This window comes from Martes martes, assembly GCF_963455335.1.
Source record: "Martes martes genome assembly, chromosome: 9".
In the NCBI taxonomy this organism is placed as follows: Eukaryota; Metazoa; Chordata; class Mammalia; order Carnivora; family Mustelidae; genus Martes; species Martes martes.
This window is the reverse complement of record NC_137896.1, coordinates 137,831,063-137,900,994: the sequence shown is the minus strand read 5'-3', so window position 1 is coordinate 137,900,994 and position 69,932 is coordinate 137,831,063. Positions and strand designations below refer to the sequence as shown.

Here is a 69,932-nt window from a genome sequence, read left to right as displayed (position 1 = left end):
TTATCATCTGGAAAAAGATAAGGCATCCTGGTTTGGGGGCACTGCCTTCACTTTCAGAAGAGTACACACAAACTGGGACACGTTTCGATCAGACGAGGAAGGAAGCGGGATTCAAGGAATAAGCCAAATGAGGAAGCGTCGAAGGGACTGGACTCAGAAGGAACTCATTCACGTTCCCAGGATTTCTCAAGGGAGGCGATGAGGAGTAGAAGACAGGCCTGCTCCGTGTGGGTCAAAGACCAGACCAAAGATACGTAACAGAAGCTCCAACCTTGCCATACATATGTGAGTCTTATATACACGGGTAATATGTAAGTGGTAATACCTTAGTGACCCCACCCATCAGAAGGCGAGGCCTCTGCTCCAGGGAGCGTCCAAGCACATGGCAGGACTGTTTGGAGAGAATGTGGACGTGAACCTGGGTTGGGTGTTGGGGACACTGCAGGCACACACTGACGGTCATGCCGATGCTGAAGCGCCCCTCACCATGTCTGCCTTGTAACAGCACCTGCTGACCCCGTGTGACACGGCTGCCGAGACCAGTCAGCTCTCTCCCTGCCTGGAGAGCCTCAAGCCCGTTACTGTGTCATCTGAAGACCACTGGGCTGTTTTACAGCCTCTCCTCCCGTGACTCTGGGACAACACTTGCCGCCAGGAACTGGTGCTGGTTCCTGTCAGCACTCAGGAAGACTGCGTTTTGATGGGCCTGTCTTTATACGTAGACCTATAAAACTGGAGTTAATAAAATCTTACCAATTCTAAAAGGAGGCGGATGTTATTTTTGCCTAATAAAAGCAAATAGCTTCCATTTGTTGGGGATCTATGATTTGACACGTGAGTATATCTTTGAGCACGTATGTGTGTGCATGTGAATGTCTATGTGAGCACACATGTGAGCATGTGTGTATATGTGTTTATGTGAGCATATGTGTGAGCATGTGTTGTGTGTGTGCTAGCATGTATGTGCGAGCATGCATGTAAACATTGTGTGAGCATGAATGTGTGAGAGCCTGAATGCGCAGCCATGTATGCGAATGTGTGAGCATGTGTGAGACCATGTGAGCATGTGTTGTCTGTGAGTGTGCTAGCATGGATGTGTGTGAGCATGTGTGAGCATGTGTGTATGTGTGCATGTGTGTGTGCGAACATGTATTGAACAAGCATAAGTCACGTCCTAATTAACTAGAATTTACTTCAATAGTCTATTTTTGTCTCTTTGAGCATTTTTCAATGAGAATAATCTTCATTTCTCTCAAAGGGAAACTCTAGAAGGCCACAGCTATTTTGCCCACCTTTAGGTAATACACAAGGCAAGGATCACTTAAGTCACAGAGTCTCAATTCAGAAATTAGAATATTGTGGCCAAATATTAATCAAACAGCAAATTTGATTTAATATCACAATCTCCATGGGGTGGCTGGGTGGCTCAGTCGGTTAAGTGTCCAACTCCTAATTTCGGCTTAGGTCGTGATCTCAGGGTCATGAGATCGAGAGCCAGGTCAGGCTCCATGCTGAGTATGGAGTCTGCTTGGGATTCTCTCCCTCTCCCTCTCCCTCTGCCCCTCCCCCCATGCACTCTCTTGCTCTCTCTTTCTTTCCCTCTCAAAAAAACCCCAAATGCCAAAAACAAAACATCACACTCTCCCTCCTTCCATGGCATGGCCTGGAGTGGAACGGAGGGCGAGTTGTCGGTCTGGTGCTTCTCCATCCCCTCACCCAGCTCCGTGACACCCCCCTTACACTGGAGCACAGAGGAGCGACGGTGATGAAGAAAGGAGCCACCTTCTGTGAGCGCCACCGCCGTACGCTTGCTCCCGAGTCGCTTATGGCAGAATCTGATTCTTGCCCCATGAAGACTTTTGCACATGTCTTGGAATTTAGCTTTGCCGGGACCTCTCTCCTGCCGGTCCTTCCACCCGGTAGATGAATCTTTGTCCTGGGAGCGAGGTTATTCCTGGCTCCTCCACAGCGCCAGCTGGTGTTGGCCTCCAGCTTCTTGGTGCGGGAGGAGACACCAACCAACCTCCCCATCTCAGCCTTCTCTTGCCGACCCCCCACCTCCACTGCAGGTAAACACAGTTCTTACCGCGGTCAACTCTGGGACGGTGCACACCGGTCTCAGAGCAACTGCCAAAGGCTGCTGAAAATTCACAGTTCTGAAGCAGGCCCCAGTAGAACCCCTTCTCATGTGTGGGGGACACACACCAAGCTCCCTCTGAAGACCCTCTGCCTGGGACTGGAAACGCACGCAGCACACTTCCCCACGCCTGCTCCTCTCGTCCAGCCTGCAAGTTTATATTCAGAGTTGCTGAGAAAGTTCAAGAGTGGAGTGGTTTCGAGTGATTGTCTTTGTTCAGTCTGCTCCCCCGGCGTGTGTCCCCTCGCCTTGGTGCTGGACAGCCACCGCATGACCCTCCACTGACTCAGATGCAGCGAGGCTCCACTTTAACACCCGAGCTCATACGCGAGGCACAGTCTCCCAGGAAATGTATTAATATACAACGTAGTTAATAGCAGCCTGTCAAGGCAGCGGAATTACCTCCATCTCCATCTAGGGAGGCTCAGACTGTGGCAGTGAGGCAGTTCACACGGTTCGCAGGGGTCACAAGTGGCAGGCTGGAGGGAGAGTACTGACTCCATAAGCGACCTGCAGTGACCATCGCCAGGACCCGGAGGGACGGGTGAAGGGCAGGCCCAGAGCTTCAGGACAGGTCTGGGGTGGAGCCTGAGAGTTTGCATTTCTAACTTGCTTCGAGGTGATGCGCTGCTGTCGTCTGAGGAACACACTTTGATAACCGCTGCGTGAAATGAACCTGTCTGGGCTGGCCTGGGCTTTCCCAGAGGCCTGGAGAGCAGACCCACAAGAGCACGGTTGCTCTGGGTCCCAGGTGCCTTTGGTAGCACAGCTGACTGAAGACAGCTAATTGCTCTCTGTGATGATGAGAAACTTGTTAAGGTTTTCTCGGGGGGGAGTGGGGGGAGCAGGGGGCTTAGACGTGTGGTTAAAAGGTCATGGTGGAAATAGGATACGCAGTTCATCCAAACAGGCGTTCTCTGAGGGAGACACACTGGGGCCAAACGTCTCTCCAGGTTTGCAAGTTGATGACGGTGTAATGCAATTTCATTAAATACGATACCCTGTCTTAGCAGATCTGTGAATACACATGCACAGGGGACTCACAGTCTCTGCTTTTGCCCACTGGCTGGCATAGGTAAGGGTCACATAAAAGGTTGGGGATTAAAAAAAATTAAATAAACTAAAAAAAAAAGTAATTTAATTTTGAAAACTGTGATATTCATTTGGAATAAACCAATTTATAAAGCTGGAAGTGACGAGCTAAAATTAAATGCACTTCCCTTTTATTACTGTTTTTCTACACTCTCATCAGCCAATTACACTCTTAAATCATTTAGCAGAAGGATCATCTTTACTCTCTTTTAAAGTAGATAAATTCTTCTTAAAAATCCATTTTAATGTCTGATTGACAGCTAATTTACATTTGTATTTATCATGTTTGCCAAGTTTTCTCTATGAGATTTCCACATAGAATCTGTGCCTCTGGACATGGGGTCCAGCGCCCAGATATAAAGGTCCCTGGGAACTGCGAGGTCTTGGGGAAACACTACGCTCTTTCCAAACCTGGCCCCTGTGCTTAGGTCCTCAGTTTCAATAGTGTTTCTACGGTGACAAATGTCAAAGCAAGCCATGCATTCTGTCTCTGAGGGCATAAATAGCCGATATGATTAAGGCTCAAAGCATATCCCCCATGGCAGAGTGTCTACCTCCTGGCCTGGGTATAGACCACTTAGGCAAGTTTTATTTTGTATAGTGCTTCAGACGGCATTCATTTCCTGTTTGCACCAAAGCGATCTGGTGTGCTTACAGAGGTAAGATTTCAGTTGGAACAAATGCATGTTATACTTCCATTCTGTTCTCTTCTCCATTCCGAAATCCCACTCTAGCAGAGCAAAAAGGAGCATCACTTGCACACCATGAACTGAGTTTGCATATGGCGGTGTTCAAGCAGATTTGTGCTCACTCCGCTGGGTACATTTCTCACCACCTCTGTGTCCCAACAGCCTCCCTCCACTTTTGAAAGGAAGGATCCTGGGGAGAAGCTGCAGCTCCATCCCCAACCTCTAGAGTCTGCCAAGGGCTGGTTTCAGTGGCTTTATCTTGTGCTGCGGGTGAGGGCACATGCACAGCCAGTGACAGCCCAGGAAGGTGAAGGGAAGCTCCCTCTGAGAACGGAGCTGGGTGTCTCCAGCTGACCCCTGCCACAGCCCCTGTCAGAGCTCCTGCCTGGCACCTCTCACCATGCTTGGCCAAGCGGGCTCGACCTCTGCCATTACCCCACAGGGTGACCACAGCCAAACTGTGCAACCCCTCTGTGCCTCTGCTTTGTCCTCTCTAAATTGGAGATGGTAAAACCTATCATATATAACTATCAAGAACAATGAAAATTATGTGTAACAAAAGACAATGCATCAAGGGCTACAATCATGCATGTATTATAAATGTTACTCCTTCATGATCACAGCTTTCTAGTAAAGCTTGAAATCAGACAACGTGAAGCCCCCAGCTTTGTTTATCTTTTCAACATTTCCTTAGCAATTCAGGGTCTTTTCTGGTTCCACACAAATTTTAGGATTGTTTGTTCCAGCACTTTGAAAAATGCTGGTGGAATTTCAATTGGGATGGCATTGAAATTGATCACCAAGACAGCATGGTACTGACACAAAAACAGAAACAAAGACCAGTGGAAAAGAGTAGAGTCCAGATATGGACCCGCAACTCTATGGTCAAATAATCTTCAATAGAGAAGGAAAAAATATCCAGTGGAAAAAAGACAGTCTCTTCAATAAATGGTGCTGGGAAAATTGGACAGCTATGTGTAGAAGAATGAAACTCGACCATTCTCTTATACTAGACATAAAGATAAACTCGAAATGGATAAAAGACCTCAATGTGAGGCAGGAATCTATCAAAATCCTAGAGGAGAACACAGGCAGTAACCTCTTCGACATCAGCCACAACAACTTCTTTCAAGATATGTCTCCAAAGGCAAAGGAAACAAAAGCGAAAATGAACTTTTGGGACTTTACCAAGATAAAAAGCTTCTTCATAGCAAAGGAAACAGTCAACAAAACAAAGAGGTAACCCACAGAATGGGAAAAGATATTTGCAAATGACACTACAGACAAAGGGCTGATATCTAAAATCTATAAAGAACTCCTCAAACTCAACACACACAAAACAGATAATCATGTCAAAAAATGTGCAGAAGATATGAACAGACACTTCTCCAATGAAGACATCCAAATGGATAGCAGACACATGAAAAAATGTTCATCATCACTAGCCATCAGGGAGATTCAACTTAAAACCACATTGAGATATCACCTTACACCAGTTAGAATGGCTAAAATTAACAAGGCAGGAAACAACGTGTGTTGGAGAGGATGTGGAGAAAGGGGAGCCCTCTTACACTGTTGGTGGGAATGCAAGTTGGTGCAACCACTCTGGAGAACAGTGTGGAGATTCCTCAAGAAATTAAAAATAGTGCTTCCCTATGACCCTGCAATTGCACTACTGGGTATTTACCCCAAAGATACAGATGGAGTGAAAAGAAGGGCCATCTGTACCCCAATGTTCATAGCAGCCATGGCCATGGTCACCAAACTGTGGAAAGAACCAAGATGCCCTTCAACGGACAAATGGATAAGGAAGATGTGGTCCATATACACAATGGAGTATGATGCCTCCACCAGAAAGGACGAATACCCAACTTTTGTAGCAACATGGATGGGACTGGAAGAGATTATGCTGAGTGACATAAGTCAAGCAGAGAGAGTCAAGTATCATATGGTTTCACTTACTTGTGGAGCATAAGGAATAACATGGAGGACATGGGCAGAGGGAGAGGAGAAGGGAGTTGGGGGAAATCAGAGGGGGAGATGAACCATGAGAGACTGTGGAGTCTGAGAAACAAACTGAGGGTTTTGGAGGGGCGGGGTGGGGGGTTGGGTGAGCTTGGTGGGGGGTATTGTGGAGGGCACGGATTGCATGGAGCACTGGGTGTGGTGCATAAATGATGAATTCTGGAACACTGAAAAAATAAAATGAAATTTTAAAAAAATATTACTCCTAACATCTACCCTACATCTACTGTGTTCCCTCCACTTGCTTCCCCTCACCCAAAACAAACCTGTCTGTCCACTGTTCTAGATGTGGATCCTACTTTCTGACTCCCATGCTGTAGAGTATTTTTCAAGTAAAATTTTAAGCGGAGTGGGCTGTCCATGGTGCTGAGCCCCGCCTGGAGGAAACGCAGACCCTGTGGCCGGACTGAGGTGCCTACAAGGGGCTGAGGACCAAGGCCCCCGGGAGGAGCGGGGGATTCCTACAGGCATCGTGCCTGCCAGCACAGCGAGGGGCAACGGCACATTCTTATGGGACTAAAAACAAAAACTGGTATGAGCACTGCTGTACCTCTTTCAGATGAGGGAAATCCCTGGGGAATGGATTGGATGGAGATGCTCGAGCCACTACTGGCAGGAGGCACAGAATGTGGGCAAGAAGGGAGAGTGACCGGAGGTCTCCAGCTGCAAAGACCCACAAGGGAACCAGGAGGCAAACGTGGAGGAGAAAGAGTAGAAACTATTTGGCATCAGTGAGATTCCTTGGACTGGAGAGGAATTTCATGACAGGTGAAGTGTGAGGAGCTCAGGGGTCAGCAGACACCGTTTAAAGGAGACAAAGTTAGTTTAGGTCAGAGTGAGTGCTTGGACATGCTTCGGTCCGCATCTGGGTCTTGCATTTAAAGCCCCTTTATCACCACGGCATCTCCCAAATGACTGAGATCTCAAAAAACAGGGAACACAAGGAACCCTGAGACTCATCTTGGAGTCTAAGGCTTAGCGGAGAGCAAAGCATCCAGGATTCACACTGCCTGACCGGCGGAACAGGATCAGACTCACCTCCTTGGAGACCTGGCAGGGAGCTTTGCAAGGAAAGCCACAGGGACAAACTCCAGAAGTAGAAGCTCTGGTGTTGACACAGCCCCCCGCTTACACGGGAGAGTGGTAGATGGCCTGTTGGGATGAAGCCTGAGGCTGTACTGCTGACCCCACCCCCCTCTGTGCAGCCGCCCCAGCATCCATATGCTGCGGGTGACTGCCCTGTCTGTGCAGTTTCCCTGTGTCCATATCCTGTGGGTGACCCCACCCATGCAGCAGCCCCAGCGTCCATATCATGCGGTTGAACCCCCCTCTGCACAGCCGCCCCAGCACCCATATCCTGCAGGGGACTCCCGTCCGTGCAGCTGCCCCAGCATTCGTATCCTGTGGGTGATCCCCATCTGCACAGCGGTCCCTGCGTCCATACCCTGTGGGTGTCCATGTCCCACTTGTCCTTGGCATAGAAGTGCAGTACACCTGCTCCTGACCTATGTGCCCCTGACCTACTCCTGTCCCGCTCTCCCTTCCCTCCTGGCCAAGGACTCTCTCAGTCCTGTTCATGCCACGAACACGATGGACATTTCCATCTCTTCTGTTGTCCTGCCTCTTCTTAACCCTGGTCGTTTTGCCTCTGCCTGTCTGTCCTCTCAAGCAATCTGTCCCACGGAGGTGGAGACTCTCTCCTGCTCCCTGCTCCTCTCACACCCAGAGCCACTTCTAGAAAAGTCTGGCACTCACACCCATCCAGGGCAGAACCCAGCCACGTGCTGTGTCTCTCTTGTTCACACTTTGACGCTGCTGTGTCACCTCCCCGATCTGCCATAGATGATGCTTTGGAAAAGACGATGTGTCTGCCTCCCCCTGAAAGGATACAAGTGTGGTCAGAGTGTGTAAGGAGCTCTTAATGTTCTCACTGCTCCTCTGGGGCATGTGTCAAGGAGCCACCTCTGTGTCTGAGACCTTAAACACGCCTTCTGAATGCTAAGAAAGCCGTGGCTGTACCTGCAGGACAGGAGCAGACAATGCTGTCCACAAGCCTCTGTGGCAGAGCCAGAAAACAGTGGGGACACGTGGCCAGAAGCTCCTTGTGAGAGAGAGTCCTGCTGGATTTCCTGGTGGAGGGTGCTCTGCCCCGTTATGAACCATAGGCTACCCAGGACCCTCATCACACAGCACAACCCCCCGCCCTCCGCTGAGGTCCTACTGTGCGTCAGACGCCTACCGGCACTGTCAGGACCCCCGCAGCAAACCCACGAGACAGACACTGATATGAACCCCTTGTGTGCGTGAACCGTGGTTTAGAGAAACTCAGCGCTCACCCAAGATCTCACACTCAGCAAATGCCGGATCCACATCCACACGGACTGATCTGGAAGTCAGCCCATGTCCTAGAGCGGGCAGTCCTGCGCCGAGAATCGATCAGTGACCCAGTCCATCTCTAAAGTGGGACAGGACATGCTGTATGGATCCCAGGACCTTGGAAGGAATGAGTGAATCTAGACGGGCAGTTAAACAACAGTCTGGCCTGAGCAAAGCCGTTTACACTGCATGGCAGCACGTTGGAATTTCTCCCAGAAGAGGTCAGGGGAGGGGTGTCTTGGAAGCCTGGCCCAGCATTCATCACGTTTGTTGAGCACTCATTATGCTGTGGGGGTGGTTCACGGACGAGACAGACTGTGTTGTGGCCCCTAACCCGTTCTGAGTGAGCCCTCAAATGCTCCCTGTCACTAACATACACCCCCCCACCCCGCCAGGCCACAGACCATGGCACCCGCTCTCTGCCTTGGGCTGCGTCTTCTAACCCTCCTCCCACAGACATGGTTTGTGAAGACACCTAGAGGAGCGAGAACACAGACCCCTTCTGCACCTCCCCAAACAAGATACACTCCCAAGTTCTGCAAGCGAGCCACGCTAATCCCAACACATGCCCCTCGAGACCTTCCCACCCTCCCTGCCCCAAACCACTGTGCTTTCTGCCCTCTCCCGTGGCCTGGGCCTGTTACAGCCCCAAGGGCGTCTGATGGAATCAGGGACAAGAGGCAGAGTGGGTATCAGGGCCGAGACCTCACGGGGACTGGACCCTGACAGGCCCAAGAACTACAGTCACCGGAGAAAGGACCTCCGTGGGGATCTCCGGAAAGGAGAGGGGAGGGCGGGGCGCCAACACCAGGCACTTCCCTCCGACCTTACAGAGCAGCTGATCTTTCCGAAGAGCGTCCCTGTGTGTTCACGGAAACACACACCGCTTAAGATGCTAGAAGTTCAGACATAAAAAATGAAAATATTCTCAATCTCATACCAAAGAGACGGAAACACACACCGCTTAAGATGCTAGAAGTTCAGACATAAAAAATGAAAATATTCTCAATCTCATACCAAAGAGATCCTTCATCTAGTATTGTGGTGTATTTCCCCTCTGGGAAATTTCCTAAAGACAGATACTTTTTAATGACCGGACGTCTGAAACCGGTGGTAAAGTCCATTTTCTGGAAAGACTTTTCTGGAAGCTTCTCTTATATTTCACTTAAAGAAACTTGTTCTTGATTTCTCATGATACTAGTCAACCCACGCCGACTTCTCTGATACTAGTTAACTCACGCCAACTTCTCTGATGCTAGTTAACTCACGCCGACCTCTTGATACTAGTTAACTCACGCCGACTTCTCTGATGCTAGTTAACTCACACTGACTTCTTGATACTAGTTAACTCACGCCGACTTCTCTGATGCTAGTTAACTCACGCCAACTTCTTGATACTAGTTAACTCACGCCCACTTCTTGATACTAGTTAACTCACGCCGACTTCTTGATACTAGTTAACTCACCCCGACTTCTTGGTACTAGTTAACTCACGCCGACTTCTCTGATGCTAGTTAACTCACACTGACTTCTTGATACTAGTTAACTCACGCCGACTTCTTGATACTAGTTAACTCACGCCGACTTCTCTGATGCTAGTTAACTCACACTGACTTCTTGATACTAGTTAACTCACGCCGACTTCTCTGATGCTAGTTAACTCACGCCAACTTCTTGATACTAGTTAACTCACGCCCACTTCTTGATACTAGTTAACTCACGCCGACTTCTTGATACTAGTTAACTCACGCCGACTTCTTGGTACTAGTTAACTCACGCCGACTTCTCTGATGCTAGTTAACTCACGCCGACTTCTTGATACTAGTTAACTCACGCCCACTTCTTGATACTAGTTAACTCACGCCGACTTCTCTGATGCTAGTTAACTCACGCCGACTTCTCTGATGCTAGTTAACTCACGCCGACTTCTTGATACTAGTTAACTCACGCCGACTTCTTGGTACTAGTTAACTCACGCCGACTTCTCTGATGCTAGTTAACTCACGCCGACTTCTTGATACTAGTTAACTCACGCCCACTTCTTGATACTAGTTAACTCACGCCGACTTCTCTGATGCTAGTTAACTCACGCCGACTTCTCTGATGCTAGTTAACTCACGCCGACTTCTTGATACTAGTTAACTCACGCCGACTTTTCCCTCAACACTTTCACGCAGATGTACTTGTGCCGCTTCCAGTCTTGTTCCTCGCGGCCTGCCCAAGCCCACCCCCCGCCCACCCCCCGCCCACAGGACTCGTCTTGGCCGCGTGTTCTCCGCGGGGAGCCGCGGTGGGACGCGGCCCGGGGACCGCAGCACGGCTGGGCCCTCGCGGCCACGAAGCCTCAGCAGCGCCGCTTCCCCCCACGTCCGCGAGCTCGTGGTCTGCGCGCGGCCGGCCTCCCCGGGCCTCCTCCCGCGGGTCACAGCAGGCCACAGCAGGCCACAGCGGGTCACACCGGCGGGTCACAGCGGCCAGCGCGCCCCGGGGTCCGGGAGGCCACCTGCCGCGCCGGGAGCTCCTGCTGCGACCCCCCAGAGGGTTAGGGGTCCCGGTTTTGTAAACGCCTGTTGGTTGGTCGGTTTGCGTCAAGGTTCTGTGTTGCTCCGACAGACAGAGGTCACGCGCAGGCAGAGGCAGGCGGGGCGGGGGGCAGGCTCCCCGCGGAGCAGGGAGCCCGACGCGGGGCTCGATCCCAGGACCCTGGGACCACGACCCGAGCCGAAGGCAGAGGCTTCCCCCTCTGAGCCCCCGGGCGCCCCTGCAAGCGTCTGTCCTTCGGGGTCAGACGTCACCCCCGTCTTCAGAGCCCCGGCCCGGCCGGACTCTCATTCTTCCCGCTTTCCGGCTCCTGCTCTCGTCTCTGGTTCCTCGTCCCGGTGGAGAAGCCGGGGCTCTGGGCTCCGCGCCCGGCACCGCGGCCCAGTTTTGGGGACGAACCGTGGCTCCACGTTCCCCCCCGAGGGCTCGTGAACCCGTGCCAGACGCGCAGCTGGAGGCCGGGGTAGGGAAACCACCGGCCTCAGCCCCCAGCGCCGGCGGCCCCGTGGGACGGGAAGGACAGGCCCCCAGCCGTCCACCGGCGCTCTCCCCGCAAGGCGGCGGCCGCGGAGGACTACAGTTCCCAGCATGCACCGCTCCGGACCCCGCCGGCGCGGCGTGGCGTGGCGTGGCCGACGGCGGTCCTACAATCCCCAGCATGCCCTGCTCCAGGGCGGCTTCCTGCGATGCGGACGGCCGGGGAACTACACTCCCCAGCATGCCTCGGGCCACAGGCCGCGCACGCCTCGATTTCCGGGCTGGGCTCCGCGGGACCGAGCGCCGGGCGGCGCGGGGCAGCCCGGGGAGGGGGCGGGGCGCCGGCCGCCGGAAGAGCCGGTGGCCGCGGCGGGGGAGCTGCCTGCTTCTGCGCTGCGCAGACCCTCGGCCTCGCGCTCTGAGGCCCGGGGCAGACCGAGCTGCGGGGTGCGAGTCCTCTGTCCCCGAGGACGGCCGGCGGGGTGCGGAGCGGGGCTGCTCAGCCTGGCCGGAGCGCGGGCGTCCTCCTGCGCGCGGCCCTGGGTCCGCAGGCCGCCCTCGCGCCGGGTCACGCGCTGTGCGCATGCGGCATCGGCACAGCTCGCGGGGGTCGCCCCACGCGGGACACCTCTTGGTGGGACTCGTGCACGGGCCTGTGCAGCTCCGCGCGCGCAAACGCAGGCGAGAGCGGGTCCTGGAGCGCGGGCGCCCCTGCACCCCCCCTCCCCCCCCGGAGAAGGCCTGCAGGCTGGTGACGGTGTTTACAAAAGAGCAGTCGCGGGCTCCTGGCTGCAGAGGCTGTGACTGCGTCTCCCCCAGGCCTGCCTGTCAAGACAGCCCTGCCTGCCCCCTGCCTGTCTCCGCCTGTCCCCTGCCTGTCCCCTGCCTGTCTCCGCCTGTCTCCGCCTGTCCCCTGCCTGTCCCCTGCCTGTCCCCTGCCTGTCCCCTGCCTGTCTCCGCCTGTCCCCTGCCTGTCCCCTGCCTGTCTCCTGACGGCTGAGGATTCCCTCTCCCCGCCCGACAGCGGCTCAGCAGAAGCTCAGCGCTGTGGCTGTCAGGTCTGTCCTAGCCCAGAAGACCCCCGAGGCCACCTGGCACACACAGCCTGTCGCAGTCAGGAAGGCAGGAGCCTTCAGAGCCCCGCTGTCACCCAAACAGAGAGAGCCTCCAGCAGCTTCTCCAGGACAGGATGAGCTCCCCAGGGCGGGGGGTCACCTGGAGGCGCTCAGCACCTCAACTGGAGCGGACGAGGGACAAGGTCAGCCTCATCCTCACCGCTCCTCAGCATCCAGCTGGGACGCGTGCTGTGCTTACTAAGCTGTTCCTGTGAGCTCTTCCCTGAGGGGTTAAGTTCTCGTCCTTGACTCTGGCTTGTGTGCAAGGACAAAAGACTGAGAACAGCAGAACTAAGGAAGTCTTACGTGAAACACAAGTTAAGCCTTATTATGTCAAGAGGCAGGGAACACATGATCAAAAATTCTACCAGTTGTCAGAACAGTCCTAGTTCATCATGATTAAACCTTGTGTCCTTGTGCCCGACACACGGGCGTGTGGCCTGGCCGGTCACACAGGGCCTGCTTTCAGGAAACCCTCACACTTGTCCCAATGCTCTGCTCTCTGTCTTGAAATCCTTAATCATTTTTGAACAAGGAGGCATGCACTCGCATTTCGAATTGTTCCCTACAAATTATTTAGCTGGTCCTAAGAGACGTTTCCTCCTAAGAGTGTCACTTCTCCTCTGTAAGATGGTGCCTCGGTCAACTCGGTCTGCAGCAGAGACGCGGGAAGCCGGACCGCTCCAGCAGCAGACATTGAATTCTCGCCGTTCTGAAGGCTGGAAGTTACAGATCAAGGTGCCGTCAAATTTGGCATTTGAGGAAGGTCCTATCACGGGCTGCCTGGTATCGACTTCCTGCTGTGTCCTCACATGGCAGCACGGTGATGGGCTTTCTGGGGTCTCCTTCATGGGACCACCAGCCCTATTCGGTCTCCACGTTCACCACCTAGTCACCTCCCAAAGGCCCCACCTCCTAGTACCATTGCATCGGACATTAGGGTTTCAACAAACGAATTTCGGGAGGACACAAGCCTCCAGAATGTAGCAATCAGTAAAAACACTAAAAGGGTCAACTCTTTCCTCCAGTTTGGCAAAATTGGATCTAGAGTAAAGGCTGCTCTACTCCTGCCATAATAACACTTACAAACAAGCCTTGAGGGGATTAAACGGATCTTAACAGAACCCAGCCACCTGCTAAGCCAAACATTCTCCGAAGGAAGAAAACCAAAGCCAAACTCTCAAGAATGCGGTGTTCACAGTGTCTGGCAGCCAATTGGATATTATGAGACAGGTAGAGTTGCTACAAATGGTTGAACAGATCCAAGAGGAAATGAGTCGGTAAAAACAGATCAGGAAGTAACAGATATGCTGAAATTAGCAGACACAGACATAAAACAGTTATTATAGATGTTATAAATACACCCCAGTATTTAAATGAAAACATGAGCATAATGAGGAAATAAACATAAGTCATAAAAAATAACCATTTGTGCATCAAAAGACAGTATCAACAGAGTGAAAAGGTAACTCACAGAATGGGAAAAATATTTGCAAATCATGTATCTGATAAGGGATTAATATTGATAATATATAAAGAACTTTAGAATTCAATAACAAAACAGAGACAACACAATTAAAAAACGGGCAAAGGACCTGAATAGACATTTCTCCAAAGAAGACACAGGAACAGCCAATAAACACATGAAAAGATGCTCAACATCACTCATCGTTAGAGAAGCACCAACCGAAACAACAAGGAGCCACCACTTTACACCCGTTAAAAGGAATTTTATTTTAAACATCCACAAGTGTCATGGAGAGTATGAGGGAATTTGGAGCCCTCGAGTGCTAAGTGGTGCACCTCTACAGAAAACGGTGGGGCAGTTCCTTAAAAACTGAAACATGAAATTACCATGTGAGTCAGAAATTCCACTTTGAAGTAAATACCCACAAAATTATCCCAATGAAGTCCAGAGAGAAAAAGAAAAGCAGCAAACAAGGACCCGAGAGGAGGGACACACACGTTACAGAAATTACAGCCAAGAGTTTCATAAATTTGATGAAAACGACAAGCCCATATACAAGAAGCCCAGAGAACCACTGAGCACAATAAACACTAAGAAATCCACACAAAGAACTTCACAATGAAATTGATGGCAGACTTCTCAAGAGAGTCCAAAAAAGCCAGAAAACAACAGAACCGTGTCTTTAAAGCACGGAAACAAAACAAAACAAAACTGTCTACCTAAAGCTTCTATCAAGTCAACATATCCTTCAAAACTGAGCATGAGACAAGACTCCTCGCCACATGGAGAGACCGCGGAAGCAGCGCCCCGCGAGCAGGCTGACCCTGCACGGAGAGACTATGAGACCGGGCTTTCAGGTGCAGGAAGGAGCTCAGATGGGGAACTGGACCCGCAAAAAATGCTCCGGAATGAGGTTAACCTGTGGAGGAAATTGTGAGCTAACTCAGACACACCAAAGAATGCTCGGCTCCTGGGGCAGCGCTCCGCGTTCAGGAAAAGGGCGGAGTGCTTTAAAAATGTTATTTCTCTACTAGAAAACAAAAAATTTCAATGAAAGCACAGCAGGGATTATTTGTTCCTGACCACGAAGGAAGCTGCACTAGTTTGGGGTGTTTCGCAAGAGTGAGGAGGGCGTCTGAGGGAAGAGAAGCAAATGCGCAAGAAGAGACCCAATTTCGGTAACAGCCAAGTGCCTTGCGAGAGCGCCCCTAAGTGTAAAAATAAGTAGGAGAAAGTGAATTAAAATGTTTAAATAGAGGAATGGCCACAGTTTCTTAAAAGATTTTTATTTACTTATTTGAGAGGGAGAAGCAGGCTTCCCACTGAGTGGGGAGCCCGACACGGGGCTCGATCCCAAGACCCAAGATCATGACCTGAGCTGAAGGGAGACGCTTCACTGCTGAGCCACCCAGGATCCCCTGAATGGCCACATTTAAAAGCAAAGGTGTCTAAAACTTTCATTAGGCAGCCAGATATCAAAAGTTTCAGGAGGTATCTCTGCGTTGACTCATGAATTCTGTTTCTAGAAACTGACCCGTGTACGATGATCAAACAATATGCGCATATAAGAATGCTGCAAAACTGAGGCTCATAACTGTGAAAACATGGAACCATCTTAAATGTCTTCCAGTGGGGGGCTGGTAGAATAATTATGATTTTTGTACCTATCAATATCGTGAACATAATTGTGCAACTACAATATATTTTTAAAAATCTGTTTATTTGTTGGAAAAGTAATCTGTGCCAAGAAATAAGCTGGATGCCAGAAATACTGATGGTAAGGCGGGTGTTTGTTGCTGAGAAGCTCAGTCTGTTGGTCAGGCAGACAGACAGACACAAGGCATATCCTATAAGTGCTGCCCAGGGAGTGAATGCCACATCGCTGGGAACATCCCTCATGAGACAGAAGGGAATCGTTGCTAAACATCCACTGTGTGCATTAACCTCTGTAATTCCAAGAGGCTGAATCAGTGAGCTCACCAGGATAAATGAGGGCTCAGAAGGGGACCAGTGTCCATGAGAAAGTCTGGAGCCCCTTCCTCTTCCTAGTCCAGCCCTCCATAGTCCCAGAAGTTCAGGTTCTCCTGCTCGGGCAACCTGAAGGACTCACCAGCGGAATACCGCCTGGGACTTTTTAGGATATCATCTTGGTTTTGTTTGTTTTGTTTTGGTGAGTTGTCCCTTTGCAACAGAAGTAAAGGACAATAAGCCCTTGGCAGCTAAGTTTCTCAGTTGGTCACTGCTGTTACAGTGATGACAGACATCCCCCCCCCCCCCGCCACCGCCTGTCCTGCTAGCCTTTTCCAGGGATGAGAGCCTGGGGGTGTCCGGGGATCACCCTGCCTCACTGGGCCATTGGCTCTGTGGATCCTGAGTGCCCACCAGTCTGGTTCCTTCTGAAGGCAAGTGAGGGGGACAGATGGGGTCCAGTTGGGCGGGGACACTGGCCAGAGACAGGTTGACCTCAGACAGCTGTTTGAGTGTTCCCTTGTTTTCTGTACACGTTCTTCAAGTAGAAACCCTCAGCCACAGGCACGTAAGACATGAACCTTTCGTTTGTTCACCTGTCACTTGTTTGTTGCATGTGTGTGTGTGTACACGTGTGCATACAAATTCTTGTTGCCAAGGAAATTACACCTTGAAGCAGAAGTGTTCAGAAGTCGTCATGCTTAGAAATTTAAGCACCGTGAATCAGGGAGCTTGAAATGATGTTTCAAAGACCAAAAGGACCACACCTGAACCCTCTGAACAAAGGGATGAGCAACACGCCACTTCCAGCAGCTATTCACACGCAGCCTGCACGGCTGCTGCGACGTGAACTTCTGCGCTCTGCCGTGTAGAAACCCCATCTTTTGCCTACGTCTGTGAAATAATGTTGAGGCAGCGGAGATGGGCTCGGCGCTAGGAGGCTGCCGCCTACTACCTGTGTGATGTTTTGCAAATCTCTTTATACATAAAGATCCCGATCGTCTGTAAAGTTGGAATAAGGAAGCATTCCTTCGCGGGTTATGTTGAAGGAGGTATGGAGCATCTTGCCCAAAATCTGCAAAGTAGTGTGTGGCAGGTGGTTTTTAACACCTCATGAGAATCGACTGGTAAAGCCGCAGGCGTTTCATGGGCCCCTTTGTTAAATGCAGTCGTCACGAAGAATGAAATCACAGCAACTTGCAGTCGAATAAGTTATAGTCAAAACCAAAATTAATACAAAAACAATATCTCTCAAAACTTACTTCCTACTTATTTTACTCTGTCTGCTCCCTCCTCCTTTGAGTGTATCAGCATCTGCTGTATGTGCGTGTGGAAGCACCAATGTCTCGTGATGCGCTGCTCCCTCACGCCCGCCCCCACTCCACGTTCGGAGAAGTTGTGCTGGCCACCTGCAGTCGGCCGTGGTGGGAGCGATTCCACACTCCACGGATAAGGGCTCGATGGACTTACGTGTTGTTGTCTAGGCTTGAGAAGGTTGAGAATGCCAGTAATACAGAATACATGTACATGTGTGTGGTATCTGCAGTCATTGCTTCGTAAAAAGTGAAAACATCGAGGAAAAACTCTTCTCAGATCCAGAGACCATTATCTGACTCAGCAAAGAAGTCGCACTTCACCGACAATGGAGTAGGTCCATTGTTTCCCATCTGTCTTGTGTGGTGTGGATCACATACGTGAGCATATCAACCAGCATACGTACTATGATGACACTCACTTGTAGATGGTAAACCATAGCTTGGCTATGGTCTAAGAGTTTGGGGGGAAGATGGACAAAAGCACTTTATGAGAATCAATCCTTCTATGCGCATTTATAATAATTATGTACTTATTAATATTTGTAAGTATTGTACAACACATCCTTTATCACAATTTTACTAAACTACGTGCATGTATATATACACACATCAATTTCTGTGAGTATCCAGGCATGAGACAACCGCCAGCACACCTCTGTCACCCTGCCTCCCAGAGGTGGTGAGTGGCAGGTGCTCAGGTCCTCTGGGTCAGTTCTCTGGTCCTGGTGGTGATGCCAAAACAGACACGAAAGCAACTGATCTTATGGCAAAGTCGAGGCAAGTGGAAATCATCCTATGAGCCCTGGCGAGACACGTTTTTGCTGGTTCCGCGTTGGGTGGTTGGTTTTGGCAAAGCTATAGCGTGGCTCAGCACCGTTTGCCTGCAGAGATAGAGGAGCAGAAAGTCCCCACGAGGGATGCATTTGCTCACGCCCACCGTGGCTTAGGTCTTCCATTTCTCCCTGCTTGAAATGCTCTTGCAAGTTCTCTTTCCCTGTAAGATACATTCCTATTCCGTAAGACTCAGCCCAAGCACCACATTCTCAGGAAAGCATCACTGGTTAGATGCACCTTCTCTTTCCTCTCGTGGTGCCTTATTGTAACACTCAACATGCTGTATTTCGTCTGCCAGTGTCCGAAATTGACTATAATATCCTCAGGGACACGAACAGAGAATTATTCATCTCTGTTAGCAGTTAACAACAATTTCCTATTGAATTGAATAATGGTGATGTACAGAAGATAAGCTCAAGGATATGCCCTTCTGTAGTGATTCTGGGCTGTTGTCACGACGTCGCTGAATGAACACGCTCTGGGAGGAAGCCTGTCTGAAAGCCTCGCTGCACGGCTGGGGACAAGGGGATCGGAGTTAAGTCAGGGATCTTAACAGCTGGGGCTGTATGTGGGATTGGGGGAGGCTTGTCCGTGGGCTGGAGAAGAGTCAGGATTTAGGTGAAGCTCAATGTTCAGAGATGTTTTAGGAATTGAGACGCCAAATAAGTGTTTAGGAAATTGTCCAGGCTAGAAGTGTAAAATGAAGTCCCGCACAGGGGGGACGCCCGTGTGGAGCCCGTGGGAAGAAGAGGTCTGGTCACGTGTTAGCGTCCTCTGGTCATAACCCATATGTGCGAGAGTTCTGTGAACCGAAAATACACCCACGAAGTGATGATGATGAGCTCCCCGTACCGTCACCGTCGCGGCGAGACCGGAGCACAACTGGAGAAACTTCGGGGCAGTACCTGGTGCCCATTTTGAAGTCTGACATAGATCATTCCCCTTTTCCGCAGCTCAAACAGGCAAACCCCCGTGACTTCTGAAGCAGAGTCAATGGGCCGAGTGCCCAAGAGTCCCTCTCAATAACTGAGTGCCTGGGGTATAGCTCCAGAAAGCATGACAATGTCCTCCAGAATGGCATTGAGTTTTCAAGCATATTTTTATTGTTTCAATTTCAATGTGGCTACCGTACAGTGTTACATTAGTTTCAGGTGCACGATGTAGTGATTCAGCATCTCCACAGTCAGCGCTCATCGCCATGAGTGTCCTGTCTCACCCATCCCCCGCCAACCTCCCCTTGGTAACCACCAGTTTGTTCTCTGTAGTTAAGAGTCCATTTTTTGGTTTGTCTCTTTCTTCCTCTTCCCTTCATTCATTTGTTTTGTTTCTCAAATTCCATAGCTGGGTGGGATCATGTGATATTTGTCTTTCTCTAACTGACTGACTTCACTTCGCCTTACACTCTCCAGATCCATCAATGGTGTCGCAAATGGTGATATTTCATTCTTTCTTAGGACTGGACAATATTCCGTCGTATATATAGACCACATCTCCTTTATCCAGTCATCAGTCGGTGGATACTGGGGCTGCTTCCGTATCTCAGCTGTTATAGATAATGCTGTTCTACACATCCATGGGTGCACGTATCCCTTTAAATCAGTGCTTTTGTATTCTTTGGGTAAGTCTCTAACAGTGTGCTTGCTGGATGGCCGTGTAGCTCTATTTTTAACTCTCTGAGGACCCTCCGTACACTTCTCCAGCGTGGCCGCACCAGCTTGCGTTCCCACCAACAGTGCAGGAGGGCTCCCCTTTCTCCACATTCCTGTTCTTTCTCGTTTTGTTGATTTTGTCCACTGTGACAGGTATGAGGCAGTATCTCATTATGGTTTGGATTTGCATTTCCCTGATGATGAGGGATGTGGAGCGTCTTTTCATCTGTTGGGCCTCTGGATGTCTTCTTTGGAGAAATGTCTGTCTTCAGTTTGTTTCTTAATTGGATTATTTGATTTTGGGGTGTCCAGTTGTATAACCTCTTTCTATAGTTTGGATTCTAACCCTTTATCAGATATGCCATTTGCAGATATCTTCTCCCATTCTAAAGTTGCCTTTTAGTTTTGTTAGTTGCTTACAGCTTGATGAGTTTTTACCAAGTGAATGTACCCATGTAAACATCACCCAGTTCAAGACAGAGAAAACACCAGCATCCAAGAAACCCCATATGACCCTCCAGGTCAGAACACCATCATGGAGGCGCCATTCTGACACTCATCCCCATATGTTAGATTGTTTCTCCGTTGTGTCTGGATTCTTTCATACAATTGTGTGTGGTGTTCACTGATAATCTTACATGTGGCAGTAGTTTGATTTTAGTATTGCTCTGTGGTATCCCATGACATAAATATACCATAATATTTATCCACTCTACTCTTGATAAGCTGTTTCCAATTTTGGGTTATTATGAATAATGTGTGACCGTTTCTTTGGAGTCTGTCCTCAGGAGTAGAATCACCAGGGGAAAGGGTAATATTCTTTTTCTCTACTTTACCTCGTTGATTTAACTAATACATTTTTTAATTATTTTTTTTTTTATTTGACAGAGAGAGAGAGAGAGCTCAAGGAGGCAGAGAGGCAGGCAGAGATAGAGGGAGAAGCAGGTTTTCTGCTGAGCAGGGAGCCTGACGTAGGGCTTGATCCCAGCACCCTGGGATCAGACCTGAGCCAAAGGCAGCCGCTTAACTGACTGAGCCACCTCGGCACCCCTTAACTAATAGATTTTTTAAAATTTTACCTGCATCATCTTATACATTTTATAAATTTTTCTTTTTCTTTAAAAGATTAGAATTACAAATTGAGGATTATAATATGTATCTTTGATTAATAACAGTCTCATGTAAATTAATCCTACTACCACCCCTTAGCCAATGATATAACCTTGGGAGACAAAGTCATTTATCTCTCTCTGTGTTGTTATTATTGTGATGTATTTTTAATCTCCACGTATTTCAGACCACATCAGATATTATTATTATTGTTCAGCTAATTAATATCTGTTTGTAATTACTTATATATATCCCTTTACCGCTTTCTCTTGAGTTTATCCCTTACTAGATTTCTGTGTTTCTCCCTGGCCTCATTTTGTTTCTTCCTAAAGAATTCTCCTTAAAAATTCTTCTTCAATTTTTTTTCTTTTTGTGTATATTGGCTGGCAACAGAATCTCTCAGCTTTTGCTTATGATGGAAATGTGTTTGTTTTGCTTTCACTTGTGAAGGACATTTTCTCTGGATATAGCTCAGTCTTCGGTTCCCTCCTTCCAGCATTTTAAAGGCGTCATTCTGTTGTCTTCCAGCTCCCGCTGCTTCTGTGGAAATGTCAACTTTCAAGATTTTTGTTCCTCCTTTGAAGGTCATGATTATTTTTCTCTATTTCCACGATTTCTCTCTTTGTCTTCGGACTCCAGCAGTTCTGTTATGCTGTGTCAGGCACGGCTCGCTTCGTGCTGTGCGGCATGCGGTCGGCGCGGGTTTTCTGTCTGTGACGAGGGTTCCACTTCCCGTGGTGGAAAATCCTCAGTGTTATGTCGTAGAAGCTCCTTTGTCGCACCTCCACTCACTTCTTCCCACGGACACTGCGCCTACACGGCTACTTCCCCACATTCCACATCTCTCCTCTTGTCTGTTTTCTTTCTCTGTGCGGGAGCCTGGGTATTTTCTACGAACCACTGTCCTGTAATCCAATCCTCTGTTCCAGGTTTTACATTCAACTTTACTTAATTGAATCTTAGTTTCAATTATTGAAAAACTTAATGCTAAAATTATTAATTGCCTTTTTTTGTGGATTTGGATTTTCTGATTAAATTCCTCATCTTTGCTTCAACTTGTTAATCGAAGCTATTTTAAAGTCTGTGTATTGTGAGTCCAATAAATGGACTGTCAGGGGTCTTTTCCCATTGTCCTTTTTTTCTTGGTTCCCTTTCTTGATCACTTCTGGTGAAGCTTTATGAGATGCTGATATTTTGAATGAAAAATGGCGGAGGCCCGGGGCAGTGGTCTTCTGCCCAGACGGGAACTCTGACCACCGGTGACTTCCTTCCTCACCAGGATGCAGGGCGGCTTGCTCACTTGTTTCGGTGCCGTTTTGTAAGGATCCATACTGCTCGTCTCTGCTCTTCTTCTTCTCTGTTCTCGGTTCTTCTAGAATCCTCAAGATTTCCGACTGAAACCCTAGGCTATTAACTCAAGTCCAGCCACCTCCTCAATTCCATTCCAGCCCCATGACACCCAAAATTCCAGTGTTGCAAACCAATAGCTACAAGGCGTTGCGTTTAGCTTCCTAGCATCTTCCCCTGCGTGCCTTTCAGGGTGTGGCAAACCCCTCTAGGGAAAGCTGTGCGCTAGACAGAAACCCGGCACCTTCCTATCCTCTGGAGTCCTGGCTCCTGCTGTTCCCATAAGTGCCAGGAACTCATGGGATCAGCACTTTGCTGCCTGCAGAGGGACCTGGCTAGAACCTAGCAGGTTTCTCCGACTCTCTCCCCTTTCTGGGATCCTCCCGTCTCAAATCTTGAGTGTTATGTCAGCCTTCTGACATCTTCTACCTCACTTAAAAAAGAAATCTGACTGTTCTACTTGTTCTACATGAAGTGTTGGTCTGTGGCTGGCTTCTTCATCTCAGCTGCCGGCAGAAACCTTCCGTTGGGTGGTGATGACACAGCTCGGGGAAAGCCGTCCGGCAGCCACGCGTCCCCCCGCGTCGTTCCCAGCTGGGGCGGAGACATGAAGGCCGAGGGTCGTCCCTGCCGAGAGCCACGTGCGTCCTCTGCGCCGTCTCCGCGACGGTGCTGCGCTCCTTGAATCCGTGGCCTGACGCCAGGGCTCCCGGCGCACAGCCTGGGACTTCCTGAGAAATCACCCCCCACCCGGCCTAACCCATGTTTGTGTTTTGGAGGGATGTTCCTTGGTCTTGGTCAAACATCTACCAGCTTCAGGCAACAGCTTTTTTCCCGAAATCCTGGTTTTCCTGGCTAAAAGCAGCCTGACTTCATGTAGTGGAATGGTTTGTATCTCCTCCCCAGGCCTCAGAAATGAAGAGAATAGTACTTGTGACTGAACAGGAGGGTCATGGAGACTAAGCAAATATTTGTAAAGCAGCATAGTTTGAACACTTGAAAGAAAAGTGCAATATGAATGATTATTTTTTTAAAGCACCATATGTAGGAAATGCAATCCAGCTTTTTGAAAGAAGCGTTTTGGCGTTTCATCCCAATTTACTGATGAATGGTGACTAATGAAATGTTTGTCTGGGATTCTGAAGAGTGATCCAACCGGCTGCGCGTAGATACACAACGTCAGTCGCTTTTGATCTTGCGGACCAAAGCATCTTATATAATGATAAATTATACCAGGTTTCAAAACCCTCCGGATGATGTTATCTGCAACACCACTGCCTCTCCTTACTATCTCCCACTTTTCTTTTCTCTCCGTGAAAGAAATAGCAGTTTGTAAAGGCTTCTAAATCCCAGCTCTTCTCTTTTGAAATGGCTGTTCTCGTCCCTCATCTCAACATGCAAATAGACTCCCTTTCTTGAGCCTTTGGTAAGGAGCCAGGAGAAAGGTTCACAAGGTTCTGATACACCGCCCTGAGAAGCCCAGCCAACCGGCAAAGATACGGGAGGAACTCATTACCCACCCCTGCCGCGGTGGACAGACCCTCCGTTAACACCCTCGGGAAAGCAAGCGCAGCATTGTAGGGGTGCCCACGAGTGAAGAAAGACGCAAGTGGGCGTCTGGTAAAGGACTGGCAGCCACAAAAGCATCGTAATTGTCTTCAGCACCATGGACAGCACAGAGACGGAGCCGGTCCCTGAAGCCGCCGTCAGGCAAGGTGGCCTCCAGGCTCCCTTCGGCCTCCTGTCATGAAGGTGCAGAGCGGCCTGGGATTCGCCCACAGCCGTGTGTCCTGTGCGACAAGGTTTGGGGTTTCTGGCGGGATCACCCCCTGGGAATGTTTGGTGCTGCTCCCCTGCACGCCAGCTGGGTCCCCAAGTACAGGCCCTGTCACCCCTATGCCCAGACACAAAGCTCCCTCTCACCTCTCTCATCTCCCTCCGCCACCCCACGGCTCTGCTCCCTGCCGGTCCCTGAATCTGTCACTTTTCTTTCTTGAAGTCCCCACGCTGTGGCCTGGTCCTGTGGTTGAGACGCCCGATGCCTCCCACACCTGCTCCTCCTCCCCCCTGCACCCGTGCACCTGCAGCTTTAAGCTGCCCTCTCCCCTCCTCTGCAGTGGCGCCTGCCCTCTGCCTCCATGCCATCCGCACCTTCTCCTCATCTGAACGCACCCCCTGCCTGTTCCGTGGAGCTGCCCCGAGCATGTTGTTCAAGTCCTGTGCGTTGACGCGTTAGTACCCTCCATCTAGAGGGCCCCACACTGTCAATTTTAGAGAAGCCCTTCCTAGCCCAAGAAAGTGTAACAGACGGGACTCGCTGAATGTTGTCGCGTTTCCTTTGCAGGACAAACAATAATCAGACCCTCCGGGAGGCCTTCAGGACATCTGCCACTCCCTCCAGGGGCATTCTGGGCTGAAACCGCTCCCAGGGCTGGACTGGAAGGTCCCCGGGCTGTGGTCTTTGCCGGCACAGTGTCACAGGTGAGAGGAGAGGTTGATGCTGGCCTCCGGCTTCAGACAGTTTCCATCTGTGAAGTCCAAGGAGACGGTGGAGACAGTGGTTAGGGGTTAGGACTGGTTTGTCAGGACAATGACTAACACAGCACAGAAACAGGCTTCAGGGAGTGTGCTGGTCGCCTACTGCCCTGAACCAATCCGCAGCTCAGCACTTGAAAACAGCATCATTTGTTACCTCCTCATGTCCGAGGTGGGGGTCTGTCTGGGCTGGCTCAGCCAACCCTCTGCTCTGGGCCCCCCAGGCTACACCGTGGCTGCAGCCAAGTGTGATCCTTTCTGGCTCCGGGGACTCCTACAACTGCACACCTGTTAGCATCAGCATTAGGTTCCTGGGGATAGGAAGGCTGATGTCCCTCCTTTTTGCTGGCGATCAGCTAGGGGCTGCCCTCAGCTCCCAGAGGCCACCTGACATCCCTGCCCCATGGCCCTCTGGGATGGCCACCCACTTCTCCAAGACCAGCAGGGACCCCTGCTGCTCCAGAGTCTGAACTCACAGAGGCCCACACCCCTTTGAGAGGGCTTTTCTGATTAGGTCAGGCCCACCCAGAGTGATCTTTATTTACTTGAAGTCAAACTTACCAAGGATCTTACTACATCTGAAAACATTTCTTCATCCTTGTTCGAAATCACACTATGATCCATGGCCTTCATCATGTGTCCTGGCTGGAAGGAGTCACAGTCCTGCCCCCACTCAAGGGGGGCTCACGGGCAGCACTCTGGGGTGTGACTGTGACAGGAACTTACTCAGGTCACTCAGTGTGGATGACGTAAATGAACATCATGGGGTCAAGAATACGAAATTAGGAGAAAGGAGGGGGAACAGAATACTTATGGGGAGACTGCCCAGGCCCGAGCCTCCCTGAGGAGCCTCCCCACGCAGACGATGTCGTCTGACCACTAGGTCCTGCTTGTCCGTGTTTTCCACACGAGAAACACTTCACAGCAAACCTGAGCTGGCCCACGTGCCCCTGGGGGGGACATGTGGCTGCCGCTCCCCCCATGGTGTCCAGATGCTTGAAGACAGGGGTGTGGCGGCCCCCCATGAGCACGCACATCCCGGTCTGGACCCCGACCTTGGCCCCCATCCACCTCCCGAGGGGGAGTGGGCGCTCAGAAGCACGCGGCAGAGACCCTCGCCTTTCCTGTTCCCTCCCCTACCCCATGCTGCCCCCCTCCCCCCCCGAACCTCCTCTGCACCCTCTCCCTCCCCTCTCCCTGAAGACTCTCCCTCCTCCTGCACCCTCCCCACTACACCCTCTCCCCCCCCACCCTCCCCCTGCACTCTCTCCCCCATCTCCCCTCCCCTCTCCCGTCCACACTGCGGCAACCCCCAGGAAGCTCTTGAACCCATCTCCACATTCCCACCGTCACACTCACCCAGCCGCCCTCCCCCTCCCCCACGCTCAGCCCATTCCCTGGTTCCAGTCTCACCCCCACCCCATCCTGTCTCCCCCTGGGGCTGTGGAGGTCTTTCCAAGGGCAGCCCTGACCACATTGCTTCCTGTGAATCCCACCCATGGCCCTGCTTCCTTCCTGGCGGATCTACCTCCTCGGGTACTTTGGCCTTTGTCCCGAGAGCTCTGGCCACGTCTCCCCGCAGCCCTGGTCAAGGGCTCCTCCTCACCCGCATTGCCTGCCGCCCGGCTCCGCTCTTTCCTTCCTCCCCTCCCTCCCTCACCTGACGCTCCGGTTTGTCCAGGGGATTCCCTTCCAAGGAACACATTCCCAGAGGACTCACGGTGGCCTCAGGGGCCATGCTGCCCTCCATCCTGGACGGACCCCTTGGCGCGTGTCACCCAGGAAGGGGCGCGCCCACTGCTCCCCGAGACCTGGCATGCAGCGGGCGCTTGCTGACCGCCCTTTCCTGGACCGTGGTGGGCAAGCGCTCCAGACCTCGGGGCCCTTGTCAGGCCTCGGGGTGCTGTCAGAGTGGGGCTGACGCGGGCAGCTGTCCCAGCCTGTGCTCCCTTGGGCTGGGAGCTCGCCCTTGCGGGCATAGCCCTCCGTGGCCCTCAGGCAGGCCTGCCTTAGACCTCCTTTGGGAGCAGGGAAGCCGGCTCACCGGGCCTCCCTGGGAGCATCCTGGCGGGATTCGGGGGTCCTCTGTCTTCACAGCCCCCCTCCCTGCTTCGCCTGGTGGACCCCTGCCCCGCAGGCGCAGGCAGAGCCCACGGAGGCTCCGAAGGCCTCCCCTCCGACAGGGCGGGCTGGGCGCAGGCCCACCGACGCCCCCTGCCCGGCCCAGAGAAGCCACAGAGCAGCCACAGAGCCCCGACAGCGTCGCAGATTCGCGGCCGGTGAAGGGGCTGCAGTGGCAGCTGCCGGGCCACCCTAACCCAGCAGGTCCTCAGAAAGCTCACAAAACCATTGTTCTCCGGCAAGCCCCACCCCTCCCTGGGGCTGGAGATTTCAGCCCCTGCAGAAGCAGCAGGGAACCTGGGGAGGGGAGGAGGCGGGCTGGATCCGGGCGGGGCGGGGGGGTGGGAGGCGCCTCTCCCACGTGGGGCCCCCTCCGTGACCTTGGAGGGCAAGGTCACCACTGCTGAATGAGGGAGTGGGAAACGTGGCCTCTGAGATGCTCCACAGAGCTTTGCAGGACTGAAGGTTCCAGAAGGCTGCTCTCCACGAGGGGTTATGACTATTGTTATGGAGGTGAAATCCACACAATGTGAACGGGTTGGTGGCATTTAGTCCCCTCCCAGGCTTGTGCGGCCAGATGGCTGACCGTCACAGACAGAGGACCCTCACTCGTGCCCCCAGGGCACCATCACTGTCCCCAGGGAAGGACTGTGGCATGGGGGTGGCAGCAAGAGCCCCCCGGGCCACGGGCTCTGGATGGGCTTCACCAGCGCCCGGGGGGGGGCTCCCGACGGCAGGGACCCAGGGCTCAGGTGGCACCAGGAGAGGGTGGAGAACAGGCCCCTGTGGGCCAGGGTGGGAGAAGGGGTGGGCTGGGGCCTGCGGGCTGCCGGGGAGTCCCCAGAGAGCCAGGACAGGCCGGCAGCAGGGCGCAGGGACCCCTCGTTCCTGGGGCTGCTGGCGCGGCCTCCCGACTGAGACACAGCGCCCTCGGCTCCGTGCCCAACGATGCTATTCATTTTCTGGAGAGGAACAGAGCTTTGGGGGGAATAGAAATGAGAATCTGGCGCTGTGGCGGGAGGGAGTGAGCACAGCATGCCAGATTTTTCACATAATCTCAGCAGAGTGGAGTCCCGGGGACCGGCACCGGCCTGACCCCCCAAATTCCTGTGCTTTCTCCCAATCTCGTTCCCAGCTGCCGAGAGGGGCTGTGAATTCCTGTTTTCATCTTTGGTTTCCCCTCCGCCCCCTTGGTACGAGGGGTATATGTTAGTGTCTGTCAATTTGCCATCCCAGGGCTACATTTTCTGGGAAAATCTGTGCTTCTGTATTTATTACATTCTCTGTAGATGCAGAAGCGATGCCTTTTCTAAAACGAGGGCTCTGAAGATGGAAATAAATCGACGCGTAACATAGATTCTTGGCTCAGTGTGGCAGGTGCTGTGCATTTGCTGTTTCTGATTCTTGACACACAAGAGGCAGGCATCACGGCTCCTCAGAGGGGGTCGTGGGGGGGAGGCGCCAGGCTCCCTGCCGCGGGTGACACACAGAGCAGGATTGAAACGGGGAGACTGACCTTGTGACTACAAAGCCTCTGAGCCCGAGTCTCATCTGGCAAATGAGGAGCCTGGAGCCCCAGAGGTCGTCCGGGAGCGGCCGGAGTGGACCCGCAGCCCCGCGTGGGGTTCCGAGGCTCCCTGCAGAAGCCCTGGGCTGCCTCCGGCCGCCTCCCGGCCCCTCTCCTCCATCTGTGCGGATCCTCGCGCATGACCCCTAGCTTAAGCAAGGGAAAGATAATTTTTCCCTGGAGCACATGGAACGTGGTTTATGGCTGCTGCAGAGAGCGCTCTCCGAGAGACGCTACATCACTGCGCTCTCTGAAACACGCGTGCATGAATAATAGATCTAGCCCAGATGCAGAGCGCCTCGTGTGCAATTTCTCAAGGCGCCTCAAGAGCCTCTCGAGGGGGCTTGCTGAGGTCACAGCCTACTTGAGCTATTCCGGGCTGGGAGAAGCAGGACTCTGCAGGTGGAGATGATGTGCTGCCGCGGAAACACTATTCCTCACTGGGGTCAGCCCGCGCCGGAGCCGCGGGGGCCGGAGAGCGGACAGGAGCTGGTGCAGCATCTGCTCCTCCTCCCGGAGCAGGACGCTTGGCCCACATTGTCTTTCAGCCATGCAGGTCAGCTCTGTGGGCTCGTCCCCTCCACGGGGCGGTGCGGCTCCGAGACCCCCATGGTCCTCCCCGCCCTAGAGACCCGTAGCACCACCCCTGAGAACCGGGGTGTATGGCCTTGACCCTGACTGCCTTCCTGGACAGCGGAGCCTCATGTGAGTCTCATGCTGGGCTTGGCGACCTTGAGCATGTCACTGCTGTGCCTGGAGCACAGAGGGCTCTCGAGTCACAGATGTGCATGTGGACCGGCCGCCCACGGTGTCTCACCACGCCATCCTGGGCCAGACACAGCACCAAACAGCTGAAACACGGAGGCCCTTGTTGGGGGTGGGGGGGTCTCCAGCCTCCAGTTCCACGGGGGGCACCGGACAGAAGCCCTTCCCTTGCTCCCCTTCTCGTGGACGCGCAGCTGGCGGGCATGCGGTCACGGGCCAACCGCCGCCAAGCTTCTTGCCTGTAGATTCCAGTTCCGCAGCAGTTCTGCAAGGACACAGGCCTGGAGCTGTCTGTCCACGGCTGTGCACGGGCCACTGCGCCGCTGCCTGCCTTTTGGGGCCACAGGGAGGGAGAGATCCGAGGATGTCCACATCCAGCCGTGGAGCCTAGGTGCACCTGACCCTGCACGCACAGGGCTTGCAGACGTGATGAAGTTACAGATCCTGAAATGGGGATGCACCTGGACAGCTGGTGGCCTGGCACAACCACCGAGTCCCTCTGAGGGGAGGTGGGAGGGACAGAGGGGCTTGCGACAAGCAGGGAGTGGAGGGGTGTGGGGTCAACCTACCACCTTCTGTTTCCCCCACACACTCAGTCCTCAGGAGTCACACGCTCACAACACAGCGTCGCAAATGTGGGGGCTCTCTGGGCAACGGCAGGTGGCTTCTCCCTGGCCAGCCTCCCCTGCGGCCCTGGGCTCCTCCACCATCCCTGCTGCCCAAGGCAGGCCCCCGCGGCCAGCTGTGACCACACCCAGTAGTCGTCCAGCCTGTCACTGAGCACCAAGGCAGCCCTGCCCGCCTCTGTCTCTGTGTCTCCAATTCTCTCTCTGAGCCTCTCAAAGCCTGGCTGGCCGGTGGGCATCTGTGTGCCGGGCGATGCTGGCCCGCTGTGGCACACACCCACATGATTTCTCTCACTCTGGGGAGCCGGCGCTGAGGAGGGGACAGGAGACAGCTAGGAGCCGCCTGAAGACCCAGCTCGGGTGGGAGAAGGTCTCTGCCCAGATCCCTGGACACAAGGGGACATTTATGAAGCTTAGTGCACATTTTTAGAAAACCCTGGAGTGAAAGCTACAGGATCCGTTGAGCGCATCCCCGTCCTGCCCGATGCGGACCTGTCCCCTCACTGTTCGCAGGCCCATACTCGTGCCCAGTGCCTGGGATTGGAGTGTCTTGCCACAGGGCTGAGGGCCGGACTGCCGTTCCCGTGGTCACAGCTCCGCACGAAGCTGGATAGTCTGGGTGCGTGTGTGCCCGAGACACAGCTGAGTGATGCCCACACAGAGGCCTAGAGATGGGGTACGCTCCCTCCAGGGAGGCTCCAGGCGAGGGTGTCTTAGCGGCCAAGCAGCCTGCTGCTCGAGACTCAGAAAGTGGCCGTTGACTCCAAGCCAAAGCCCTCGGTGGGGGAAGGGAGGTCTGATGGAAGCTGGGCCTTGACACTCACTGCTGCCCCAGCACACAGGACCGGGCCCCTGGTGCATGGTGCGGTGGGGCCGGCTGTGGCCAGGCAGAGACGCGCCTTCACCTCTGCTGCTCACCATGGCAGCTCCAGGCTAAGGACGCCCCCAGGCATCCTGCTCGCCCCCAACCCCTGCCCGCCGGCCATCAGCCTGCCTGAGAGCACGGTGTCCAGGAGGAGAACAGAGATGTCCCCACCGAAGCAGGGAGAAAACTCGCCCCTTCCTGGCTTTTGTTCAGTTCAGGCCCCCGAGGACTGGGTGCCACCTACCCTCACTGGTGGGCAAGTCTTCTCCCCAGTTAAAGTGCTAATGCCTTCCAGAAACACACCCAGAAATAGGTCTCTCCCACCCTGGGGTGCTCCTTGGCCCGTGAGCTCGGCTGGGAGAGCTAGCCTGCAGAGGCACTCGTTTTGGTAAATTAGGGTATAATTCACGTGCTGGAGGTCTTTAAATCTAAACAGAGAGAGGAATTCTCCTTTGGTGGTGGAGATGTAAATGGGGGAGCCATGGGATGTGGTCAGGGGCCCTACGGACAGCCTCTCAGACACGGAGGGGAGGAGCCTGCGCAGCCGACAGGTGCCACCCTGCCCTTCCCCCAGCCCGCCTTCTGGAGCCGCAGGTGCGGGCGTACCAGCTGATCAAGCTTAAACTGGGTTTTTGTCACTAGTAAAAGTTTCTATAAATCCTCAGAGGTGCGCTTTAGTCTATTTTATTAACAGAAATCCTGACGCCCGTAATCTCTGCACCTCACGGGTGATTGTGTCAAAGGCACTGTCCCCTCTGCTTGGACGCTCTCCCTCTCCTCGTGTCTGTGGCTGTCCGTCCTCTTTCCCTTAGAGGCTTTTTCGTAAGGAAGCCGATTCTGACAGCCTTTGCTGGGTAACCCTCACTGCCCTGCCGGTTACGTTCCGACCACTGGAAGGTGCTCCTTCCGCCAGGTCGCTTATGGCAAGTCACAGTGACGTTATTTGCTCGCGTGATTGTTTTCTGTCTCCTACATGATTTGGGATAATGTCAGCTGTGTGAGTAACAGAACACTCACAGCAACCCGGGCTTAATAAAACGGAAGTTTCTTTTTATCTCAAATAATGTGAGTTGAGAGACAAGCAGAGCAGGACTACTGTGATAGCCCCACGAACATCGGGGACTCGGGGGTCCCTGCGTGGGACCTACAACTCACACTTCAAGGAGGCTGCTTGAGCCCTGCCATCGTACTCACATTCCACCCAGCAGGAAGGAGGAAGGGGTCAACACATCGATGTTCTCTCCCTGAAAACGGTGCCTTCTGGAACTTGAACACGGTCCTCCACATGGCCACTCAGTACCTAGAAAGCAGGGAAATACAACCATGATTTCAGAGGGCTGAGTGTCCAGCCAAGAAATTGAAGTTTTACAATTAAGCGAGATGGGGAAAAAGATGTTGGGCTAAACAGAACAAGAACAAGGTCTCGGACCATCTCCACGAGGAAACAGTAAGGTGTGGAAGAAAGTTCCCGTGTCTGCCCATCCACACACACCCAGCCCCGAGCACAGAGTTGGCGCCCGCAGGAAGACGTGTCTTAAATAACGGCCACATGCAGCCGGACGCGGGCTGCTCAGAGAATGGGGCAGTCGCTACGATCTTGGAAAAGCTCGTCTTTGCTGTGTTGTGTTAAATGTGGAATTAACAAATGGCCAGACTGAGAACATGAGAAGCGGATGATTCTCCTAATCTATGTGCAACTTTGTGTCTAGCTACTGCTTTCTGTGCTCCCTCTGCCCCTTCCAGAAAAACCTGTCCCCCACCTGCCTTCCGATCAAAGGTGCTGCCCAGCAAGCTTCACTGCCCCGAATGTGCGTTCCCCACTGTGAGCCTCAGCCTTTGCCCCGTGTGCTTATAGACACTCGGGATGGTGTGTCCAGGTCAGGGACGGAAGTGCTCTCCGCCCCACACCCCTCAGCCCCCTGCAGCGGCCCCTGGGTGGACCACACCAGCACTGGGGTGCTGTCTCCCGGCCAGCGGGACCATCCTGCACCCCACACGCCACTGAGCCTGGTGGCCTTGTCAGAGGCCCTCCGTGTCCCGATCCCGGGGACAGTTCTGAGCTGTAGTCTGGTTTGACCCTCCCCAGCCTTCGAACCCACTGACCTCCTACCCACACCCCCCCCACCCCCCGCTCTCCATCTCTGGTTTCCGCGAAACCAGTCTTCCCGATTCCCTCCCACTTCTCTGGGCACTTCTCCGCGTCCTCCGCGGGGTCCCCTGCATGCTCCTGCTTCGTGTGCGTGAGGCTCCCCAGGTTCCACGCTCGTCCTTCTGTGCACGTTCTGGACGATTGCCCGGGAGGGTCTCATCCAAGGCCGAAGCAGCACATTCACCCCGCCCGGCCACCCACTCAGTCACGCAGCCCAGACGCAGGGGCGAGTCGCACTAGGTGAGACCATCGAGACTTGCCTGAGGACCCAGAACTCAGTGTCTCCCACACTGAAACTCCTCAAAGTCTCCCTCTCTCAAGCACTCCCATCGCGCCTGAGCCCCCTCTTAGTAAGAGGTGCGTCTGTCCACACGTCGGCGCCGGCCGTCTTTCTCGGTGCCCTCCCCTCACACCCAGCTAAGTGCGAGTTTTGCTGGTTTTCTCGCCTCTGCCTCCCCTCCTCTGGCCGGTGGGCACTGACCCACCGTCCCAGGCCTCCACCCACCTCAACCCACCACATCCCCCCTCCCATCGGATGGTGCGGCCTCAGGGGCAGGAAGCCACCGGCTCCCCCAGAGTCCAGCGTCGGGAGCGAAGGGCAACGAGCCTGCCCACCATCCCGAGCCCAACTCCACAGCTCTCTGAACCCCTGGCACCCCCTGGTGCTTCCTGGAACATGGTGCCCCCACCCAGCACTTGAGGTGTTCCCCACCGTCCCTCCAGCCGGCGCCGTCCATCCCGGGTGGCCTGCACTCCCCACAGCAGGTCTCCCTCTGCTCTTTCCTCGCACTGCCCGCTGTAGCTGTAACGGAGGATTCGTGTGAACGTGATCTTGTCCGTCTTAGCTATGGGGCTGCACCCGGTAGCAGGACAGGAGTCAGAGCAGAGATCACACCTGTTGTCCAGGGCTGTGCCCCGGGGCTGCGGGGCGCCGGGTCGGTGGGGAGCACTCCCAGCAGTGTGCTCCCTGCCGCCCCCGCCCTTCTCAGGGGCAGCCCTGCCACTGGCCCCTCCGCTGGCCTGCGCTCGAGACCGCAAGAGGTCAGGGGCAGGCCCTCGGCTCACGTCTGCCGGACTCTGCCAGCTGGGAGGCCACGCAGACAGGGACACATGGCTAGACAGTTTCTGCTCAGGTCGGGACACTCTTCCGAGGACGACATCGGTCCTGCCCCGTGGGCAGTGTCCGTGGCCACGAGACAAGGGATATTTCCACATATTAACACAAAAGGAGAGCAGGGAACTCACTTTTTACTAACCAGTCATTGGAAAAGATGAGGCTACCATCTGAGTCTTTAAGGAAGCCACGGGAGAGGCTGAGAAGACCAGCGCCCCGGCCACACTGAGGACCCAGAGCCCCAGCCTCCATGGGCCTCTGTGTGTCCCTCAGTCGCCCCCCTGCCGGCCTCCGTCAGTCCCTGACCTTGTCCCAGAGCTGATGCTCTAGAACCACAGGTCTGTCCCTCAACACAGACCACCCCTAAGCCCTCGGCTCCGCGTTACCAGCCACGGAGAGAGGAGCTTTGCAGCTTCTCTTTGGGGCGCTCCTGATTCCAACCCCGTGTGTCCTCCAGCCCCGGCGCACGCTGACCCGGAGCTCGCCCACACCCTGGGCACCCCCGTGGCTGCACCCCACCGCCTGGCCTCCAGGGTCTTCCCGCCGCCGCCCCCCACCCCCGCCCTCGTCAGCCGCGGCTGCTGCAGCAAATTCACACCCACACACCCAGTGCCTAAAAACCACGGCTGCATTATCTCACGGGCCTCTGCGAGCCAGAAGTCTGGACCGGTCTCCCTGGGCTGGCACGGAGGCAGCCCCTTCCTCCCAGAGGCTCCGGGGACGCCCTCCTTCTCGCCGCTTCTGGCTTCTGGAGGCACCTGCGTCCTTGGCTCGCGGCCCTCCCCCGTCCTGCCTGTCCCGGGCTCCTCTGACTCCCAGCCCTGACTCTGTCCTCACGCCTCACCTGGCCTCCTGCCTCCCTCTCTCCCTTGTAGGGACCCTGTGGTGACGCCGGGCCACCCAGACCATCCGGGCTTCTCCCACCTCAAAACTCGCACCTCACCCTGCGTTCAGAGCCCCCCCGTGCCACACAAAGTAACGGCACTGGGACGCGGACGTCTGGGGGTGAGGTCATTACCCTCGGACCACCTATCACTCTGTCTGCAAGCGCAGTGCCCCCGTGTCGGCGCCCCGACTCTCTGCCCGCCCGCTCTGCTCCGCTGCATGAGCGCCATCAGGGCGCCTGCGGGTCACGGCCCGCCCAGCGCTGACCTTCAGCGGGACGCAGAACGAGAAACTCGTCTCTGGGTCCGGGTAATGCCGGTGCTGCGCGGGCAGAGGATAAATCCTCCGATGTCGGCCGGGTGCCACGGCTCACGGAGGGATCGTCGCAGATCCTTCCCGGGGCCCGTCCGCACCCGTGCGTCTTCCGCACCCAGAGGAGCGGGTCGTGTCTGTTACCGTTAACCGCTGGTTTCACGCACAGAGGCCTCCTTCCGGTGTGGGGAATAAAGCAGGAGCGCGCGTTTGGAAACGCACGGTAGCAGGTGCTAGGGGTCCTAAGACAGACTCAGAGGCCAAACAAGACAAGGACAGAAAGACGTCGTGGGTGGGTGGGCAAGGGAGAGGCAGCGCAGCCGAGCCAGGCCTCTCCTGGGAGACGGCTTGTCTCGTGTGAGGAGCGCCGGGCAGGGCGGGTCGCGAGTGTCCGTCCGCCAGGGCGGTGGGGACAGGGCCGGGAAACTGGCTGAAATGTCCCTGCGGGGCAATCACAGACGCCTCCCTCATTTGCAGGAATTCAGATGCTCGTGGGCAATCACACTTGGATCATACACACACTTGCGCGTGTGCAGTGTGACTGTGTTATGTGTGTGCTTGTACAGGCGTGTGTGTGGTGTGTGTGCATGTACACACGTGTGTGGAGTGTCTGCCCATGCATGCTCTGTGTGTACTTGTATTTGTGTTTACATGTTCGTGCACGCCTGCTCTGTGTGCGTATGTTGTGTGTGCCCGTGCACGGATGTGTATGTATGGTGTGTGTGCTATGTGTGTCACTGTGTGCACGAGTGTGTTTGTGTATAGTGCATGCATGTTATGTGTGTGTGACCGTTAAGTGCGTGTGGTTCTGTGTGTGCTTGTGTGTGTTATATGCATGCGCATGTGTGTTGTGTATCATGCGGTTCATGTGTGGACTAATGTGTCGTGTGTGTTTTGTTCGTCGTGTGCGTAAGCATCTGTGTCGTGTGTGGTGTGTGTGTGCATGTGCCACACGCGCTTGCATGCATAGCTATGCTGTGTGTTTGTGTTACGGGGGTACGCACGTGTGCTGTGCAATCACGTGTGTGCTGGTGCGTGCTGTTGCTGCACGTGTCGTGTGTGTGGTTGTGTGCGTGTTATGCGTCTGCATGCACTTGTATACACACACTGTGTGTATTGTGTGTGTGCACACGTGCGTGTCTACACGCTCACACTCGAGGTGACCTGGGACCAGGGAATCCGTAGGGCAGATCTCCTCAGAGATGAATGTGGCCCTTGGTGACCCCGCGGCAGCTTGGGGGTGGCGGCTGTGGCGGAAGGGGTCCTCTCCAGGGCGGTTGCTAGAACCAGGCTGAGTCAGCCCCACCTGAGGGTGCCGGGAGGGCAGGAGCCAGGCAGGGCAGAGCCTGGAGCCTGCAGGTCCCAGAGAGGGCAAGGGTGAGGGTCTCGGCGCTCTGCCAGCTTTCTCCAGGGGTCAGGCTGGGTTGTCCTGCTTTCCCCTGGTTTGGCCCCAACACTCCTGCGGTGAGAATGACCCATGTGGGGGGTTTGGAGGCAGGAAGGAAGGCAGGGTTGAGCCGACTCCCAGGCCTGGACAGTGACTGGGCGACAAGACGGGGACGGGCAGAGGGGAGGCCGGCTGGGGTAGGGGGGTGGGAGCCTGAGCACGAGTGTTAGTGTCTGCAGTGTGCGCGCCCACGCAGGTTCCCAGACACACGCGCACGGCTCCCAAAGGGCCAATTTGCAGGATGCCGGCCTGCAGGAGCCCCTCTGGGGCCTGGACCTGCCAGAAAGTCCTGAGGGCCAGCAGGCCCCGGGCTCTGCTACAGACCTAAGAGGACACGGCCCTGCCGGGGAGGGCGGGAGAGGGAGAGCGGGCCGGCCAACCAAGCTGGCCAAGCGCCATGTCTCCGGGGGCTTCACGTAGCTCCAGAGGTGAGCCCTGTCGCCCAGTCATGCAGAGGAAGCTGGGGGCCGCTGAGGGCTCCGGGTGGGGGCGCACGGCCCGAGCAGCTCACTGGCCGTGCAGCTGCAGGGCCCGGAGCCTGCGCCCCCTGAACACAGGACGGGCACCTCTGCAAGTCTGCGTGTGTGGAGCTCGCAGGAGGGCAGGGTGCCTGTGGGGAGGACGGCGCTGCTCAGGCGCGGGCCGCTGCGGACCGACTTCCTGTTTTGACTGGAAGGCTCAGTCCCTCACCAAGGCCTCCGATGCAGGCCACACGAGCCGCGCAGGGACAGGCTAGTCTGCACGGGTCTGTCCCCAGGGCTCAGGCCACCGGGGACATCTGCACGCTGCAGCCTGTGGCCAGCCCCCACCCTCTGACCCGGACCCTCCAAGGCAAAATCCCTCCTCAGACTGTCAGACTGTCACCCTAGCTCGATCACGTGCTGCGGCTCTGAGTCCAGCCAATGCCCAGTCGCTGTCCAAGAAACACGGGTGGCACTGCTGGGGTTGGGGCCTCTGCCAAACACTGCTCATTGCCATGATTAACCAGCTGATTTAGTGCCTAAAACTCACTCCCAAAGCAGTTTACAGAAGCCAAATGAAGCACGGAAATTCAACGACACCTTCTTCATGACTTAAATTTTAGGGAGTCAGATCGTGTATTCCCTGATGGTCGTTTGTTCCCTACTGCTCCGACAGCGCGCTCCCTTCTGTACAAAACTAGGAAACTCAAGGCCACTGGTCTGGAGACAGAGGAGTCGTCAGCCAAATCCAAAGCCACGATGCCCGTCCCGCTCGCACGTCACAGCCGCCTGCCCACACCGCTCTCTCCTGATGGCTGCTTTGGGCCACTTGGTTTAACTTCCTTTCTTTTTCCTCTTTCTTTAAGCAGCTCCGTGCCCAGAGTGGAGCCCAGCGTGGGGCTCGAACTCACGACAGTAAGATCATGACCTTAGCGGAGATCAGGACTCGGACGCTCACCCGACTGAGCCGCCCTGGTGCCTCGAGCTTGGTTTAAACGAGAGATGCCAAGGTACAGAAAGCAGGCTGAGTGGGATTTGGGCGGAGGGGACGGGCCGAGGAAGCGGCAAACCTGCCTTCCCCTCCCCGGGGCAGAACATGCCGGAGACACTGTGGTGTCCACGCAGAGTGTCCCATGAAGTAGAGGAAGTGGACGCGGGCGCCCCTCGTTCCCGGGGAGAAGGAGCAGCGTCTGGGGCTCAGAGCTCAGCTGCCACTCAGGACCCTGCAGGTCCCCTGGCTTCCCCGCAATGGGTCTGTGCATTCCTGAGTCCGGGGACAAGGTCAAGCTTAAAACGGCCACTTCCCGCCCCAGTGAGTCCTGGCTGTGGCAGAATTCGGTGAGGACGTGGTTCGCTGGGAGACCGTTCTTTCCATTTCATGGGTGTAAAATAATGAGACTTTTAAAAATTGCTCTAATTTTCTTAAGAAATCATAGAATTCGAGATGATATCAGCAGAGGGATGAATAAGGACAATGAAGCAACTCCGTAGAGCAAGGTGAAGAGATAAAAACCGGGGCGTGCGCTGTAGACGGAGCGGTTCGGGCGGGAACGGCTGCGCACGGAAGGTAACGAGCATATGGAGCCAACGAAGAGGCGAGGCAAATGCAGCACAAAATTAATTCAAGCCCCTGACTTATTTCTAGGGAGGGGAGGCGAGGCGGCAGATGGCGGAACATCGGGAATGGAGGATTAAGATAAATTCTAAGAGCACAGGTGTGCAGGACAGAGCGGCCTTTCCTGGGTCTGAAACGTTCCCCTTCCTCATCCTTCACCGCTGGCTGGATCCCGAGGCTCGGCCCCCAGAGGTCCCCCGTCCGATACACCCTCACAAACGCGCGATACGTCTTGTCTCTGCTACAGGGATGAACTTTAATCCGATCTGAGGAAGATGTATGGCTCCCTCCCCTCGCTTCAGCGGCGACGCCCAGGGTCCTAAATTCGTGGAGGGGCTCCTGGTTCAGAGAGAGCCGCTGCCGGCCCGGCTGGGCTGTGATCCCGGATCAGAACTGCGGTCTGCCAGGTCGTAGAGGAAGACGTGGACGCGCCTGACCGTATACAGAAGGAGTGATGCTACGCATCAAAAATATCACGACCAAATTAAGAGAGAAATGGCAAATAAAAATATTTGCTGCATGAAACAGAGTGACACCCACAGAAGTAAAGAAATCCAACAAAGAAATGGGGAAAAAATAGCACGGATAAAGAAACTGAACAGGCAGTTGGAAATGTAAACGGTCAAAAAATACGTGGGCCTTCCCCATTTCACGGGAAACGTGACTCACATTAGCATGAGGCTGTGCGGAGCGTCCGTCGGTTGAAGGAGATGCAAATACGCGCAGATGAGTATTTGGGAAGAAGTGAAAAATGTCGTTCTCTCCCACAGCAGTGGTGAGAATGTAAGTGAGGATAGCTTTTCTGGACACTAACTTGGCCATTTTTATTTTATTTTATACTATTTTTAAAGATTTTATTTGTTTACTTGACAGACAGAGATCACAAGCAGGCAGAGAGTCAGGCAGAGGGGGGGGGAAGCAGGCTCCCCACTGAGCAGAGAGCCCGATGTGGGGCTCGATCCCAGGACCCTGAGATCCTGACCTGAGCCGAAGGCAGAGGCTTCACCCACGGAGCCCCCCAGGCGCCCCTAGCCATTTTTGTTAAGAGTCATAGGAACATCCATACTTTTTACCTAGAAACATGGCCTAAGAGGACGTGCCGACGTTTGGAGCAGACACACAAAGATGTACTCGGGGGTCCCACTGCATCACCCGTGACGTGTCTGTGCGTGGGAGGTTGGTCAAGCCCCTTCACTCGCCCAGCCGGTGTTCGCTGAGCGCCTCTCACGTGCTCCGAGTGTCCTGCGCTCCGGAGACACAGCGGCCAGAGCCTGGCGAAGCTGGTCCGGCCAGAGCTCCTGTGTCAGCCAAGGACCCAGACGAGAAGCAATGAAGTCCGTCACGAACCGGCAGCCAGTGGCTTATGCCATGAAGAAAACTGCGAAAAGGAGAAGAAATGGAGTGTGAGAGCGCGTTCCTCGGCAGAGACGCGAAGCAGTCACGGAAACAACGCCATGGGGACGTTTAACGACGGCGTGGACATAGTCCGGGATATTTTAAAATACAAAAGGATATTAGAGAGTGAATCTGCCTGTATGTGGACTAGACTCGCATTAAAACACCCAGAGACGTGAGGCCCCGCATGGGACCTCACTCCCACCGTCGTCTCTGGGTCAGAGAGCTACACAGGAATTTTTATTTAAAGCTTGTATTTTCCAAAATCTATCCCTGATCGTGTACTTCTCCGGGGATACTTGCTTCTGTTGTAAGATGCATATTTCACATTTCACACAGAATTTCACCAGAAGCGCAAGAAGCAAGCCCAAAAACGCATGGAGGTCTCCTCACGGGCTGTAACGGGGCTCCCTGCACGGTGGCCTGTTGTGCCCGCAACGCCGTGACGCGGCTCCGAGGGAAGGAGCGCGGGGGCCGGTGGGCCCGAGCACTGGAGGTGGGACCCATGGGCCCCTCCACTGTCTGTCAGGGGTTCAGCATTACGCAGGTGTGGGGGAGACACGTGCGGCCCGGGGAAGCCCCGGGGGCGTGGGGTACTGCTCTGTCCCGGGCCTGGACACACGGTGCGTGGGGGAGCTCGGGATCCCAGGGAGCCACTCGCCTGCGGGCCGTGCTGAGCGCACTTCCCAACCCGCCAGTCACTTCCCAGGAAGAGGAACACGACTGAGGACAGGATCGACGGAGACAAGGCTTGCTCGTCGCCCCCCACTGAGCAGGAAGGAAGCACGATTCCGAGGGGTCGGCCTGTCTGCCCAGCGCGGCAGAGAAAAACAAAGGCCAGCTCCGGGTCTCCTGCCGCCTGCTTGACCCACGCGGCCCCCGCAGGCCGCAGACGGCCACCAACCCCCTTTCTCCCAAAGGAATGCTCCTGCGCGTGTGTGCGCCCAGGCCAAGCCGGCCCCCCCACCTTCAGGGGTGCCCCATCCCACGTGGACCTGACTAGAAAGAAGCGAGCCCTGTCCGCTCGCAGCACGGTTGCCCCTGTCCGGGATCACAAGGTCACAGCCAGAGGGACAACCACCCTAATTTCTGAGGCTGCCCTCCCACCGTCTCAGAGGGAAATAACGTCCCACCTCAAAGACGGTCCGCAGACCGGCACGATCGCACTGCAGGCAACTGCCGCGGTCCCTGGGATCGTCAGAGCGAGCGCCGTGCCCAGCTGCGCCCCTGTCCCCGGGCCCCACCGGCCCACAGCCACGCTCCCTTCCTGATCCCGTGAGCTGCGGCATAGACAAAGCCGACCAGCTCCTGTCGGTCTGCACCCACAGCACGGCGAGACAGCAGTCCTCACACGCGGACGGTGGGACTGGAGGACGTCCCGAGTGTTTTAACCCACAACGGGGAGAAGAGCGGTAACCGCCGTGGGGGCTGCGACAGACCAGAGCGGAGGAGTGTGGTGATGAGGGTTGAAATGGACAGCTAGATCTGCAAATATGTTCAAGTTCAAATAGTCATTTCAAAATAGGATTAACAACCTAAAAAAAATGAGTTTGCACCAAAAAAAAAGCAGAACTAAAAATACAAAGATGCTGAAAAAAAAAAATTTGCTTCGCATTGACAGAAACTGGTATCTGTATAATACAATGGAAAGAAAGGGGCCTCCCTGCACACTTGAGTCCTAGAAACAGCTTTGTGCTGGACACAAAACCGGCCACAGCAGTTCGCCCTGGAGCCCAGCAGTGTGTGCGGCCCATCTCGGCGATCCCACCCCGGGACCGGCGTGGACTGAGCCACACCTGGGCCCCAGGCGGTGGTCCACACGGGGTGGGGCTGTCCGGGCGTGGTGCCAGCGCCGAGGGCTGTAGGAACGCGGCAACCGAGTCCTGGACTGAAGACGTGCGGGCCGTCGTTCCCGCAGCAGCATGGGAAGACTGAGGTCCGGGGACGGTGACCCGGATGCTGGCAGCTCCAGCCCGACTTCTAGGGCCCCGGGAAGGGACGAGTTAAGTGACAGGTGGCAAGCTGGGTGAGAGCACCTGGCTTTTAGCGGGAAAGCCGTCATCATTAATCTGCCGTTTGCCGTTCGTGGTGCTTCTGTCTTCCTGGTCTGCTGCTCACCCAGACTGATTTCCTCGGGATGGGAGCAGAGCTGGCCTGACGGGTTGAACTGTGTCCCCTAAAGGACACGTCCAGGTCATAAGCCCTCCCCCGACCTCGAGCCGCACCGCCGCCTGCCCGGACTTGGGCTGCTCCGGTCCAGCGAGGGCTTCTGCACCAGCGGTAGGAGTCGTTGCCGACACTCACCTGCTTCCGCCGAGCGTGGACCATTAATCGAACCCAGTGGAAAGCGGAATGTAAAAATGTGACTGCGCTCGAAATTACTTCTTAAGTGAAAACCACATGGCAACATGTCTTCATCGATGAACCCCATACCTCTCGGCAGGGGAGCTCACCGTGCGGCCCCGTGGGCTGCCTGAGGTCACGGCCGCGCTCAGGCTGGGAGATGGGACCCCAGCCCTCCCCGTCAGACCTTAGCCCGTCCCGGTCTGCTGCTGAGCGTCCAAGGTGGAGAAGGTGGACTTGACGCAGCCGGCTTGTTGGGGAACCTCAGACCTGCAGCCCACAAATGCCCAGGGCCCCAAAACCTCCAGGCCCTTTCTCCATCCCCGCGTGGGCTGTGTCTGTGACGATGGCGGCGCCGTGGAAAACATCCTCTCTGGGCTAAAGCACTTGAATTTGAAGTGTCCTCGCTGCCGGAAGTTCGTGTCTCTGTACCTCGGCCACCTCTGCGTGAGTGTGCAGGTGAGCCCTGCCCATGCCGAGGGCACCGAAGGCCACACTCGCCGCCCCAGAGGTCCCACAGACTGCAGCGCCCCGGTCCTCAAAGATCGTGCGACACACGCCCAGCGGGCTGCTCGGGGAGGGACCCCAGCTCACGTAGGACTTGTGTCCCAGACTCAGCCATTGCCCCCTCGGCCAGTCTGTGGTGCGGCCAGCCCGAGCCCTGCTGGCGGGGTCGGCCCAGCCGTACGCTGGGCCCTGGCTATGGTCTGGGGACCACACGGCCATCGCTGCGTGAGGGGCAAGAGGGAGGATGTCCAGTGAATTAAGGGAGCGTGTGGACCCTGTTTTAGTCAGGCCACCGCAGGCAACTCCAGAAATCCCCGCAAGTTAGAAGATCAGGGCTTTGCAGGAACGAGATCTGGGTTACCCCGGATGGCTCTGTCAGCCCTACAGCTGCCGCCGGGTACACGCATGCGCCCGCTCCCCGGAAGGGAGCTCGGTCAGCCCTGAGGGCTTCTCACTGTCTCGCACGCGCGAGCCGAAGTCTTGGTTAACCCCCGCCTCTTGGTGCATCTGAACACTTGGACAGTGTCCCAGATGTTGGGTCATCTTCAGACTGTCACTCGAGGACGCTCTGAGGGTTTCTGTTCCCAGTGGAGACTGTCGTCTGGAGAGAAGCCAAGCAAGTGGAGAGTGGCTTCCTGGGTCCTCGTCTCCCTGAGGTTCTGGCAAGAAGAGTTTCCATCAGGGAAACTGGCCAGAGTCAGCAATACCACCGCGGGATTCGCTGGGGGAAAGTGGGTTTGCACAAAGGATGGGTGCTCTTGTCATCATGGGGACACAAAGCTCTTCTTAAAACAATGCCATTCATCCCTGAGAGTCTGGAAGGACATTGGCCAGTGACTCTGTCTCTGGTGGCCTCCGTGTCAGGACCCAAGGTCACAGGTCTGCCCAGCACATGGGGTCTCCTTCGTCTGCACACGCGCCACCCTCCCCACCATCGGGGCCTCGGCCGTTACAGAAAGCAGCAGCTTTTCCACACCTTGAGTCCCGGCCCCCTTGGATGCCACGTGCCGCGCTGTGTCCTTCGGCAGCATGTGCCCGAGGCTCTTAGCAATCTCCACGATTCACACCACACGGTCCCCGAGCTCCCCTGGGCACGGACTGGCGTCATCCGTCCTCCCACCCGCCTCGTCTGTGGCCCCGCACGGTATTCATACGACGCCTAGGAGGGGGCTCCTCTCACATGTTATCCTGGCTGTGCAGACCGAAAAATCGAAACCCAAAATCCGAGGAGAGATCAGAGGGCAGTTTGCACGAGGCAACAGGGTGGAGAGGCCCCGGCGCCCGCTGGACGGACCCAGTGGAACAGACGTGCCCGGTGGAAGTGGACGCCTCGATCCTCTGTGCAAGCCCCCATCCCGCCCACCCCTACCGCGTGGCCCGCTGCCAGTCAGGAGGCACCCCACCGCCAGCACCCTCCACCCCCCACCACCGCCTGCGCTCATCTCTGCCCCCAGGACAGTTTTCCTCGGTGCCAGTCCCGCCGCACACCCCCACCTGCCCGGCCTTGTGGGTCCCCCAGGGCACAGAATGAGCACGTTCATGTTTCTGCTCCCAAGGCCGTGCACTGCCCACCTCCCCCCTGGAGCGTCACCACACCCGCCGCCAGCCGGCCCGAGGGCCCTGTGCTTCCTCGTGTCCTATGCGTCAGCGATCACATCACAAGCCCCCAGCTTGAAGAGTTGGTGATGCACCACAGGGGCCGGCTGAAGAGGAAAACGACAGGGTTCGCTCCAGGGTGACGAGTGCCGGGAAGAAGATGCGGAGGGGCAAGGAGCGGCGGGGCATGGGCTGGCGTGAGAAGCGACCCAGGGTGTCAGAGGGTCCCCATCGGAGTGGACACCAGCAGTCTCCCTGGGGGAAGCTTGGAGGCAGAGGGCAGAGCCTTGTAGATGTCGGGGGCAGGGGCCCCAGCCACACAGCCAGGCACACGGACATCCAGCAGGTGGGCCACGCCTGACAAGGTGAGGAACAGCGAGGTGGTCTGGGCACCAGCTCACGGGCGGGTCAGGACAGAGGGTCAGGATGGCGACGGGAGCCCGAGCATAAGGGGCTCCAGGCCACAGCGAGGGCTTGGCTTTCTTCAGAGTGAAATCAAGGCCACCTGAGGGTGTTGAGTGGAGATGAAGAGCGATCCGGCTTGTGTTTCTGGGAGAGATCTGGGGTGGCCGTGAAGAGAGCAGACCGCTGTGTGGCGGGGGTGGCCCGGGCGGCGGCGGGGCCAGGCCGGGCCAGGTGATACGAGCTGAGCGGTCGTGCTGCAAAGGCAGGCCGGCAGGAGCCCCCTGTGTTGGGGTCACTGTGAGAGGAGAGAAGAGGCCGGTGGCCCCAGGGGCTGAGCCTCCAGAAGGACGAAGCAGCCACACCTGGGGGGCGAAGGTGAGGAAGGAGGCAGCCCAGGGTGGCGGGGCGGGAGGCCAGCCCGGTTCCCGGCCCACGCCGAGCGCTGCGGGGCAGCTGGTCAACAGACAGAGAGCAGCGGGGCTCAGCAGGGGCGTGAGCTGGAGACCACAGCCGTGAGCCCCCGTCCGAGGAACACCGCAACCCAGAGCCCAGCCTGGCGCGCCACAGTGAGAGGCCCGAAAGGCCAGGGGAGGCCATAGGGAAACGAAGGCAGCCTGCGGACGTGTGTGCACCGAGAAGACGACGGTCCAGGAGGGGCAGCCCCGGGTCACCATCACGTGCGGGGGAGGGGGGAGGCGGGGGAGGGGCAGGTTCCCCACGGCTGTTGTCCCCGGGACCTGCCATCATGTCGGGGCCAGGCCGGAGTTCAGAGAACAAATCCTACACCATGACATCCTGTGAGGACCTCGGGCGCCGACTGGCCCAACCCCTTCCTTCGGGGAGCCAGAGCAGAACTCCAGCCGCAAAGGGTCTTGGCTGAGTTAGCAGAGCAGAGCCCGAGCTCCAGCGCAGGCCTCCAGCCACTAAGGAAGTCAAGGCTTTGGCCCCAGCCTGGTAGCCGGACCAGTCAGGCTGTGCTCCCCTCCATCTGAGCCCCACGCCCCGTTCACCTGCATGCCGGGGGCCCCAAGGAGAGGGGCTAGCTCGCTGCTCCCGGAGGGACTGGGCGCCACCTGGGACTCAAACCTTGCTACCGGCCCACGTCTTTGGGTGTCTAGACCCCAGCTTGCTCGTCCTATCTCCTTTTGGTCATGTTGGACCCCACACCAGGCCTGGCTGCCCACCAGCATCAGGGAGGATGGACAGAGAGAGTGCGTGGCCAGCACCTCTGCCTACGGGGAGACGGGAAGACCTGTGACCTGTCTTCTACGGTCCACCAGCTTTATCCGTGTTCACTCCACGTTCTGCTCTGCAGAAAGCTTCCTTCCTGGTCTCTATCTCTCTCCCCTCTCAGCTCACATCCGTGGATACCACCTTCTTTTGAACCATCCATGTTTGGCAACGACCCAGGTGCATGACAGCTGGGTCTGAGACCATTCCTCAACGGAGAGCCCAGCACGCTACTTTAAATAAATGTGCAGATTTAGAAAAAGGACAAATACCAAGTAAATCTTGTCTATAATGGCCCATCCAGTAATGTTGGAGAAGATGAGCTGCCGGAGCCCGTGGCTCTCAGAACGCACAAATCACCTGCTTGGACGGGCAACACATAGACATTTTGTTTAAGAGCAAAATGTCAGGAAATTCATTTCTGGAGATCTACGAGGAGTCATGCGTATCAGCACGCCACCCCCTCCGTCATAAATTTGGGAATGCGAGATGCAGATCAGGTCTGGACGCCACGCCGCCGCAGCAGCCTCAAGGCGTCCGGGCCAGGCAAGCGCTCACCTCCGACACCGGCACTTTGCCTGGAGGCCGCTTCCTCCTCGGGGCTCGGGCTCGTCCCAGCCTCTGAAAACAGGAAGGGAATCTGGGTGGAAGGGGAAGGGCAGACGCTCTTGGCGCAGGTGGGAAGAGGGGGTGGGCGCAGCTGGCTGTGAACGGCGTAGACCGTGCAGACCGTGTAGACCGCCTTCCGCGGGGAGAAGCAGGCCGCTGAGCCCAGTTAGGTGAGCGCGTTTAGATCAGCCGCCGGCCGCGTGCACGGAAGGGGGAGGCCCCGGGAAAAAGCAGGCGGGATCCTGGAATCCACCACCCGAGGTCACGAGTCCGGATTTGAACCTGAATCCATCGGGATAAGCTTCCTTCTCAACTTAAAATTTTGGATAGTTTCTAAATCTTCTCATTTTTAAGACTAAAATCTCTAGCACCTGCTCCCCACAGCCCTTTCTTGGGGGAGCAGAAAGGAAGCAGGATCTCGGAAGGGCTTGGGGGGCGCGCGGTGGGTTCCTGGCAGACGCGCTCACTGCCCCCCGCCCTTCCTTTGCGCTCTCCCCACCCCCGCCTTTCCTTTGCTGTCCCCCCCCCCTTCCTTTGCTGTCTTCCGGTCTTGAGGGCTCCCGGCGGACTCTTGCTCACCTGCCCATCCCCCGTCCGTTCACTTAACGAACACCGGTCACTCCTGTCTCACGGCGGCGCGGGGTGACCGTAGCGACGGCCCCCCGCGACGTGCCACAGCGCGCCGCCGTCTGATGCAGCCGGTCCTCGGTCAGCGACTCAGTCTGCAGATGGAGGTCACGTCCCGTTTTCCACCGGAGGAAACCTGGGGCCAGACCTGCGGGTGCCGGCCGGCGGCCCACGGGCTCAGAGGCCGGGGCCCAGCCCCGACCCAGCGACGCGTCCGCCTGCTGAGCTCTCTGGACACCGAGTCGCACGGGAGCTGGTACCGGGGGGAGCCGCTGTCACACAAGGTGAAAGTGAAGGTCGAAGTGATCCAGGACGTGAGGGAGGCTCACACGCGGCCCCGGAAAGGTCCCACGGGGGTCAGGGAAGGCGTGAGGGAGGGGTTGGAAATGAAAGTCTCCGGGGCGAGGAGAGGATCCCCGGAACAGGCGCGTGTAGGCAAGAGAGAACGTTCCAGTTCTACAAATTCATCCCCGCAGAGAGATCGGACCGTGAACAGAGACACATGTGACGGTTCGTACCAGCAAAGACGACACCCGGCCACACCGTCTGATCACAAGAGAAGGCTCACGTCAACTGCGGCCTCTTCGCAGAGCCCAGGGCCCCGCGAGCGGGGGCGTCTGTGAAGAGCCGGCCCCAGCCAGAGAGGCGGGAGGGGACCGGAGGAGCCAAGAGGACATGGGGGTCCCCACCAAAGTCAGTGAGGAGACGAGCAGAGCGGAGATGGGGCGGCCGCCGTCTTCACCTTCGTCCAAGACGTCAGCGAGCTCAGCAAGGGGCCGGAGGGCGCCGGGCCGCGGGAGGAAGGCCACAGAGCCAGGCCGGGCTGGGAGGGGAGGGAGCGGGGGCAGATCACAGGGTCCCTTCCCCAAGCAAGGGAGCCAGGGGCAGTCCTGTTGCTGCGGTGCCGCTCCTGTGGGAGAGAGGGGATATTGAGAAGGGGCCCGTGCGAAGGGGGACAGGACGGGAGGGGACAGAGTGGCGCCTGAGAGAGGGCAGGAGGGCGGAGGAAGGCTGGTCGGAGCAGCGGCCCGCCCAGAGCAGAGAGGACGACGACCAACCGTCCTCATAAACCCACACGCCCATTTCCATCTGTTTTTCTGAGGAGGTCATTTGGGGTCGAGTCTAAATGAGCCTCAGTTGAACAGATCTGGCCCCTCTGACGGCTCCAGGCCCGGCCCTGGTCCCCACAGGACACACCCCGCCTCCCACTCCTGACCCAGAACTCGGATTCCCAGCGGAGCGGCCGCACACAGACACTCTGTCCCCCAAAGGCGAGAGCTTACGGAGGGCAGAGCCCGCAGGGGGAGCTCGGGGCGAGTTCCTGAACCGAAAGAATGAAAAGGCGCATGGGACCAATGTGAGTACAGTCAGCCAGGAGAACGAACACGGATAAGCTGTTTACATTAAGAGGGGTTCTGTGTTTTAGGGGTTGAACTCGAGAGAAACTGGAAGTCTTAAAATATATGATTGCGACCTAAAACATAATCATGTGATTTAGGCGGCCCAGAATTGTACATTCTGGGGACAGACGCGCTGTGTGATTGGTGGACAGACACGCCCTGTGAGACCCTCCTCTGGGTGTGGAGGGACCTTCACCTCCTCTAACCAACGGACCGCACATGCCGAGGGGTGCAGCTTCTGTGATGACAGCACCTCTGTGAGACTCCTCCTTGCTGGCAGAGGTTCTGGGGGTGACCATGTTGGCCAAGTAAAGTATGGGGAAAGCCCACAGGGCAAGGAGCTCCGGACGACCCCAGGCGCTATGGATGGCCTCTAAGAGCCATAGTTCATTATAGGAGTTACAATGACCTCCAGGAGCCATGGGTGACCCCTAGGAGCTGTGAAAAGCCTTTACTAGCTGCAGATGACCTCTAGAAACTGCAAATGACCTTCAAGATTTGGGGCTGACTTCTTACTAGAAGTCAAAGTCACCTCTAGGAGCTGAGGCTGACCTCCATGACCTACTGTGAACTCTAAGAGCCACAGATGACACCAGGAGCTGAGGACAATCCCCCGGAGCTGTGCATGACCTCTAGGAACTACAATGACCTTCAGGAGCCAAGGATCCTCCAGGAGCCTTACAAGCTACACAACCTCTAGAAGCTACTATACATGACCTCTAGGAGCTGTGCATGACCTCTAGGATCTATGCATGACCTCTAGGAGCTGCAGAAAACTAGGAGCTATAGGTGACCTCTGGAAGCTATAGATAAGCTGAAGGAGCCACAGATGAGCTCTAGGAGCAAAAAGCTGGCCTAGTGTCCTGTAAAGACAAGGAAAGGAATCCTGCCTATAGTCAGATCTTGGAAGTAGACGTCTTCCAAATGGAGCGTCAGGAGGAAATGCAGCCTGACCAGATCTTCACTGCAGCTCTGGGAGACCCTGAGCGGGAGACACAGCTAAGATCTCCGGACACCGTGGGACTGATGTGTGTTGTTTGAAGCCACTAACGGGGTGGTGATTTGCTGGACAGCAATAGTGTCTGAAGGTTCTCCAGAGAAACAGACCCAATAGGAGGGGTGTGTGTGTGTGTGTGTGTGCGTGTGTGTGTGTAGAGAAAGATTTCTTATCAGGAATTGACTTACAAGGTCCTGGAGGATAAGGAGTCCCAGACCTCCAGTCAGCAAGCGGACGACCCAGGAGAGGCGATCGTGTGCTTCTCGTCTGCATCCGTCTGGACCGGAGACCGTGTCCCAGCTCGGACGCAGGCGGGCAGAGTAGCTCTCTCACCTGGTGTCGGATCAGTGCTCCGTTCTCTTCCAGTCCTCTACAGACCGCGGGAGGCCCACCCACCTGGGGACGCCCTCCATGCTCCTCCTCTGTACTTCCAATATTAATCTCCTCCAGAAACACCCTCACGGACATGCCCAGAGTGAGGCTTGGCCAGATATCTGGGCCCCCGTTGCCCCATGAGGCTGACACACACGGTCAGCCACCTCAGGCGGGTACCTGGGACAGCAGAGAAGAGCCTTACCTGCTGGCCCGCACCCTCCACCCCTCCCTCTAGGAAGCCCCCTCCTGGGCACCCTGGTGCACGGACGCCCGCAGCCCTAGGACAGAGGGCTTACGCTCCTGCCGGGGTGCCCGCTCCTGTCTGGGGCAATCCCGGCATCCTTCCCCGCCGCGGTGTGAAGGCCATCCCACTTCCTCCCTCTCAGCGCCTCTGTGGACGTGGGGATGGTAGAGCAGGGCTGTCCCCAGGACGCACTGTTTGGAGCTGGCCTTCTTGTGACCCCACGGCGCACACGGTCTGTCTCCGCAGGATTTCAGGTGTGTGGCGACAGCGCCTTGGGGTGGTATTCCTGCTGATTCCAGGGGCTCCTCTCTGAGGGCGAAAAGAAGGCAGTGTCCCCTTTAGACAAAGACTTCTGCACCTGCAGCCGGTGGTCCTCCAGGCTGGCCCACCGCTCGCGGTCCCTCGGGATGGCAGCCTGGCTCCGGGGCTGCTCGAACAAGGGGTCCCACTAACAGCAGTGCAGGGAGGGCGGAGGGTCTGAGGCTGTTTCCAGTGCATTCCCCGATCATGCCAGCCCCTCCCTCTCCCTCTCTGTGGCCTGGGCCGCACCGTAAACCAGAGACCGCTGGGCACGAGGTCATTGGGACCACTCCTACACCAGGACGGGGTTGACCCCGGGAGCACAACACAGCTTTGCCTCTCTGGTCCCACCGTCCCAGGAGGCCCCACGGCTTCCCAGCCGGGCCTTCCCGCCAAGCGGCGGTGCTCAGCTCCCCTTTCGAAACCACGACCCGCCACCGCACCGCTGTGCCCCTCCCACCTTGGTCCTTGACCTTCGCCCCCCCACATGATGACCCCGCCTCTCCCCGTGGACGTGTCCTGCCAGTGCATGTGACCCCACGCTGCTGTCCACCAAATCGCCATATTATGTCCATCGTCCCTCCTGGAAGCCTGGATACGGTGGTGGCTTGTGGTTTGGGTGGACAAGGGCCCTGGATCCGCAAACAGGCCTAGTTAAGTGCCCCTCCCGAGGACGGTGCGGGTCTCCCTCTGTGCGTCCTGGGCAGCGATGCTTAAATTAACAGGCCCGCCGGTGGATGGAGCCTCGGGGCAGGTGGTGGCACCGTCAGGGGCTGGTCCGTGCCCTACGAGGGGCGGAGGTCTCGCTGGAGCCCTGTGCTATCCATCTCCACAGTTCGGGAGGAAGGAATTACCCTCCGCACACACTTGACACAAAACGAATGTCAATGTGACTTCCCAGGTGACACCAGCCATGTGGGCTGGGGCCCAGGTGGGACTGGAGGCAGAGAACTGGCCAACCCTGCCCGTGGCGACCACCTCAGGACGGAAGACTTGGTGCAGAGCCCTGCTGACCACGTCTGTGTCGGGGGGCCCCAGTCTTCAGGTGCAGGGGGCTTTCTCGCTGCCCATCAGGCTCCCTGGGGGGACATCTCCAGGCTGCTGGGGTCCTGCACACTGATGTTTGTCCTCGGGCAGGTTCAGAGCCTCCCCCCAGGGGCTCGGATGCAAGCCAGGCCGATGCATCTGTGCCAGGGAGAGAGTGTTTGCGGGCCTGGCCGTGGAGCTCCTTCGTCACCACTCCTAGAAGCAGGGGGGCCGGCCTCCCTGTCGGGGAGCATGGGGGGCAGTCCCGGGACTCGTCCTGCTCCCCCCAGCCTCTGACAGCCAGGCCGTTGCACACCCCTCACATCCCTGCATTCAGACGCAGGGTGCCCCACTGCCTTGACCAACCCAACTCAGGAGGACCCAGAGCCACATCTCCCTCAAGTCGCGTGGTCCTCACTGCCTCCGTCACTGCCTCCCACAGCCCCGCCCCACTGTGGGGGCCTCGTCCTTTTGCTCCCCGCGACAGTGTCAGGCAGGCCAGTGCTGTAGGCCCTGTGGGCGAGCAGAAACCGAGGGCCACTGAGCACCGCCGGCGGGCGCGCAGCTGAGGACCTCGCCGCACAGGGACAGGCGGTTTGTCCCGGCTTCAGGCCCCTCCGCGCGCTTTGCGCCTCATTCCCCACTGTTTCCCGGAGCCGTGCTTCCCCCTGGGCAGAATGTAGTTCGGACACACCTGGGTTCGCTCAGCTTCTCTTCCTACCGCTTAAGCAAAGGCTTCAAATATAACGATAGGGTCACTTTGGGCTGACGCCCGTGAGCACACCCGCACCGCTTGCCTAGGACGCTGACCACCCCCTACGGCGGCTTCTGTCAGGGCGAAGCCACCTGTGGCGGCAGGGGCTGGGGCTTGATGCTGAGGAGGCTGCTGGGGCGTGGCCGGCCGGCCACCCTCACGGGAGGCGACAGGGAGCCAGGCGTCCCCAGGGACCTGCGGGCACTGGCTAAGCTGCTCCGTCCACATGGTCCACGGGATGCTCTTCACTCTGTGGTGTGCCTCTGTCCGTGGAGGCTCGCTTCTAGCACTTTCTTTGGTCTGTCTCCAGGTTCTGGCCCTCCTCATCCTTCGTGACCCTGTCCCTGCCCAGCCTGGTCCTCATGCCCCGACTGCCCAGCCCTGTGGAGCCCGGATCGCGAGGCCACCGGGCCTCTCCGTACTCGCAGCTCCTTCCCCCATGGGCCCTGCGAGCCACGAGGCCAACACGACTGGGCAGCTTCCGTGGAGGAGAGACACGTAGGGTGCGGGACTGTGCCCGATTCCTCCACCCCTCCCCCTCCCGCGAGGGTCTGTGCAGGCCCCTCCCCTTTCCCACCTGCACCTGTCTTGGTCCGAGGCCCCACGCTCTTTGCAAGGCCCGTTCCAACTCCTCCCCGTGGCGCCGAGCACACAGGCTCTCCAGGCAGAGCTCTGTGTGCAGGGAGACACCTGCCGCTCTTGGAGGGGAGGGGCGTGCCCTGCCCTGCGTGGGGAGCAGCCACAGGCTGGTCCGGCAGAGCTGTCCCCCCAGATGTCATGTTCAAGTCGTGGACCCCAGCACCTATGCCTGTGACTGTACTTGGAGACAGGAGATGAAGGTTCCGTGGGGTCAGTGGGGTGTCCCTGATCCTATACTGTCGGTCCCCTTGTAAGAAGAGGGACAGGACACAGACCAGCACAGAGGGACTGCACGGACTCGCGGGGACAGGCAGGGTCTGCATGCCAATGGGGGAGGCCCGTCCGCACCCCAGGCCCGGCCCCCAGCCCCTTGGACATCCTCCTGCTCTGTAAACTGCCCACTTGTGGCCCCAGGAAGCCAGGACGCAGCCCCGCCCGTCCTAATCTCATCCTTCCCCGAGTGTGCGCGAGGTTTTCCCTGCGGGTCGGCGCAGAGAGCCCGCTCACGCTTCAGAGCTGCCGCGAGTGTTCTGCACTAGCCGCTGGCCTGGAAAGTCCCCCTCCTTCGATCCCTCTTCCAGGGGTACAACCCACAGCTTTTCCTGCCGCTCTGCCGTAATTGTCCCCCCGGAGCCATCCTGAAGGTCAGAACAAGTCTACGGGAGCTGCCTTGTTGTCAAGGTGCCATGCGATGCTCCAGGACCGGGGTTAGAGCCCGAGAGCATGCCCAAGAACGCGCTGTGTGGGGAGGCGCACCGCGGCGGGGAAGGGGGAGCCTGGCAGGGAGGCGGCACCCCGAGGCGGCCAGGGCCTGGCTGGAGGCCGGCGGGGAAAGCGGCCAGGTTCTCAGATGTGGCCCTGCCACTCGCCGGGGGGCCTGGGGTCAGTTATGCTGAGACCCCATGTGACACCTGTTCTGACGGAGAGGGGCCACCCTGAGACCCAGAGGAGAAGGAGCACTTGGCCCCAAGTCCCGGCTGCCGCCAAAGCACACAGGGGACCTCGGCCGTTCTTCTCACTCCCAGGGCACGGTGTCTTCTCAGTGCACCCCCGAGGAGAAAGGCAGAAAGCCCGCATCGAGGACAGGGTGATAGGGGACAGGAAGCAGAACACAGCCCCAACCCAGTGTGCAAGGGCGGCTGCCCCCGTGGGGCCAGACTGCGGGGGAGGGGATGGCTGGCACCTCCTGGGTGTATCACGGGAGAATTTCCCCAAGGGCCTCTGCCCTCCGCCCAAAAGCCCCAAGACCTTGGCAGCTCCCGGCAGACCCTCCAGTGGCCCACGGCTGTCAACGGCCTGGGTGCCATGTACTGCGCTGCCCACACCGTCTCTGGCACCCGACTGTCCCCTCACAGTCAGGGCTGCCCCGACGCTGCCGTGGGTTAGGAATTAGGTCCTGCGTCTATCTGAGAGGTCAGGACAGAGGCTGCCCCGTCCAGCCACCAGAAAGGAAGGATCCCATGTGGTCCTGCGGCGTGAGGGTCAGACAGACCTCGTCCAAACCCGACCCGGAGCCACCAACCCCCAGCCCAGCAGAGTGTCTCCCTCTCACACTTGAGTGGGAAGGGCCGGCTGGCCTGTGGGTGCCCAGCCAGGGGCCACCTGCGCCGAGCGGCCTCTCCCCAATTCCAAAGGGGTGCCGGGGGTCAGCAGCAGGGGCCTCAGGGGTAGGAGCCATGCGGGATCGGCCCTCCCGGGGCTGCGGCTCTCTTGCCTTCGAGGCTGTGTTCTCCCCTACGTATCGGGCTACACTGTGTACGCTTGGTGTTCGAGCACCGGTGGAGCAGGTGTGTGCCAAGGCCCCTTCTGAGCGCTTTCACTGTGCCCCTCATTCCCCTCCTCTTGCGTCCTTCGGGGAGACAGTGACCCCTCCCTCTTTGTGCGGTCCGGTCTGCCCCACTCTTCCCGCATGGCTCAAGGGCGGCCGTCTCCACGCCCTTCCCTGGCGCCCGCACCTGGGCGGGACAGGGCTGTCCTCTCACACCGCTGTCTCAGTGGCTGCCGTGGACCCGCAGCTCCACGAATGTTTGTGGAATGCGTTGCCATGACAGCAGCCAAGGACCATGTGCCCCCTGGTCTCGGAGCCCTTTTTAGTGTCTGACCTCCGGTGGGAAGATGGAGGAAGGGGCCAGGTGCTGAGGGACCCCCGGAAACGCCTGCCCCCAGAAGTGCCTTCCGATCCACGTCCACGCAGTTACGCCCTTGATGGAGGGGGCAGTCGGGTGCGTCCCGGGCTGGTGCCGCAGCCCCTCTCCCAGCGGACAGAAGCCACCCACACGGACGCGTGGAGCGAGACCCCAGTGCGGCTCTGCAACGTCCTGCGTGTAATCCCTCCTTAGGGCTCCAAGCACCTGCTGCCTGGTGTCAGAAAGGTCGCCGAGAAAATGATTGGAGCTTGAAGGCCTGCGTGCTCGAGCCCTCCTTCCCCAACATCGGTCTGTCCACTGGGGAGAGTTACGTTACCCTGCGGCGCCACGTTTCATTTCCTACAACCCGGGGACCTTCCCTCCCAGGCAGGGCACGGGTGAACACGAGAGCACGAGGCTTGCGGACCTCGCTTTCTCCGACTGTATCCCGTGGACCGTGGCTGCGGGTGGAGAAAGGGACCAACAGGGGTGTGGGTCTGGGCTGCACGCACGGGGGAGAGGCTCCACGGTGCAGACTTTTCTGGTTCAATCCCGCCCCACTCACTGAACGCCGTGCACGAGGCAGACCGCAGAGACTGTCTGGCCCAGGCGGGCGTTCCTGGTGCTTCCTCCAGCTCGGCCTCCGGTGTGAAAGCTGGACTCATTCACTTACTTCCCACACGTCTGTCCCAGAGGGATGGGTTATGTAAGAGACACAAAGAAGACGTGGGAGGAAGACAGCCACGGGAGCCGAACGCAGAAGGGAGGTGTTCCGGGAGATCCCACCCAAGTCTGGGCAGCGCTGCTCTCCTTGGCAACGGGGACCCGCGAGGCAGTCGCGGCCTGCGGGGAGAGCCCTGGGCAGCTGCTGCTCACCGGAGCCTCTTGCCTCCCAGGCCGCTCTCCTACGGGGCTTTCTCAACACCCGCCCCCCCACGCCCCGAAGCGCAGGCAGCCCCCCCGCTGCAGACGGGGGGCCCAGCTCCCCACCCGGCCCGGCCTTCACCCACCTTCCGCCTCGTCTCCCGCTCGCAGAAGGCAAGGCTGCTTCCGTCGGCTTTGGGCGGGCCCGGGGGGTCCTCGTTACTCCAGGTTCGCTCCTCGGGCTGTTCTCCTGCCGCCCCGGGAGCCTCGGCCGCTGCGGGACGTCCTCTGCGACGGCTTCTGCCCACCTCTGGGCTTCGAGCACCATCATGGCCTCTCGGATCTGCCTCCCCGCCATCTGCACGGAAGGTCTGGACACGCTTTCTGCCGGCAGCACCCGTGCTCAGGGGCTGCCGGTGGAGGGAGGCGGGGGATGCTCCCAGCTCCACATCCCCAGCCCCGGCGAAGCGGCAGGGACCTCCCGGGCGGGCCGCTGCCTCCGCCCTGACTCGGTGCCTCCGATACCCGGGAGCAAAGGGCGCTGACGAAAACTCTCCGCCCTCGTGCTCTGCCTGCAGAAGCGTTCCTGCTCTTGTCACAGGAAAGGAAACCGTCATTCTTAAAGTAAAACCAGCCCTCGCATGCACCGGGGGGTCAACCAGGGTGCCTTCCCGGTGGGCTGTTTGGCAGCACAAGTGGCCTTGACCTGAGCAAGGCCCTTGTGGGAACGCACCCCGAAGGGAGACAACCAGGCCATTTGGTTACGCAGGGGGGCTCTCGCACACGTGGGTCTCTGGGCCACCTTCCAAGGTCACGGGTGCATAAGGACAAAGGAAATCAGACACAGTGAGAAAACAGCAGAGCAGGGACGTGAGCTCTGCCGCTGTCTGAAGGAGGGACGACCGGAAGGCTGGTGGCCAGGCCTGGGGGGCAGTGCTGTCGGGCCCCACTCCCTCCCCCGAGCCCGGAGAGAACGGGGCCCTGGGCTGACGGGGGGCTGCGTCAGAGTCTTAGACGAAGTCGTCAGAGCCGCAGAATAGGAAAAAGAGCACAATGAGCACAACAGCCGAGATCCGGCGCCCACCGTGTTCCTTCCACAGGCCCTGCTGCCTCTCCGGGACCTGGGGGTCCTCGTCTCACCGCAGAGACCAGGAGCCCCCGTGCGGGATGCTGAAGACGAAGCCCCAGCTACCGTCCCTTCACGGGAACGATGTGGAGAACGTGCAGGGCAGAAGCTTCTCAGTGTTCCCGCCGAGACCCCGAGGGGCCGAGCACGCCATGGCGTTCAGAAGCAGCTCCCGTGCTCCTGCTGTGCAAGGCCCCGAGAGGCACAGCTGCTGTGTGACCTCAGGGAGGCATAGGGAGGGGCTGGAGGGGGCTGCGGCCCAGGGGACCCCTGGCACCAAGGAGCCGCATATAAGCAAGCCGGGGCTCGGACTCCTGTAGGGGCAGCTGGGGCCTGGGCATCCCAAGTGGACACGGCGCCTGAGCCGGGCACACCTAGGAGACAGGAGAAGGCCCAGAGTGTGGGCACTCGCAGGCCCTGCGGGGGACAGGGGACAGGAACGCGGGCTGGCCCAGGCTCTGTGGGCTCTGGGCGGCCTCACTGGAGCTCGGCATTCACCGTGGGGCTGTGGGGACCTCCAGGAGGATGTTGGCTGGCTCTGCTCTCTTGGGGGTCCCCTGGGCCCTGGGGGTGGGTGCTTTCCCCTCCACTGCCATAGCCTCCTCAAGGGTGCAGCGCCCACCCAGGAGCAGGGCTCAGGGAACCTGGACCCCAATGTGCTGAGAATTGCCTCTCACACGGGGACTCCGGGTCGCTGCCCGGCACGGCCTCTGGGAAGGCAGTGCCCGGCTGACAGTGCCCTCCTCCTTGTGGCCCCGGACTTGCCCCCTCCTCTTATCTTCACCAGCCGGAAGGAGCAGGTGTGGGGGATGCACGTCCCCCAGCTGGTGGCCCCGCCCCGAGCCCCACCCCCTCCCCGCCCCTGGGGAACCTCCCACGAGACCTGCCATGACCCTCCCACCCCAGGCTTGGAAGGACACGAAGTCTACCCGCGAGGCTGGCGCGTTTCTCTTTTCTCTTCCTGGTCTCTCCCTTCGTCGGTTTCTCAATTCCACTTCCCGAGGCTGAGGGCCGAGTTCGTAAGGAAACAGAATTCCTGAGGGCTGGGGCGGACGCTGACCCTCAGCGGGGGGAGCCGCCCACGGCCCCCACGGCTCCCCCCCAACCCCGGCCCTGCAGTGAGCTCCAGGGGCTGTGGGCGCAGGACCAGGAAATGGCCGGCGGGAGGGAGGTTCTCCACGAGAGCAGCAAACCCCGACGCCCGCGGCTGGCGGGACGTGAGGGGGCCGCTCCCAGGCGAAGGAGGGCCCACCTGCTTTTTCTGCCGGACAACCCCAGTGCCTTGGCGATCTGGGGCTCCCGGGCGCAGACAGACAGAGTCAGCACGTGGCTCCTCCAAGGACGGGACCAGAAAGAGCTGAGAGGCCTCCCCGCGGGGGCGTCTGGGAGGAGGGTGGCTGCTTCTGCCGCTCCCCCTGAGCTCCATTTCCTTCCGCCCCAGAGCTCATCTCCTGCTGCCCTTAGAAATGCAAAAAGAGCGATTAATAATTAATAGGACAAGAGCCTCTTGTCTGCATTATTAAATGCCCAAATGCTAGGACAGAGCGGCCCAGGGAGGAGCTGGAGACGGAGAGATCCTGCAGTTGCCTTTAGAGGCGCCTGCCGTCTCCGAGCCTGGAAATAGGGCAGACCAAGGTGCAGCGACCGGGGGACACACCAGCACGCTCTCCCGGGACAGCCAGGGCCCGCCGCGCCAGGCCCAGGGGGCGGGGGGGACCCTGCTGATGCCACCTGCGGGACAGAGCGTGCCTGGAGGGGCGGCGGCCACCCGCAGTCCCCAGACACCACTGGGACCACACCTCACAACTTGGGAGATGCGCGGGACTGCGATGTTGCTCTCTCAACTGAGGCCTGGCGGCGGTTACCCAGAGGGCACTGGTTCACCCCCAAATCACACTGCTCCAAGGCAAGATGCACAGTTCCCTTCTCACGGAGTAACGCTGGCGGCACGGCAAGGACACTTGGTGCCGTCTTTTGAGAGGGACATAAAAGGGTACTTAGGACTGATGGAGGCCACAAAAGCCACTCCAGGGTTAGAACACGTCCCCCCTCCCCACTGTTTAACTTATTCTGGAGTCACATTTACTGAGAAGATAAGGGGACGAGAACATGTCAGCCCAGGTAAGTCTCCTTCCCTCTGCCTGGAAGCCTTCTCCTCCCTCCCAGGGCCAATCGGTTCCTTGGCAAAGAGGCCTTGAGCCAGGGGGTGGCTGTGAGCTCTGGAGCCAGTCAGACTCAGGCCCATCCTGACTTCGCTGCTGGAGACGTCTGAGCACCTCCCCGCGGGGAAGCTGGGAAATGCAGGTCCCTCCCCGCGGTCCCGGGGCTCCTCCCGCATGTTCCCCAACAGCCGCAGAGCCAGATTCCGCTGGGCGGGCTCCCCTGGCTGGGAGCTCCATGAAGGCAGGGACCGGTCTCCCCCTGCCCCCTCCCCCATCTCTGAGCCCGGACACGCCGGCCCCACATCTCGCCAGAGCCCTGGAAGCAGAGAAGCCCTTGAACGTGCCCTTCCACGTCCCTCTGCCCTTCCTGAGAGTAGCCAGGCTGACACGAGCCTCATCGGGGTCCCTTCTTCCCCGACTCACAGGCAGCCCCCCGCCAGGACTTTCAGCAGGACCCAGCAGAGACCGTGGTCAGAGCGGTCTCCGCCTCGCCAGCGGACTCGCGCTCCCCGCCACCATGTCCAGGGCGGGGGCAGTCCCCCTAAACCCACAGCTGTCCCAGCAGCAGAACTGTCCTGGGAAACGGTAAAGAGCTGCCCCTTCCTCCCGAGGAAGGAGCCCAGCAGAGGGCGGGCACCAGGCGCGGCCGGGCTAGCGGCACAAGCGCTCACAGCCCAGCGAACACAGCACTTGGTGCCCCCAGCCGGGCTCCCCACTCCAAGCCCCCAGTCCCTCGGATACATCGCACATGCTGACGTCAACCGCACATCCCAGACTCTGGAACCTTCCCCACCGACACCATCTGGGGAGAAGACCCTGAGCCTGGGGTCAGAGCCGGGTCACAGCCAGCTCTGTGGCAGACAGGTGTCCCCCACACCCTGCCCTTAGGACAGAGAGCGGTGACAGCACCTCCTAGGGCCGCTGAGGAAACTGAGTGACACCACGAGGAGGAGGGAGGCCGACTCCAGGCGACCCACGGCACCTGCCCTTCGACCGTTGGTGTCCCGGGGACCCGGGCTTCGGAACGGAGCCGGCCGCGCTGTGGGGACAGCGGGCGGTTGGCCTCCCTGGCAGGGCCTCAGCCCAGCACGTCCGACGCCATCCGTGTCGGCAGCTGACGTGACTCCCACTGGCTCCTTCCAGAGGGTCTCAGACCGAGGCGCCATCGATTCGGAGATGCTCTGATCGAGGCCGTTAAGACAGGAGGCAGGAAAACACAGCGGCCGTCCAGAACTGATCAGGTGGGAAAGATCCCCACACCTGCTGCTCTCTGAGAAGCGCACCATCTCATACACGTACACGCACACGCACACGCACACGTGTGTGAGCGTCCAGCAGGCAGGGCCAGAGCTGCCTTGGGACCCGCCCGTGCCTCCCTCCGTCCCCGGGGTCCTGCCGCCTCTGTCTGCGTAGCCCAACCCGGGGAAAAAAACCCACCCGAGATATCCCACATGCAAACGAAATGCCAGAGGTCGAGAGGTCGGCTGGGCTGCCGAGGCTGGACGCTGGTAGATGAGGACCCGTCCCAGCCTTGGTGTCTCCACGGGCCCAGTGGGACGCAGGCCTTGGGCATGCCGGCCTCTCGGCTCCCTGGGAGCATCGGTGACTCACGTGCCAGGAGCAAGAAGCACGTGGAGACCACCCAGGAGGGTCTCGGGTGCCGCCTGAGCAGCCCGAGGCCTGGAGACAGGGACGCTGACCACCCTTCCCGCCCAAACCTCACGCTCTTTGGCCTGAAACCCCTCCACTCGGAACGCGGGTCTTCTCGAGGGCAGCCCCCCGGCCCAGCCCGTGCACAGTGACTTCTCAGCCGCAGCCCCCCGCCCTCATGAGCAGACACAGCGCGGACCGCGCGGAGCAGGAGGAAGGGCGGCGGCGCGAACAGGAGCCCGAGAGAGACGGCGGCCGCTGCGCCCTGCTCCGAGCCGGTTTCTCGGCAGGCGTGGGGGACACAGCCCCGGCCCTCACGTCGTTCCTGCCTGAGGGCGGCGACCAGGGCCAGTGTCCTCTGGAAGACGCCACGGTGGCTAAATACGTCATTGGAGCCGAACGCTCTGGGGGCGGAAGGAGGGGGCACCCCTTGTAAGCGCCAGCCCACGTGGCCCTCGGCACACACGGAGAGCACGACCCGGCACCGGCGTCCAGACCCACACGCGCCCAGGGAGGAGACCGAGCCCGGTGGATGACCACGTACCGGGCGCTGGCGGCCCCGTCACGGTCTTGTGGGGCCAGTGGAGGGGGGTGACTGTGAGGTGAGCACCGCAGGCGGGCAGGGGGACCCAGAGCGCCTCCACGCTCCATGAACACGTGTGGGGGTCTCTCTGCCGGACTCTCTGAGCTCCTCCAGAGTCTGCTTGGGACAAAGGCGGGCAGCCGTCCAGGGGAATCCCTGCAGAGGATTGTGAGCAGGAAAAGACAGGAGGAGGCATGTCTGGGCTCTCTGCCTGAACCCAGATAAGAGGATGCCGTCGGGAGAGGAAGCCTTGCTTGGGAAGTGGGAGGAGCCGTCCCGTGTCCTGTGTCCCAGCACGCACGGGTGGTGGGCGAGGCACTTAGTGGAAGGAGCCATTCCGAATGTGTGGACGGAGTGGGCGAGTCAAGTGCCGGGGCGGGTGGGGGAGGGGTGCTGCCCCATCAGCAGAGCAGAGGGAAGGCGGAGGGTGGCCGATAGAGCCCACGACCCCAGAGTCCACATCTGAGTCCTCGGAACTTGTGAATTTGGTACCTCGTGTGACAACAGGGGCTTTGCAGATGTGACTGAGTCAAGGACGTTGAGAAGAGAGAAGGTCCAGGATGACCTGTGGCCCGACCTAACCACGAGGTCAGAGAAGGACGCAGGCAGGGGTGGGAGGCAGAGGAGGTGAGACGCAGCAGAGGAGATGGCAGGCGGCGAGTCGGGGAGAGACATGGGAGACCCTGCGGGCTGGAAGGCGGGGGGAGGGGGGGCCCAAGCCGCAGGACGCGGCCTGCTTCCCGAAGCTGCTGGAGGCCACGGAAGGGTCTCGCGAGCCCCGCCCCCGTATGCACGCAGGACAGACCTCCAGACCTGTAAGGTGAGTGGGTGGAAGGGCAGCCACAGGGCAGGGCCCGCAGGGGTCATCAGAGCCTTCGGGGGAGGGGCAGCCCTCCCCTCCTGCCGCGAGCCCGCCTGGTGTGGCCTGCCGGCACCCGGGTCCCAGCCAGAAGGCAAGGGGTGCAGGGAGCCAGGTGCAGACCAGAGTGGACGGGGCGGGGTAGGTCTGGGGTCGGCCGGGGCAGCTGCAAGCCAGCCAGCGACGCAGGGAAGGACAGCGGCGTGCAGGGAGAAGAAAGAAAGCGTGTGTGACGGGGCAGCATCCGTCTGAGGGGTGCGTCTGGACCCGGCCGCGCTGCTCCACGCAGGTTCGGATCCAACACCTAACCTGCCCTCCATCAGCAAGCAGCGCAGCCACCGTGCGTCGACCCCTCAAGGGCTGTGCGGGGACCCAGGGGCTCCCAGGGGCTCCAGAAATCCCAGTGTGAGGACTGGTGTCCTTTCCAGGTCCCGCCTGCCACTTCTGCGCTGTGGGAACAGGAGAGAGCAGAGCTTCTCTGTGTTTCCCGCAATCACGAGGCATCTGAGTCCGTTCCTGCAACCGAGGGATGTTTCTTAGAAACCGTCAGTTGTTAGATTGGAGAGCCCAGGGTATGCAGGGGCCTGTCTGCATACGGGCAGAGCCAGTGGTGCACTCGACACCCCCCAAGCCCGCAGAGCAGACGGAGGCACACGGGACCTGTGCCTCAGCCACATCCGGGTCCTGGAGGGTAACACACCCACCATCATCTCTGGGAGCAAGAGGGACCAAGAGCTTTTTCTAGCCGCAGTTCCCACAAGCACAGAGCACCTGCATCCCACAGCTGTCGGGCTGCGACCCTTGGCCCCTCTCTGAGTCCCTCCCAGCCTGCTCTTCCTGGCACAACTTCCCCAGGAGAGAACAGAGAAATCCACAGTGATGGGAGACAAGAGACGCCTCAGGTCTGTGCAACTAGAAATATGGATGAGGGGTAGATGGGAAATCCCACAAGCACACACGGACACGCGCCTGCACCCACACATGCACACACGCATCCACGCACACGTGTGTGCACATGCACACAGGTGCGCATGCACACATAACCCCATGTGCTAGAACAGGCACAGGCATTTGCGCACACACCTGCACCCATACATACATGTGTACGCTCGTGCACACACACGCGTGCTAGAGCATGCGTACACATTTGCACACACATGCACCTGCACCCATACACACATGTGCGTGCGGGCACATACAGACCCGCGTGCACACATCCAAGCACACGTAGCCTCCTCCCGCCCTTTCTGCCACAGGCCTCCTATCAATTACTTAGACTCACAGATGGGATCCCAGGAAACTCACCCTTTCTGTGTCATGTGGAGAGAACGGTTAAGCGACCCCAGGCAGCCCGGCAGGACACCGGGAGATGTGTTCAGAACAACCCCATTTGCATCAAGCAGCGTGCGCCCCTAGTCAATGTAGAAAATGAAAGTTTGCCTCTCCCTTCCGCTGCTCAGACATCTGACCAGGCACCCTCTTTTATCAGAAAGGGAAAGAACCACATCAGCAAAGTCTCCTTCTTTCTCTCCCTCCCAGAGATTCTTCGACCGCATAATTGAAAGCAAGGGAACAAAACCACACAAAAGCAAGCGGCACAGATGTTTTCATCACAGGTACCTCAAATAACTCCAAAGGGCCCTCACTGAGTAGTGCCCGTGAATATCTTTCATGCCTGGCCCGCTGAGAATTAGCATTGGAAGTCATCACTGCGAACGCAGGGAGCCGGGTGGATTTCAATCCAGTACGGAAACCGGCCACTTGTGCTGCTGGCTGTCGGCCGCGGTCACGTCACCGCAGACCTGCTTTGCAAGGCCAGCAGAAGCCGGCGTGTCATTTTTGACATAGCTGCTCGTCCCTTTTCACTGCTCGGCTGACAGCCCTCGCAGAGCCTGCCTGTTGCTCTGTGTTGAACAGACCCAGGTGCCCAGGCTCAAAGCTCTGGGGCGTCCCTGGAAGATGTCAGCTCAGCTCCGTGTCTCCAAAGGCAGAGCCGCTGGACCCGTTGATTTGCCTGCCAGGCGCACCGGGCGCCCAGGAGAGGGATTGCTGGGGACATCCACGGCATCTTTCAAAGGACAGTCACACTGTTTCTGGGAAGGAAGCGGGTCATCAGGAGGCTTGGCCTTGCCAACGCTGAGACGACGTCCTGCTGGGGCCACCTCTGTCCCTCCTCGCCCCTGGAAGAGCGGGTGCCCCGGGGGGCCTGACACGCTCTTGCTTCTGGCCGCTACGGTCTGCGGCGGTGCTGCTCCCCCTCGCGCTGTACTGCCCGATGCTAACTGCGTTACCCTTTTTCATCGCGTGGAGAAACCGTCAGCATGGCGGGAGGGGAAACATGCACCAGCAGGTCTGCGATTGTCTCCGCTCTTCCTGCATCAACAATCAGAGTTGAACTTGCCCTCGGCCTCCTAGAGGGGCTCCGGACCTAACTCAGCCAGCCAGAGCGGCGACCACACGTCTGCCATGCACTCGGTACTTCGGAGGCAAGGGTGAGCCAGGCCTGACGCCAGCCCGGGGGCAGCCGCTCATGTGGGGGCTGAGCCCACAGGCGTATCCCGGCGGGCTCTCTGGGGCGGAAGAGCCTGCCCGGACGGCCCCCGAGACCGCACACACCCGGACGCCCCCCGAGACCGCACACACCCAGACGCCCCCCGAGACCGCACACGCCCGGACGCCCCCTGAGGCCGCACACGCCCGGACGCCCCCGAGACCGCACACGCCCGGACGCCCCCCGAGACCGCACACGCCCGGACGCCCCCGAGACCGCACACGCCCGGACGCCCCCCGAGACCGCACACGCCCGGACGCCCCCGAGACCGCACACGCCCGGACGCCCCCCGAGACCGCACACGCCCGGACGCCCCCGAGACCGCACACGCCCGGACGCCCCCGAGACCGCACACGCCCGGACGCCCCCCGAGACCGCACACGCCCGGACGCCCCCCGAGACCGCACACGCCCAGACAGCCACACACCCGGACGCCCCCGAGACCGCACACACCCGGACGCCCCCCGAGACCGCACACACCCGGACGCCCCCGAGACCGCACACACCCGGACGCCCCCGAGACCGCACACACCCGGACGCCCCCCGAGACCGCACACACCCGGACGCCCCCGAGACCGCACACACCCGGACGCCCCCGAGACCGCACACGCCCGGACGCCCCCGAGACCGTACACACCTGCAGGAGCTACGGGACACGCACATGGGGCCCGGAATCCGACCAAAGGCTCAGTCTGCCCGCGACAGGCTGTGTGGCCTTAGGCACGTCGTCCGGCCTCTCTGAGCCTCAGGCTCTTTGTCGGCACCGTTCATACAGTCGCCTCCTCTTCCTGGCCTGCGGCGTCCGGGCCGAGAAACGGGAAATGCTCTGGGGACCGCCGCGGTCCGAGGGGCGGGGATTTGCTGCTCTTCCCCCCAGCCCGGTCCTCCCTGCCCCTTGAACCTCACTCCGTCCAGGTTGCCCGGCTCAGGGAGCGTGGGGCACGGCGGTGCCCATGCAGCCGAGGGGGCCGGGCCCTCGGCTCGGTGCCTGGGCTCTGCCGCCCCATCTCGCCCCCGTGAAAGCCCCTTGGAGGACAGGGTTTGTCTCCACTTAGAGGCACAGCACGCAAAGCTCAGAGGAAGGCGGTCACTCGCGCAGACTGCAACAGTGAGGACGAGAGCCAGCCTCCTGCTCGCTCCGACGGCCACGTCCGCTCACGTATAGGTCTGAGCCCGGGTCTCCCCTGCCCCCGCTGCGCTGCGACCTCCCCACCCGCTCGCGGCCGTGAGGCCCGCTTCTCCTTGGGTTTGATCAGTGCGGAGCCCTGGCAGGAGACGCAAGGGGAAAGAGGGGTGAGGAGAGAGAACGTGTCCCCTGGCCTCAGGCAGGCTTCCCCACGGGGCGTCTCCTGGGCCCGGCCCGGCGCTGGTAACCATCTGGGTGACTGGGCCGGAGGTTCGTCAACCAGGAGCACCCGCGCGCCACACACACCTTTCTAAATGCACCTTCCACCGAATTTCCTCAGGGCCGCCGAGGGCCCCGACCCACGCAAGGAGGGATCTGGGCCCCTGGCGGGCAGGGGACACCCCTCGGGCTGCAAGTCTGGGGGGAGTCCCCTGCTCCAACTGCGCCACCAGGAGGACAGTGAAGCAGTGTGTGGACAACAGAGGAGGAGGAGCTCTGTGCGGCAGGGACAGCTCAGCCCCTCCCCGAGTCTTCCCTTTTCCTCCCCAGCCGCCCCCTCCCGCCTGGGCTTAGGCCGCCGCCGGACAGGCTCCCGCCCTGTGACTCCCTGCCCCGGCCTCCTTCGGCCGGCTGGATGATGGGGGCCCCGCTGGCTCTACGGCTCAACCCCCCCGTTGGCTTAGCTCGTTTGAGGGGTCTGGGCAGCTCCTTTCCTGAAGAGAGGCCCTGAGACCCCCTCCCCAGCTCCAGCTCTGGGGCGGGAGCAGGGGCCACGCCCGCGGAAGCTTGGGCGTCTGCCGGTGCCGGGAGACCTCTGGCGCCCTCCACCTCCACAGGGGCCCTCACTTGCGAAGCTGCCGTTTCAAATCAGACGCGAGGCATGGAAAACGGGGTTTGCCGCGTGTCTCCTCTCTTGGCTGGAAGCGGCCGAACGTGTCCCCAGGGTCGTGCTTGAGAAACGTAAACAGGACGTGGGAGCAGGAGGGGATGCTCTTGAAAGATGATTCCTGTCCCGTCATTTCGGCTCACAAATAGAGTTCTGACAGAGGTCACCGAGGGGAGGAATCGGGAGGGCTCTGTCCCTCCGCGGTGTGATGCCCGGTTCCCGTGAAGACCTCAGCGGCTTCTGACCCACACACGAGCCCTCATCCGAGATCTCCCTCAGCAGTGGCTTCCTTCCTCCCTGGGGGAGGGGAAAGACGCATCATCATCAAATGCAGACTAAAGCCGGAAGGGTCAAGGTGCCTGTTGGAATTCCTTAGGGGCCAGGAGTCGGACTTTGAGGAGGTCGCGGCAGCAGCACGTCCCCTCCTGCTACGGGACCCCGAGGCCTTCCCTTGCACCCAGCGGTCCGCACAGCTCTGCAACCTTTGTGGTCTCCCTGGAGACAAAGAACATCGTGATTTTGACAAAAGACGGTCCCATGGTGTAAGTGGGCCGCTGGGTCGTCAGCCCGTCCCTCTCAAGGAGCCCCTTCGCCGTCGTCCTAAAATCTGTCTCTCGGAGCGTTTCTCGTTCCTAGCAGCCCTTCTAGCTCCTTCGGCTTTAAGCTGAGCTGCAGAGCCCCCCTCGCACGCCATCCAAACGCCGAGGAAGCCACCCCCGGCCCCATAAACACCGAGGCCCGCCGACCACGGGCGCTGGCTGACGCGCTGGGTGTGGAGACGCTCGGTCTCCCGAGTCCGCGTCCCCGGGCTTCCCCGTGTGAGGGGCGGAGGTGGCCGGGGGCATCGGTGGCTCCCCCGTTGTGGGCTTCTGAAGCAGGTTCTGAAACCCTCACCTCCCTCCTAAGTAAGAGCCTCTCTCTCTAGGGTCAACGCACAGAAGAGCGGGTGACCACGAGGGGAGGCGCAGGGCGTGGACGGTGAGCGTTCTAGGGCTGCGCGGGCCGCGTGCCAGGGGACGAGATTCCGCAGCTGAAGGCGTGGGGAGGTCAGGCACGGAAACGCTGCCGGAAGCGTGCTGGGTTAGAGACGGACACTGTCTCCCCGTCTCTGGAAAACCCAAATGCAGGATTTGAGTAATTTTGCATGACTTTTTATCGGGTCTCTCTTGCACTTGACATCTCTGGGGGCCTGGAGAGGGAGGGAGTCCCCTGATTTGCAGGAGTCACCCGGGCAGCATTTCCGGCTGGATCTCCTCCCTCCCTTCCCCCCGTCCTCTGCCCACGCAGCAAAGGTGCTTCCCGGCTGTCCTCAGCCCCGGTGCCCCTCCACACACTCTCCCACCTTTTCTCTTGGTTCTGACCCTACCTCCTCCACACCGGACACCCTACGTGGCTACCTCTGGCCCAGGGACTGGTCCCCCATGTGCGCCCCGGTTCCCACTCCAGAACACTCACAGGTGCTCAGCTCTCGAGATTTTTGGCACGGGATTGCGTCCGCCCCGGGGCCGGTCAGGCGCTCGAGCACGGTTCCCGGCTCCTTCTTTTCCACACGGCTCCACCCACCCAGTCATCGAGTACGGAGGACAGGACGCCTGCCCGTTTGCTCTTCCTGCCTGTCCAGCCCACCCCCCGACCCCGGCCCCTGCAGTCGCTTGGGCTGCCAGATCCTTGGTCTTCCTCTGGTAATCCACACTGAGGACTACTATTCCGGCATAATTATCGGTAGTGCCCGTCCTCAGGAGCACACCCGTGTGTGTCCTGGTTTGGAAGATAAACCATGAAGCGGCCAGAGAAGCACCGCGCTGAGAAGTCTCCCTGTCTCCAGCCGTTCCCTTCCGGGCAGTCTGACTCGTGCCGCGAGCGTGGACTGTCGGAGCGGCGTTAAGCTCCCTGCTTGCAGTGCTCGGGGTCCCCGTCCCAGGACCTCCTCCAGTCCTGTCACCTGAGACACGGGTGACACGGGTCCCCTTCCTCACATCTCTGCATTCGTTTTCCTCCCTCCCCCAGTTTAGGTTCTACTGGGGAACCCCAGCTTGATCATGAATTCCCAGCGACTTCCGCAACGTGGCGTGGCAAAACGGAGTGGCCAGCGTAGAAACAGACCACGGAGGGCGTCCACTCAAATCCACCACTGCTGACCTCAGACCCAGAAGGTCCCATGTCACAGCGCTTCCCGCTGGCTGCCCGGCTTCTGATCAAACACCAGCAGGAACTGCAGAATCCAACCTTGCGTACAGCTTCATTCATTCACTCGTGACCTCGCGGACCAAATCTTAATGATGATCCAGGAACTATATGTGGATTCATGAGGGACGTTGGGTTAAAAGACAATCTCCCTGCTCTCGAGGTGTTCAGAAGCTAATGAGAAAGTAACAACTATACCATAGAATTAATGAAATAACCCTTCAACATAAAGACGGGCCTGAAGGGAGAAGAGGAAACTGGGAAGACTGCATCTCGGAGAAAACATTTTGCCTGAGCCTTTCCAAGATGAGCAGGAGGGTGAGATTTCCCTAAGTCTCCCCGAGGAGTGAGAATTAAATAGTATCCCTATCCAGGCGCACGTGCACGCTCATACGCACACACCCACGCACACACTAACACACACGTGCATGTGTGTGTACACCTGTGTACACACGTGTACACCTGTGTGCAGTGCACACCCATGCATGCACACACTCATACACATGCAGCTGCCCATGTGCACACGTGCACGCTCACATATGCGCACACATTCATGCATGGACACACATCATGCACACCTACTCACACACGTGCATAAATCCATGCATGCACGCACACTGATACACATTCACAATCCACTCGTGCATGTACACGCACATGTTCATACATACACATGCACATTCATATACACACCCATGTGCACACATGCACCCATGTGCACACATGCACGAACACTAATATATGTACACACATACATTTACA

General features: G+C 58.0%; 1 protein-coding gene across 17 annotated transcripts; it reads right to left on the bottom strand.

Moving 5' to 3' along the window:
- Positions 1–39,716: 39,716 nt before the first annotated feature.
- LOC308349580 (uncharacterized protein) lies at positions 39,717–65,705 on the bottom strand. Of its 17 annotated transcripts, none has more exons than XR_013967459.1 (15): positions 65,612–65,705; positions 64,044–64,796; positions 63,729–63,835; positions 62,733–62,872; positions 61,526–61,720; positions 60,241–61,385; positions 58,969–59,140; positions 58,099–58,628; positions 56,190–57,543; positions 55,745–55,863; positions 50,527–50,643; positions 49,904–50,048; positions 47,271–48,228; positions 46,641–46,703; positions 39,717–39,984 (listed from the first exon to the last, which is right to left on the bottom strand). XR_013967459.1 is itself a non-coding variant. In XM_080814343.1 (15 exons), exons 13-15 carry the CDS (start codon positions 47,276–47,278, stop codon positions 44,943–44,945), a joined length of 276 nt encoding a protein of 91 aa, XP_080670469.1. In that variant the 5' UTR covers positions 47,279–48,228; positions 49,904–50,048; positions 50,527–50,643; positions 55,745–55,863; positions 56,190–57,543; positions 58,099–58,628; positions 58,969–59,140; positions 60,241–61,385; positions 61,526–61,720; positions 62,733–62,872; positions 63,729–63,835; positions 64,044–64,796; positions 65,612–65,705; the 3' UTR covers positions 44,805–44,942. The 17 variants fall into 17 exon arrangements, 4 of the variants coding, with proteins under 4 accessions (XP_080670469.1, XP_080670470.1, XP_080670471.1 ...); XM_080814343.1 differs by lacking the exon at positions 39,717–39,984 and adding an exon at positions 44,805–45,147; XR_013967460.1 differs by lacking the exon at positions 39,717–39,984 and adding an exon at positions 44,976–45,147.
- Positions 65,706–69,932: the final 4,227 nt, after the last annotated feature.

Excerpts from the sequence above, each read along its gene's own strand:
- LOC308349580 (XM_080814342.1), bottom strand. Across the intron at positions 61,386-61,525 it reads GACGGGGCCGCCAGCGCCCG|AGCGTTCGGCTCCAATGACG; the intron begins GTACGTGGTCAT and ends TTCCGCCCCCAG.